The sequence below is a fragment of the Chiloscyllium punctatum genome, chromosome 3 (genome assembly GCF_047496795.1).
Source record: "Chiloscyllium punctatum isolate Juve2018m chromosome 3, sChiPun1.3, whole genome shotgun sequence".
Taxonomy (NCBI): Eukaryota; Metazoa; Chordata; class Chondrichthyes; order Orectolobiformes; family Hemiscylliidae; genus Chiloscyllium; species Chiloscyllium punctatum.
In genome coordinates, this window is record NC_092741.1 from 155,325,071 (window position 1) to 155,397,159 (window position 72,089).

General features: G+C 42.6%; 1 long non-coding RNA gene across 1 annotated transcript; it reads right to left on the reverse strand.

Moving 5' to 3' along the window:
• Positions 1-18,287: 18,287 nt before the first annotated feature.
• On the reverse strand, positions 18,288-30,717 carry LOC140455183 (uncharacterized). The gene is made up of 3 exons (XR_011952790.1): positions 30,533-30,717; positions 26,116-26,158; positions 18,288-20,870 (listed from the first exon to the last, which is right to left on the reverse strand). It is a non-coding gene; the product is annotated as an uncharacterized lncRNA (long non-coding RNA).
• Positions 30,718-72,089: the final 41,372 nt, after the last annotated feature.

The window sequence follows — 72,089 nt, forward strand, 5'->3', positions numbered from 1 at the left end:
AATATTAAATTTAAGAAAGCTATTAATGAAAAATGTTCCAGGTTGTATACCTCAAATTATTAACAAAATAGGTGGGTCAATTTAGTGCCATTGGACCTTTAGAAAATGTTCAGAAGACTGGAAGAGCTGTACTGAACCAGGCAGTAATTACATTACAGCAAATAGAGTTCAGGCTAATTGGTAACACCATCTCCATAGGGAAGCCTTTAATTTACTTCGAAGCTTTGTCCAGCTGGAGAAAGCTGGAAACAAAATGTAGCGGGAGTTAATTAGTATTTTGAGGACCATTATGTCCCCAAACCCTTACTAACCACAGAGAGGCTCAGATATCACAAGGAATCAACTGGAAGGGGAATTGGAGTCAAAGAGTATGTTGCTGGAAAAAAAAACAGCCGGTCAGGCAGCATCCGAGGAGCAGGAGAATTGACATTTTGAGCATGAGCTCTTCATGAGCCTCATTCCTGATGAAGGGCTTTTGTCCGAATCATCAATTTTCCTGCTCCTCGGATGCTGCCTGACCAGCTGTGCTTTTCCAGCACCATACTCTTCGACTCTGATCTCCAGCATTTGCAGTGTTCACTTTCCCCCTGGAAGGGGAATTAGTTCAACTCATTGTGACCCTGAGTGCTTCACAGAACACTGTGGGTTTTGGAATGTTTTAGGTGAGGCCTTAAGAGACAGGCTGGTAAGTGGCCTATGAAATTAGGCAATCCAATTAGGCTGGTGATTAAGAGAAATCTAAACCTAAAAGCGAGATTGGACATGACAGTGTTTATGGAGTTAGCAGCCAGAGCCGTGGACCAGTGTCCGAATATGCTAACTGCAGCAGCAGGAGTGCCATGGGTTTGGCAGATCTGAACCTTCTGAAACTGACTGCTGATGCAGGGAGGGCCCACTGCAAGAACTGTATAAATGAGCAGGTCACATTGGTAAAGCCTGCTGGAGGGAACAGAACAGTCCAGAAATATTCCTGCCAAAACAAAATCAGCTCAACCCAAAGTCAAAGGTCTGTTTTATCGGCCATGAGAAAGATGTGGATGCCACTAGCGAATCAAACAGCTCCACAAGAAATTTAAATTAAATGTCCTGGCAGTCGAGGGCAAAACGCATAGATCTTCACTTGTTCCTTACTGAATTGACAACACATCAAAATGGAGGTTACACTGAGGCAGCTGGTCTCACTTATTCATGATACAATTTACAGCCAAAAGCTGAGAGACCTGTCACTTGAGTTCCTTTCAGACTTTACATGGAGCAGGGGGTAAATGGATGGGAAATGGAAATGGTGCAACTGGGGAACCAGGCTGCTGAGCTCCCCCTCTCCGTAAGGAAGAAGGAAATTACCCAGACCTATCTGGGCATTTGTGACTACAGAAACTAAAATTAAACTAGTGGGCCGTGAACAAGTTGGTGGATTGTAAAACAAGCCAATGAGACATCTTAAATAAGTGCCATAGTGTCCCTTCGCCCATCCTTGGAGGAATAAAGGGAGTCCACGTTAAACTCAAATTGAAACCAGACCGTCAACCTGAAAGTCTGAGGACATGCACTGTTCCATGATCCATCTGTCAGGCAGATTTAATGAGGCTGATAGACACTGACGTATTCAAATGAGTAATGAACAGTGATTGGGCAACTCTGCTATTACCTAATTTAAAACATGATAGATCAAACTGAACCTGCAGTAACTTCAGAATTACTGTTAATCCAACGCGCTGTGCAGACACATACCCACTATCCTGGATCAAAGATCTGATCAGTGGCCTGGCAGGGGACCAAAGATTCACAAAGGTCTCAGGTCTATCAGCAGATGGGGGTGGCTGTTGAATTCCAACACCCACTGACTTTGGATTAGTGACAGAGTGAAGACAGTCAGCTGTGCTTGTCTATGGGGTCAGGCATGTGACAGCACTGCACCAGTTCCATACAGTGAGGCATCATATGCCCATTCGCAAGAGATATGGGCAACACGTGGTTAGCATTGCTGCCTCACAGCACCAGGGACCTGGGTTTGATTCCCATCTTGGGTGACAGTATGGAATCACAGAGATGTACCGAATGAAAACAGATCCTATGGTCTAACCTGTCCATGCCGACCAGATATCCCAACCCAATCTAGTCCCACCTGCCAGCACCCAGCCCATATCCCTCCAGACCCTTCCTATTCATATACCAATCCAGATGACTTTAAAATGTTGCAATTGTACCAGCCTCCACTACTTCCTCTGGCAGCTCATTCCATATGTGAAAAAGTTGCCCTGTAGGTCTCTTTTATATCTTTCCCCTCTCACCCTAAACCTATGCCCTCTAGTTCTGGATTCCCCCACCCCAGGGAAAATACTTTGTCTATTTACCCTATCCATGTCCCGCATGATTTTATAAACCTCTCTATAAGGTCACTCCTCAGCCTCTGACACTCCAGGGAAAACAGCCCCAGCCTGTTCAGCCTTTCCCTGTAGCTCATATTCTCCAACCCTGGTAACATCCTTGTAAATCTTTTCTGAACCCTTTCAAGCTTCACAACATCCTTCCAATAGGAAGGAGATCAGAATTGCATGCAATATTCCAAAAGAGGCCTAACCAATGTTGGTCAGTGAAGGAGAGAGAGAGAGAGAGAGAGAGAGAGAGAAGGAAAATCACACTGCTAACTAACACAGCAGTGAACCTGCGCAGTTACTGCCTTTGCTATTTGAATTTATGTATCGCTGGACATCGGAGTGCGTCTGGGAAAATTGACAAGCAGTAAAATTCAGAACTGATTTTGGAGGAGTTGTTTGGGACAGGTCACAGCACAGAAACAGATAAGTGGATAGTTTTAACCATGGCCTTGCTGTAAGTCTGCAGTAGTAAGTAGAATGGGTTATTTCTTGATTATATGTTTTATTGAGGTATGACTCTTGATTAAACTTACAAAATATAAGCCACAAGTATTAATTTAACCTGGAGCAGTGTTTTGTAAGACTGTGCTATTTTCTGGGTCTGCAGATTGGAAGAAGCAAAAATGGCCTTTAGTAGAGTGATATGCTCTTCTTGTTGGATGTGGGAGTTTATGGAGAATTTACCTGTTACGGAGGATTATATGTGCAATAAATGCCATTGATTGCAAAGCCTATCAGATCAACTGGAACGGCAATTAGAGACAATGAGGAATTTACAAGAGCAAGGGGGTGTGATGGATGCAGTTATAAGAAAGGAGAAAAGTTGCAGATAGAGTCACATAGATGGGTTAACTCTAGGAAAGGTAGGAGGCATAGACAGGTAGTGCAGGAGTCTTCTGTGGCTATCCTCATTTCAAACAAATATGCTGTTTTGCTGGATTCTCAGGGGAACACAGCATGAACAGCCAAGTTTTATGGTATTGAGACTATCTCAAATGCAATGAGGGGTACGTCAGGTCCAAGAGATCTATTGTGTTAGGGGACTCTCTAGTCCAAGGCACAGACAGACATTTCTGTAGCCAGCAGCTAGAAATCAGAATGGTGTGTTGCTTCCTTCATGCCAGGATCAAGGATGTCTCAGAGAGGGTGCAGGATGTTCTCAATAGGGAGAGGGCCCAGCAGGAGTCATTGTACATATTGTAACTAACAACATAGGAAGGGAAAAGGTTGAGATTCTGAAAGGAGAATATAGAGAGTTAGGCAGGCATTTAAAAAGGAGTGATAATATCTGGATTACTCCCGGTGCTACAAGCTAGTGAGGGCAGGAATAGGAGGATAGAGCAGATGAATGCATGGCTGAGGAGCTGGTGCATGGGAGAAGGATTCACATTTTTGGATTATTGGAATCACTTCTGTGGTAGAAGTGTGGACTTTGCACATTTTCCTCATGTCGGCATGGGTTTCCTCTAGGTGCTCTGGTTTCCTCCCAAAGAGCAGCAGGTCAGATGAGTTGGCCATGCTAAATTGCCCATAGTGCTTGGTGCATTGGACAGAGGGAAATGGGTCTGGCTGGGTTACTCTTCGGAGGCTCAGTGTGGACTGGTTGAGCCAAATGCTCTGTTTCCACACTGTAGGGAATCTAATCTCTTCTAAGGGCCAAGGTGAACTGGAATGTCTGAGCTCTGGAGTGCCTATGTGACAGTGAGATATGCTCACTTCGCAGTCCACATTCCATTTCCAAGACTGATTTTTGCATTGAGGATTGTTCAAAGGTTTCAAAGGGGTTGCCAAATTTAGAATTAATTTGCCTTAATACTTCACAAGACTCAGGGAAGTTTTTAAGTGGGACTCATGTGTAGGCCTAGGAGCCTCCATTTTCTTTGGTGTCTTGTGTCGCCCCTTACTGCTGCTGACGTGCCCTAAATATTCAAGTGAGTGCTGGAAGAAGTCATGCTTTTCTTCTTTTACTCCTGACCCATGTGCATGGTACCATTGTAGAGTGTTCTCCAGATTCCTCTGGTACTGTTCTCTGTGGAGTCAGAGATGAAGATACCATTAAGGTAGCATTGCACCTCTTTTCGTCCAGATAGGATATGGCCTGTCGATCTCTGGAATGATGTAATCCCAAACGGGAGCCTTTTACAGTGAAACACGCCCCGATGAGCCACTATAGTCAGTGGGTGTTGGAATTCAACAGCCACCCCCATCTGCTGATAGACCTGAGACCTTTGTGAATCTTTGGTCCCCTGCCAGGCCACTGATCAGATCTTTGATCCAGGATAGTGGGTATGTGTCTGCACAGCGCGTTGGATTAACAGTAATTCTGAAGTTACTGCAAGTTCAGTTTGATCTATCATGTTTTAAATTAGGTAATAGCAGAGTTGCCCAATCACTGTTCATTACTCATTTGAATACGTCAGTGTCTATCAGCCTCATTAAATCTGCCTGACAGATGGATCATGGAACAGTGCATGTCCTCAGACTTTCAGGTTGACGGTCTGGTTTCAATTTGAGTTTAACGTGGACTCCCTTTATTCCTCCAAGGATGGGCGAAGGGACACTATGGCACTTATTTAAGATGTCTCATTGGCTTGTTTTACAATCCACCAACTTGTTCACGGCCCACTAGTTTAATTTTAGTTTCTCTAGTCACAAATGCCCAGATAGGTCTGGGTAATTTCCTTCTTCCTTACGGAGAGGGGGAGCTCAGCAGCCTGGTTTCTCAGTTGCACCATTTCCATTTCCCATCCATTTACCCCCTGCTCCATGTAAAGTCTGAAAGGAACTCAAGTGATAGGTCTCTCAGCTTTTGGCTGTAAATTGTATCATGAATAAGTGAGACCAGCTGCCTCAGTGTAACCTCCATTTTGATGTGTTGTCAATTCAGTAAGGAACAAGTGAAGATCTATGCGTTTTGCCCTAGACCGAGCGGCTGGAGAAAGAAGCCGTCAGCATCATTTCATTATGAGGAAATGTTACCACCAATTCTCCAGCTGCCACTCGTGGATTATTATTCTCCCACATCCACCTACACTGAGACTCCCTCAACAGCAGTGAGGCAGCTTTGGGAATGGGGGCTCTATTCCCCTCAGTGCAAACATACGATGTAAACTACAGGCAGTTAGAGTGACACACAAGCACAAGGCATTGTCCAAGCTGGCCCTTGCTCTCGAGAGAATGGCAATGGATTGAGGATTCTCCCTGTTATAACATGTGCCAATGATGGTGGCACAAATGTAGGATGATGCCAGTTTTAAGCAAAATGGCCATCTGGAAACCATATATGTCCTGGAAGTGGGAATTATTGATTTTGAACTGCTGCCTACTGTGAGGAAGAAGATGATCAGCTTCTAAGGGTACAGTCCAAGGTGCTGGTGCAGTCACACCAGACCCATCCAGAGGTGGTGAGGATGAAGGAGCTCACCAGGAGCTATTTTTATGGTTGAATATAGATGCCCAGACTAAAGAAAAACAATCAGCCTGGGCCAGGCTTGGACCAAAATCAGAAACGCACCGTCATTGTCGCCGTGACACTCCTAGGAATGGTCCAAGATGCCATAGTAATATGTCCACATTGAGTTTACTGTCCTTTTTGAGATTCAGATGCTACTGGTGCTGGTTTCTAGAGTGGCCCAAGGTGGCCAGAATGAATTCCACTTCTACAGACCTGACCATTGAGAAACTGGATGAAATGTTGAGATATGGGCAACACGGTGGCTCAGTGGTTAGCATTGCTGCCTCACAGCACCAGAGCCAGTTGTCGGTGCCAATGGAGCTAGATTCCTTGTGCAGGAATTTACTGACTGCATGCAATATCATGGCATTTGGCACATTAAGTCTCATCATCCCTTGACCAACAGTCTTACAGAAAGATTTTTGCAGTCATTATAGCACTCTTTGAAAGTGTTAAAGGGAGAAAGGGTCACCACTTAATTGAATCAACAGCTCACTGGTCATGTACCGAGACAGCCTCATGCCACTACCATGAATTTGCTGATAAATGTGCTTTCTAAAAGGAAGCAGTAAACCACCTTTGATCTGTTACTGCCTGCAGAAATGTACAAGATTGTCGAGAAGAGTCAATGAGCCCAGATGTCACAAAGAGAAACGGACTCCTTTGTTCTCTTTTTGACTGGGTGGCTGAGAACTAGCCTGGCCCTACAGCAGGACGGAAACATGGGTACTAGCCACAGCTCCTAAAGCCTACGCAGTCCAGACCTGGGAGGTGATGGTGTGATGAGGGCAAGCTCACCAGCTGTTAGTGGCACACCACCAAGAACTCGAAACACCCATCAGCACACAGCCTCAAGAAGGAGCTTCTGCCTTACCTCCTGAAGGCTGAATACAATCACCAGAGCAACCCACTGTAGCCAGTGTGGACAGCAGCCTCTGCAGAAGGGACTGTCTGTGCATCACCTAGGGATAATCTGAGGGTTCCCATATTCCTGAGATGAATCCTGCACCAGAAGCAAAAAGTCAGTCAGTGCAAAACAGGCGCTAGCCAAATATAGTCTGTTATTAAACACAGCCTCGTGTTTATTGTAGCTAATGGAACTGTGTAGTGTGTCCTTGTAAACAGTGTTACCACTTATACATACATTGTTTTGGAACTATGTAAATACTGGAGTTATTTGTTAGACAATAGACAATAGACAATAGACAATAGATGCAGGAGTAGGCCATTCTGCCCTTCGAGCCTGCACCGCCATTCAATATGATCATGGCTGATCATTCCTAATTAGTATCCTGTTCCAGCCTTATCTCCGTACCCCTTGACTCCACTATCTTTAAGAGCTCTATCCAATTCTTTCTTAAAAGAATCCAGAGACTGGGCCTCCACTGCCCTCTGGGGCAGAGCATTCCACACAGCCACCACTCTCTGGGTGAAGTAGTTTCTCCTCATCTCTGTCCTAAATGGTCTACCCCGTATTTTTAAGTTGTGTCCTCTGGTTCGGCACTCCCCCATCAACGGAAATATGTTCCCTCCTGCCAGAGTGTCCAATCCTTTCATAAGCCTATACGTTTCAATCAGATCCCCTCTCAGTCTTCTAAACTCAAGGGTATACAAGCCCAGTCGCTTCAGTCTTTCCGTGTAAGGCAATCCTGCCATTCCAGGAATTGACCTCGTGAACCTACGCTGCACTCCCTCAATAGCCAGAATGTCTTTCCTCAAATTTGGAGACCAGAACTGTACACAGTACTCCAGGTGTGGTCTCACCAGGGCCCTGTACAGCTGCAGAAGCACCTGTTGAGGGGAAAGTTTGAAAGTAAAGCAGATATCTGTAATGCATTATAGTTGCTGTATGTTGTGTTGGAACAATGTCCCTTGAAGCAGCGAGTCACGTGAGCATATTATCAGTCAGGTTTGGACATTTGGTTGGACGTGTTTGGAATTCTCCCAGAGCGCACAGCTTTGGAGGCAAGTCACTCCCTGTTGGATTGCAGCCAATAATGAGTTTGTGTTTTCTTCAGGTCTGAATGGAGCCTAGTAATTCCCCAATACGAACACTACTGGAGTTTGCACATTCTCCCCGTCTCTGTGTTGGTTTTCTCCGGGTGCTTCGGTTTCCTCCCACAATCCAAAGATGTGCAGGTTAGGTTCATTGGCCGTGCTAAATTGTCCACAGTGTTCAGGGATGTGTAGGTTCGGTGCATTAGTCATGGGGTAAATGTAAAGTAAAGGGGTAGAGGAATGGGACTGGGTGGGCTACTCTTCATAGAGTCGGTATGGATCTTTTGGGCCACACTGTGGGGATTAATTGGATATCCCACCAGGACCAAACCAACAGGGAACACCATCAGGAACAGAAGAAGTCTATGAAGTTAGGCTTTAAAGTTTTTAAAACGTTTCTTATGCGATCAGAAAGAGGAGTGCTGTCCATCCAAGTCCCTCAAAAAGTTTGCCACTCTCAGCACTCCACCAACTGAGAACACCCAAACAGGATGGTTGTGCAGCCAATCCCCCAGGTTTACCTGCTCAGTAATGTAAGTCATGAAATCATGAAGCAGAGTGGTGTGCAATTTAGTTTCTGAGATGATCAGGTCACTTGACCCACTTGACACTGTTTTCTGTCTCCAGAGGTACTGCCAAACCTGCTGAGTTTCTCCAACGGTTTCTGTTTCTGTTTTTGTTTCACATTTCCAGCATATGCCTGATCAAGATTTATTGCTTGTATCAACACACAAACTGCACTTGGAACCGGGAAAGAAAGAACATGGGAAATATGTAAGGACATAAGGAAGCAATGTTAAGGTTTGAAGTTAAACAATCCTCAAGTAGAACTGGAAGCATAAAGCTATTAAGCAAGTTATGCACAATATGAATCTGTCAGTATTTTTGCAAACATTAATATTAGAACACAACATAGCTTTGTAGATGTATGTGTGTTAATGTAATCTATTAGCATTATTATTGATTTCGGAACAAAATTGCATTACACATGCCAGTGACATACAGACAAGCTTCTTCAGAATAAGACCAATTTTGCTGATTTTCCCCTATTCACAATGTTAACATATGTTGATTTGTCAGAAGAAGGATGATGTACAGTTTCATGAATATTATGCAATATAAGTACGCAGGCATAAAAAAAGGTCAATGGAAAGTTTTGTGTAACTTTTACCAGATTTGTGGGGCCAACAGCATGGACATATGAACAGATTGAGACAGAAGAGAAAGTTTTCCAAGTCACAAAGCAAGTGATACAAGAGGAATAACGAACTGATAGAAGTAGAATTTGCTCTCTCTACATTAAGTCGTAGGGCATAGTAACTACCTTTGTCACAAAGCAGCACAATACACCAAGTTATCAATTACAAACATTTCAATATTTAAAAATGTGGAAAGGTCAAAGAAAGCTCTGGATAGTCAAAAGGCTAGTGAGGAGGTGATGAAAACAATGAAGGGCAAGGAGAGATTGGAGAATAAAGGAAATTGGAAAGTGAACTGTATAAGACAGTTCGCCACTGAAAGAGGTAACTTGTGTCACAGATAAGTTCGTTCTTCAGGTTAGAAAGGATTTTTTCTGGCAACAGTTATCCAGCTTGTTACCAGTTTGTTGAATTCCAGTTATTCTAGGGTTTAGTTCTACGTAACTAACAGCAATGTGCTATTTACTCTTACACTTGAGTCCAGCCTGAGTTGCACAAGAGACTATCATATAACTCAAATGTTATGTAACTAGCTATTAAGTACCATGTAATAAATCTCTTCTGTTTAATAAGACTACGTAGCGATTCTGCCAAGCCTTTTATTGTGGGCATTTCATCACATAGTACCAATATTTGAGACTTGTATCAATAAGAAGAGTTTGAAGCAATGAATCTACCAAAGGCATCCCCAACGGCTCCGAAGGACATGACCACGATATATACCATACTGACAATGGTGGATTTTGTTACATATGCCAAGTGAAGGAGCAATATATTCAAAGCAAAGTATCATTCTGTCAGGGTGCTTTTGGTCAGAAAACTTACAATTTTATTAATAAGAATAGGATAATTAAACGCATAAATAGTGTAAAGAAGTCTTTTGACTCTTGAACTCATATAATGGGATGGATAGATATATAATATCTGATATAGATATGTATTTGTCCATGCCTTGCAGCCTTTGAACTAAAAGATGTTAACATTCATCGGGGACAATTTGGGTAGACCGAGATCTTTCCCCTGGGAGGTGATTATAGTCCATTTAGTTAAACACATTTGTCTAACAGAATGATTTCTAGAAAATGGAATTCGGGCTGAGATTGCTCCAAAATGCTGTATTGATAGCACAGGCTTGATCAACAAAGACATGTGCTGTAACTTGTGAGCTTAATTCAAACTAACAGCTCATACAGACGTATATGTGACGAGCACTGAGAAATAAATGTTTAAATGTTTTAGTAGGGTCAGAGATGGGGGTAAAAGAGGGGGAGGTGTGGCATTGCTTGTCAAGGATAGTATTACAGCAGTAGAAAGGGTGATGGAGGAAGACTCGCCATCTGAGGTACTTTGGGCAGAGGTTAGAAATAGGAAAGGTGAGGTCACCCTGTTAGGAGTTTTCTACAGGCCTCCTAATAGTCCGAGAGAAGTAGAGGAAAGTATTGCGAGGATGATTCAGGAGAAGAGTGAAAGTAGCAGGGTGGTTGTTATGGGGGACTTTAACTTCCCAGATATTGACTGGGAAAGCTATAGCTCGAGTTCGTTAGATGGGTCGGTGTTTGTCCAATGTGTGCAGGAGGGTTTCCTGACACAATATGTAGACAGGCCAACAAGAGGTGAGGCTATACTGGATTTGGTTCTAGGTAATGTACCAGGCCAGGTGTTAGACTTGGAGGTAGGTGAGCACTTCGGGGGCAGTGACCACAACTCGGTGACTTTTACTCTAGTGATGGAGAGGGATAAGTGTGCACTGCAGGGCAAGGGTTATAGCTGGGGGCAGGGAAATTATGATGCGGTGAGGAATGACTTAGGATGCGTGGATTGGAAAAATATGTGGAGATTGTTCAAGGAACAGCTAATGGGTGTCCTTGATAAGTATGTACCAGTCAGGCAGGGAGTAAAGGGTCTTGTGAGGGAGCCGTGGTTTAATAAGGAATTGGAATCCCTTGTTAAAGGGAAGAGGGCGGCCTATGTAAAGATGAGGCGTGAAGGTTCAGTTGGGGCGATTGAGAGTTATAAGGTAGCCAGGAAGGATCTAAAGAGAGAGCTAAGAGCAGCGAGAAGGGGACATGAAAAGTCCTTAGTTGGTAGGATTAGGGAAAACCCAAAGACCTTCTATAGGTATGTCAGGAATAAAAGGATGACTAGGGTAGGTATCGGTCCAGTCAAGGATAGTAATGGGAAGTTGTGTGTGGAGGCGGAGGAGATTGGTGAGACACTAAATCAATACTTTTCGTCAGTATTCCCTCAGGAACAGGACACTGTTGCTGATGTGAATATTGAGTCACAAGTGATTAGAATGGATGGCCTTGAGGTACGTAGGGAAGAGGTCTGGGGAATACTGGAAAGGATGGAAATAGATAAGTCCCCTGGGCCTGATGGCATTTATCCTAGGATTCTCTGGGAAGCTAGGGAGGAGATAGCGGAGCCATTGGCCTTGATTTTTAGGTCGTCGTTGTCTTCGGGGACAGTGCCAGAAGACTGGAGGATAGCGAATGTTGACCCCTTGTTCAAGAAGGGGAGCAGGGATAGCCTGAGTAACTATAGGCCAGTCAGTCTCACTTCTGTTGTGGGCAAAGTCTTAGAGAGGATAGGATTTATGAACATCTGGATAGGAATAATGTGATCAAGGATAGTCAGCATGGTTTTGTGAAGGGCAGGTCGTGCCTCACAAACCTTATTGAATTCTTTGAGAAGGTGACCAAGAAAGTGGACGAGGGTAAAGCAGTAGAGGTGGTGTATATGGATTTTAGCAAGGCGTTCGATAAGGTACCCCATGGCAGGCTAATGCAAAAACTACGGAGGTATGGCATTGAGGGTGCATTAGAGGTTTGGATTAGGAATTGGCTGGCTGGAAGGAGACAGAGGGTAGTAGCTGATGGTATAGGTTCATCTTGGAGTGCAGTTACTAGCGGTTTTCCACAAGGATCTGCTTTGGGACCATTGCTATTTGTCATTTTTATAAATGACCTGGAGGAGGGGCTTGAAGGCTGGGTGAGCAAGTTTGCGGATGACACGAAAGTCGGTGGAGTTGTGGACAGTGAAGAAGGATGGGGCAGGTTACAGCGCGATATAGATAAGTTGCAGAGCTGGGCAGTAAGGTGGCAAATGGAATTCAATGTAGCTAAGTGTGAAGTCATTCACTTTGGTAGGAGTAACAAGAAGATGGATTACTGGGCTAATGGTAGACTACTTGGTAGTGTGGATGAGCAGAGGGATCTTGGTGTCCATGTACACAGATCTTTGAAAGTTGCCACCCAGGTAAATAGTGCTGTGAAGAAGGCATATGGTGTACTGGGCTTTATTAGTAGAGGAATTGAGTTCCGGAGTCCTGAGGTCATGTTGCAGTTGTATAAGACTCTGGTGCGGCCTCATCTGGAGTATTGTGTGCAGTTTTGGTCGCCATACTGAAGGATGTGGAGGCATTGGAACGGGTGCAGAAGAGGTTTACCAGGATGTTGCCTGGCATGGTAGGAAGATCGTATGAGGAAAGGCTGAGACTCTTGGGACGCTTCTCATTGGAGAAAAGAAGGTTTAGGGAGATTTGATAGAGGTGTACAAGATGATTAGGGGTTTAGATAGGGTTGACAGTGAGAACCTTTTTCCGCGTATGGAGTCAGCTGTTACTAGGGGACACAGCTTTAAATTAAGGGGTGGTAGGTATAGGACAGATGTTAAGGGTAGATTTTTTACTCAGCGGGTTGTGAGTTCATGGAATGCCCTGCCAGTAGCAGTGGTGGACTCTCCCTCTTTAGGGTCATTTAAGCGGGCATTGGACAAGCATATGGAAATTATTGGGCTAGTGTAGGTTAGGTAGGCTTTGGTCGGCGCAACATCGACGGCTGAAGGGCCTGTACTGCGCTGTATTTTTCTATGTTCTATGTTCTATGTTCTATGTTCTATAAGTAATTGAAAGGACCCTTTTTATGCTGAAAGGTGGGTTTGGCAAAATTACAGTGGGATGATTGGAATGCCAGAATTCTGCCTCAGATGTGATTAACCATCTAGGAATGTGTATTCTAATGTTTAGTGGAACAATATTATGTAATTAATAATCATTCATTTATAATAACAGGGGATTTAAAGAACCTTTCTATAACCATATACACAAAATAAATTATATCATCATCTTGATAGACTCAGCTTCACTCATAAAGCAGAGACACATAATGTCAAAGTAAATAGGATAACAGGCAAATTTGGGAAAGATATTTTGTGGGGATACTTCAATGGTCCTGGATGTTCCCATCTCTCTATATGTCAGAATCCTCTCAAGTCTGACAAGTGAGAATATCTCCCTTTCTTAGTTAGGGGAGAAGGTTGAGCAAGCTTTTTTCTGATATGTCTAAAGGTATTACTAAGCAGGCAGCAGCAACTTATGCATTAATACTAAACTCAAGTGGTGGTGCAGTAAAAGAATACCATCTGTAACTTAACCAATGATTTTTGAAACATAAGAACAGAACAAGATTGTAATGAAATTGTCAGAACACAACTTACCCAACAATTGGTGTTACAAATGTTAGTATTTTGATTGTTGATAATTTTTGTAGATTGTTTCATTGAGTCACATTTTTAAATGATTTACAGACTGATTTTCTTTCTAGATGTCATAAAAGTATTGTATTAAAGACTGAACAATGTATTTCTAGTATTACACAAAGTGGTTGCTTGGTGTATCAAGAGCTTACAGGAAGAAGGTTAGGTTGTGGTCAGACAATGACCAGAACATTTGCTCAGACCATGCCCAGAAATCAAGCAAACTGCACCTACACACACAGAACCCTGAACAAAGGACCAGCACAAACTGCACCGACACACACAAAACCTTGAATAGAAGACCAGCATCAATGTGGTTCACCTCAGCAAACATAATGCAGGCTGTTGTGATTATCCCCAACCGGAATGGGGGGGGGGATCCTCTGGGGAGGTTTGGGGGGTCGGAGGTGGTGGGGAGTGGGCTTACAGAGTACGTTGAAGCTGAAAGCACGTGCCCATGGAAAAGTCAACTCACTGCAGGCCTGGGCTGACTGAAGACTGTAAGAATAGGATACACAGGAGGCTTTTGGCTGCAGTCAAAAAATACACTTGGTCAGGGATGAAATGGAGATACAGAACAGAATAGTTCAAACACCTGATCTTATCTGTCTCTCAAGAATCAAAGCATCTTGTGAGTGTATATTAACAGATATTTGTGGCAGCATCTTTACACTGATATCGATTGATAAACTATGGGATTAAGATAATAAAGGTGCTGATTGGAATGAACACAAATGTACATAGAGTGATTAAAATTCAGAGTGGAACTTCAAACGACAAGGGGTTAGGTGGTGCACCCGGGCAAGAGGACTTCCTCCAATGAATTTAGCGAATCCATAATTATTTCTCTCTCTATGATAATTATTTAACATGTTAGTATTTTAATAACAGAAAGATAATGCAGATTTAAGATCATTACATTCTGAATAAATTTACAGCCTAACTTTTCCAAGTACAAGTTGGTGGTGAGTAACTTTGCTCACGACACCAAGCAATGCCCACTGTTCTGATAAAGAGTCATTGAGACATGAAACAGTAGCTTGATTTCTCTCAATGGATGCTGCTGGAATTGTGATCTCCAACATTTTTTTGTCTTCAGCCATCAATGTGGAGCTGGAATATTGACCCGTTGTTGTGGCTGGGTAGGATCAGACAGTGTTTGTAATGTGTGTTTGGGTGGTTGGAACGTTTGTTAACTGTTTTGAGATACAGTATCTCATTTACATCCTTTCCTACATTCGATGTGTTTCATGTAGTTACTGAATATTTTCTTTGCTTGGGCTGGTCCTGTTTTTGCTGTTTTCAGACTTTCGTTGGTTTAACTGAAGTTTCAAGTAAGTGGCAACTTTGTAATTTAATTAGATATTTTTGTGGCAAGATCAGATGAACCAACAAAAGGAAATATGGCTTTCTTCAGCATTAGTGCTAATCCTTCAACCTTGACACTGGACATTTGTTAAGCTGCCTACCTTATTAAATTTACAAAAACAGCTGGATAAAATAAAATCTGTTATCTTTAAATCATAATTTGTACATGTTCTAAGGAGACAATACAAATTAGAATGAATCATTTAACCAACAGAGAGTATAGAATTTATGGTATTTCCCCTGTGTAAAAGGTAGCAATCTATTCATCTATTCACATAAAGCACAGGTGCAAATGTATTAAGTGCAAAGAATTGACATATCAGTCAAGTAATATTTAAAGAGAAATGAATTGTCGAGAACATCTAAGGTTTCTCCACAAAATATCTACTTTTCTGTAGTGCCTCTTTCTATATTATCTAATTTTGCTATATTTCTTAATTCTCTTTCTCCCCAGAGAAACATCACATACTCAATGTTTGGATCTTCAAGAAATCAAAGTAGATTGAGTACATTGATAAAGGCAAATGCTCTCATTGGCTATGTGAGTTTGCAAGTTTTGATTGGGAGCAAGCTTTAGGACTTGTTTTTAACAATTTCTGTCTGTAACTTTCTACTCACAGAACCATAGGATCCCTATGGTAAGGAAGCAGGCCATTTGGCCCATCAAGTGCACACTGACCCTCTGAAGAACATCCCATGCCTACCCACCTTACCTTACCCCTGTAACCCTATATTTCCCATGGCTAATCCACCTAACCTACACATCATTGGACTATGGGAGGAAACCCACACAAACACAGGGAGAACCTGCATACTCCACACAGACAGTCACCTGGATCCTTGGCGCTGTGAGGCAGCAATCCTAACCATTGAGTTACCATACCATCACCATCTCTTCTACTTCATCACTGACTGCTTTAATTTGATACGACTGACTGGGCGGCTTGCTAAGCTACAATGGTGTGTAGTTAAGTCTGGTGTCACAGATGAAAGGGGAATGGTAGTGAATTAGAATCATGATTACTTTTCCTTTTTTAATCATGAGATAGTGAAGCATTATTTGATTTATTCCTTTCCTCTCCTTTCCTGCCTTTTACTGAACTAGGCTGGAGGGGTTCCCCAAGTCGCAATTTTCTAAACAAATCAAAGAAAGAGCTAATTAATGAAATATTCCACGTGTGGGGAAATTACTTCACTGCTATGTCCACACATGCAATGCACTGAGGAAAATAAAGAAGACTGGACAAAAGAGGTGATGGGTTCCAGATGATAAGTTTTAGTAAATGCAAAGGTATTAAAAGATCAGCTCCCATGAGTTACAATGTCCTGGAGCTCAGTTTCCATTAATAATTTTTTTGGTGAGATGGGCCCAGGAATATTCTTTCTACTGGACCACGTGAAGACACATTTTCATCCAAAACCTTAGACACCGAAATTGGGGAACCAAGGCTGTTAACTCAACTTGAAGTTTTACTCTCCCTCTGGATGTTAAACCGGCATAGACTAGGATGAAATTTTCCCAGCCTTGGAATGACATGGGCAATGAAGAAAGAGGTGGGAAAATATGGGAAAAAAATGGAAAATGAGATCTTTTACTTTGTTGAAAGTCCTTGATACTGGACTAGAGTCACACATAAAACAGACTGGTTAATTACACCATGTTTTCTCCCCCATTGGAAACCCATTGGATTTTAGTGACAACCGGATGGATTCAGAGTCACCGTGACCGCAGCAAAGTTTTGTTTCCAATTTCTTTTTCTAAAATCAATTTCCGAAACTGCCTCATTATATATTTGGATTCACTTTTTTCTTTTTAATCCAACTCTGTGAATTATCAGTGTGGTAATATAACAACAGCACAGTTGACCCCACAAGTCTGTAGGCAATTGTGCACTGGCCACCATGTGATACCTTCTTTGGCTGCTGAAGTTGAGATAATGCTGCATGAAATTCTGCTGGAGAGGGTTACTTTCAACCCATTTCATCACACTGAAAGATGTTGAACACGGCTGTGAACCTGCAATACAATGCGTCCAGGTTTCAGGGCACATCACCGCCCCAGCACAATCATAAACTCTCTGCTGAACTGTGGTACAGGTCTCCCTGCAGTCAATGACACAATTTATCAGCTGTCAAAGGAGATACCAAGGGCAGAATTTTCCCAGTGTCTGAGCAATGTGGACAATAGTGAGAAAGTTGAGAAAATACAGCCAGAATGAAAACTTAGATTCTTGATGTCAACAAACAAAGAAGTTTATTTTTTGTCTAAACATTTTAACAGTCGATCAGAATCTCAGCAATAATCAGTGACGTCCGTGCTTGCTTGCATTACCATCTTATTATTAGTTAATCTGATTTAGATTTCAACATTTAGGTTACTATCCTCCCAGGGATTGGTGAAACACCAGCCAGTGTCAGTTCCTCACTGAAAAATCAGAGTAATTACCTGCCAACTACAGCTGACTGGTATCTTCTCCAGGACTGCAGGTTGGACAGCATTGTCCAATATCTCAGGGCAGAGACCACCCTCCATCCATAGAGATTGACTTTGACAAAGCATCACATCATCAAGGGACATCTTGGACTGAATTAAAATCCAGGTCAACACTTCAATGCTACACCAACTCCATTACCACATACTATAGCACTTCTGTCAGCTGTTTTTCATATACAGACAGACCCTCATTGTATTCATTAGAACAGCAGGCTCTTGGAGCTCTTAGCTTGCTTTTGTGGGCACTCACTCATTTTGTGCTCACTTGGACACTCTCAGTCCTGCTTGGCCTGTTTGGCCAGTTGATAGTTTCAGACTGCAGCAGCTCTGACTGTCCTGCCTTGTCATTTAGTGTAGAGAAAAAGCCAGGTAGCTTGGCATAGCTGTCAGCACTGAGGGTATTCAAGAGGATGGCTGGATATGATGTTGTATGGCACTATGGAATATCAGTGTCATACTTACACTAACTGCCAGCAGCTAACAAGGGATACACCCTGCAAGTGCTTCAGTCAAATACTGACCATATCTGAAAGTATGTGGGGAGTAGTTCTCAATTCAGTCAATAGGAATTAAAAACAGTCCTGGGGACAATCCAACCTCATTGGGAATTGGCCACAGCCAGTCAGACACACTGTGTGGCCAAGTACCTGGAATCCATCCCCTTTCAGCCAGATGAGTTAAATTTAGATTTTTAGATTTAAATATTAGCTTTTATTGTCACATGTACTCAAGTACAGGAATACTGTGAAAATATATTATATATATATATAACACAAGACACCATCTTAGGTGCCAAGGTACCTAGGTACAAAAAGCTTAGGTACAAAGTCGTAAGCGAAACAAAGTTAAAATGTTATGCACTATTTCATAGAATAAGTCAAAAAATAAAGAAATAATGTAATAGTTAATATTAAAGTCTTTCGTAGTTTATACTACGAAAATAAAGGAATAAGTTAAAAGTTCAACAGTCTTGATGAGACCTCTGCTTATCCTGTTCTCCTGATGACCTCAGCTGCCTGTTCTCAGCATCACTGTCACAGGTACGACCACGCTGCTGAAACCACTGCATCTCCGATCCCCCTCCCTGGTGTCTCAGGAACATACCTGGACACGGTCCAATCATACACTGAACTAAGACGCCATCACGAGCCACCGGGAGACCAGGCCAAGACACCATCATGAACTGCAGAGAGACCAGGTTGATCATTGGGTAATGGTCAAGCCTAAACATTCCAAAGATTTTTGGTAGGTCACTTGAGGAGCTGCAAAGAAATTAGTCAAGGGACTGGTCCATTCCACAGTCAGAGTTATATTTCCAAGTCAGTCTGAATGTGGTTGACAGTCTGTTCTGAAAGCCTGGGCAGTAAGTGTCAATGGGGTCATCAGGGGACAGTACTGTGTTGAGAAAGTGGGAAACTCAAGCATGGGTATTGGAGCCAACAGGCTGGAATGCAGAGGGGACAGTCTGCAAAAAAGGAGGAATCTCTAGATATGAGGCTGGGAGGTGACATACCATGAGATGTCAGGAGGGTACTGTAGCAAGTGTCTTTGAACTCACCATCCCTCTGGCTTCAATGAGCGGAAATTGGATAATGATGTTGGATACAGGTATGTGGTTAGGACTGGGACTCAAGGAGGAACTGAAATTATGATATGAAAACATTAGGTGGGGAGACTCAAACCTGACGATGAGTTTGATAGTGACTGCAATACTAAAAGGAACACACAAGTTGGAAGATGGGCCTAGAATAACAGGCAGAACCTGCAACTCACTCTACTGAGTGTGATCTGGAAAGCCTTCCATTTTCAACTAAATGTCAATGTCGGGGTAAACATGGAAAATAGCTGCCAGTACACCCAGAATGGCTGAAATAAGTTTACTTTCTTTTGTCTGTGCTGGCAGGGTCTACATATCAGTAATGTATGGCCCTTCAAGGGATAATTACCTTAATCAGGCACCTATAGCTTTGAAATCATTCACTTGTGCCAATACATTAATCTGCCACCATTTCAGAAGTGGAGCCTCCCCCAACAACATCTGCCAAAGTGAAGTTTGCTGCATCTCTCTACAGATGTGAGAGTATATCTTGCCAACTGATCATAGCTGACATTCTTCTATTGGCATCTGTTCACTCTAAATCTGTTAACTCAGACATGCACGAATGAAGATTTTGTCTGTTTTGGAATAGAAGTTCTGTACACCCCGAGCCTGAACAGAAGACAGAATGGGATGAAAATCAGCGGAAATTCCATCAGAAACTAATTTCCTCTGGATATCCCAGCCTTACTGTCCCATTACTGACCCAATGCGAGTCACTAACAAGATGAAAATTGGGCACAACAGCTCTACTCTTTTCCATTTATGGTTGCAACAATTATATCCAAGCAATTTCATAAATAGCCACATTGATCTGCTCATCATAAAAAGAAGTATTTGATAAATTTAAGGAAAAGCTGACCAATTTACTCATTAACTGCATTAGTCTGCCATTGGTAATTACTTCAACATAGCCTTGTAGGAATGTTAACAATCAGATGCCAAATTCTTCTATTAGGTAATGTTTAAGGTTATTTTGATCAAAAATTCAAATATACTTAATGGCTGACCCCAAAAGTGAAGTTAACTACCAATGCCTGGAATTTCTTCCTGAGTCTACTCCACTGCTGTAACTTTGAGTGAAACCCAGTTCATAGGAATCAGTCGGGGTTTCCAGTAAAAATACAAAAGCAGAGCAAGACCAGCTCCAACTATTTTTCCGTTTTGTTAAAGACAATAATCTAATTTCTTCAGCCAGTTTAGCAAAGAGTTAAAAAAAAATAATTTAGGAATATCAATTTTCCGTACTTGACGCGTTCAAGACCAAGAAAACGTTTGAAAACTTGTATAACAAAGCTAACATAGCAAAGTATGGACAACAATGCTATAATATTGTCAAGATCTTCTTTCTTTTCACTTTGTAGAACATTCTGGCAAGTTCATGCCCTTAATCTCCAGTCTTTGTTTCTTTGTTGCCTGTATGTGACAACTGTCTATTACCTGAAAATTCAGTTAATGAGAAAAATAAGTAGATAGATACATGTAGCCAATTTTTTCAAATGCATATTCCTGGCACTGTTTCCCCCCATTGGGAAATGTATGTGGATCTCATGGATGTGGTTCCCACTATTATCTGTCATTAAAATTAATGAATGGAAAATCATGGCAAGTGTACCGTGATTTGCTGATGTGTACAAACAGCAACTAAGACTCCATGGTTGAAGGGTGTGTGGAGAAGAAGTGACCCTGTAACAGTACATTTTATGAGGCAGTACATGACAATGGTCCTGTTGTATGGTCTTAACACTCCGCACTGCTCTGTGGCCCATGTTTTCATCACAGTGTCAGGGTACTTTCCTCAGGAAAGAGAAGATGATTTGTTGAAATAAGCCAGGTATATCAACACCTGATAGAGAAACAAAATATTAATTTCAGAGTGGGATATAATTCTCATGAAGGGACGTATCCAAAATATCAATTTGAATACTTCCAGGTGCTGATCACCTGAAATAGACCTTGAACATTATCAGTTTTAATTTCATTTATTAATTATCTGATAATTTCTAGATTTATTTTCTGTTAATTTTATGTAACTATGATTACTCCCAATGTAAAGAACTAAAAACTTAATAAGAAGTGAACAAAATCCTCAATTATTTTATTTTATTTTCATTCTATGGACTCCTATCTATATATACGCTGCAATGAAAAATTGAGTAAAATTTTAACTCAGCACAGCTTGCTGATGAACATTTAAGTTAGCATTATATACGATGTACAAGGTGATCTTGTGGCCAGGTCGGTAGGGTTCCTGCCTCTGAGTTAGAAGCTTTGAGTGCAAGTCCCACTCCAGGACTTTGTGACCAACAAAGGTGCAGTATCAGCCTGTGAATGATTCCAGTGTTTGACATATGCTAAGAGTGGGAGAGATTTCTGGACAGCTAAGTGATATAAAGAAAATTGAAACTTAGAGTTTATCACTTGAAATAGAGTTCATCACTCTATAGAACTCCAAACTACAACACACATGTAAATATACATGCTGCCCAAATACGCAGTACACCTGAGGAGCCAAGATAACTGATGGATCAGCTTAGTGTCAACAGCATGGGATTTAATGCCCACTTTCGCTTGGGCTGGATTCAGGATCTGATTCCCTCATGGTGGAGATCATGCTTTGTAGAGCAGAAAACTGAAGAAACTGTCCAATTTAATATAATCTGTGCTCACCCTCTAATTAATTTGGGAAAGTTTCTTTGGGAAGTTTATGCTAAAAGAAAAGGCTGAATGTCAAAATAAACATCAAGACACAATCATCAGAGAATTCTCAAACAGGGCACTGTCACTCCTCATTTTGGAAAGAACACAAATGGAGATTTCTGGTGATGATTCTGGATCTAAAAGTTGGTGTATTCCTTGAAGGATTAGTAACTGTTTCTCTACATTTTACTTTTTGGTCTTGAATCCCCCTTTGTTTGCAGAAGCACCTGGTTTTGTGCACAAGATGGGTTGCAGCAGTGGGAATTTTACAGAACAAAAGGAATTTAGTATGGTTCAAGTCATAAAACATTTCCAAATAGACTATTGTTTGAGTTAGAAATTACTTCATAAGAAATGAAGTGCATATATAAACATTAATATCTGCACAGATAGAATGTCTTGGCAAACTGGTAATGAAATGCATATGAAAGGCAAAATAAGCTGCCAGGCTTATGTCTAACTATTTAACATGATTCAGTTGCATAAAATGCTAATTAAAAGTGTTCCTTGTTAGATTATATAAGAAGTCTCCACTTTGCCTATTATAGGCACCATTTATAAGACAAACAATTAAGTGACAGATGATCCATGTTAGCACAAAGAGATAGAGAGCACTGACATTCTGGAATGTCTATTACCTCCCAAGCGCCATGTGTTCTGTATTATAAACTGAAGGGGGTGCTGACTGCATAGGTGACGTACCTTCAAGCTTTGAAATCATCTCTCACTAATCAAATTATGCTGATCCAATGTAACTTTAAATTGTGCTAAGAATTTTGATATATAACATGGTTTTGGAAGAAAGTTGAATAATCTTAAGTGAGTTTTTTGAGGCTGAGAAAGCGTGTCTTATGTATACAGAATACAGGCTCTTTAATGATTTCTGCATGTAAAACAAGTAGCTGTGAGAGAAAAACATTTGAAACCAGGAGAATGTTAGTCTGATGACTACTGAAATAAAGTATGTATTGAAATGCCAGTGGTTTGTGATGTTACCTCAGAGAAAAGTGTTAATTGTGATAGTTTCCTTAGCAATAATAAATTATACTTTACACCACTCGATTATCACTTTTTACAATCAGCTGAGGTGAAATATTTTTCTTCACTTGTGCCCATTGATTAAATTAGATATCAGTAAAAAAACTAATCATGGACAATGTGCATGCATGAGATTAATGGGACATGTAATTCTGCTCCCACCTTTGGCAACTCACTGTGGGTGTGGCTGTTATCAGATGCAGCTGCAACAGCAACTCAAATCCCTAAAGTACAGGAACGCCTACACTATTCACAAAGCAATTTTTTCCCCAGAATAAACTGCAGATGCTGAAGCTATTTCAGATCATAATTCACATCCACAACATAGCACAGAGTGGATCTTAACATTTCTTATCCATGTGTTGTGTTTCCACTATTGACAGTGATAGTCCCCTGAGGTGAGCCAGAAAATATGCTGTAAGTCAAATTGCGCTAATGTTTATTAAGAATGGCACAAAAGTTGAAAAAACAGCAATGAAATCGGAAGACAGTCTCTATCATTCAAGTGACGCTAACTTGAGTTGAAAGAAAATAGTTTACAATAAGTTCTGAAAGGACCTTTGAGATTTTCTTATCTTTGACTCTCAGCTTAGTAAATATTGTTCTCAGTGATGTAAAAGTGGGGTACAAAGGACAATGAAGACTACAAAGGCTGGGGACAATGAAAAAGTAAATGGGCTGCGGTGTAAAACGGGTGGCTAACCGTTCCTGCCCACAGGGTAGGCAGAGTTAGTCACAACATCTGTGGACTTTTGAAGATAACTATAAATTTGGATTTTCAAGAAAAATAGGGCACAAGATCCTTTCACTGAAATTCTTCCCAAACTTAGTCCAGAATAAGAAGTTGCCGATCTTCCGTCACCACTTTTCATTACAGGATTTCATTGCTTTGACACTTTGAAAAAAAAGATGAAGAAATGGAGGAAGATGTGAAGACCACAAAGCATGAGTCCAAGTAACACTCACCTCATTACTAACCAAGCATATATACAGATCACAATGATCTTATGACACAAAGATTGGTGGAGGGATAGAAAGCATAAGGGACTGTCAGAGAATACAGGACGATAAAGATAGACGGGGGAGTTGGGTGGAAAAGTGGCAGTGGCTTTCAGTCCAGACAAATGTGAGATGATGCATTTAGGCAAGTCTAATTCTAGGGTGAATTATACAATGAACGGAAGAGCCTTGGGAAAGGTTGATGGGCAGAGAGATCTGGGAGTGCAGGTCCATTGTACCCTGAAGGTTGCTGCACAGGTGGATAGTGTGGTCAAGAAGGCATATAGTATGCTTGCCTTCATCGGACGGGGTATTGAGTATAAGAGCTGGCAGATCATGTTAAAATTGTACAAGACATTGGTTCAGCCACATTTAGAATACTGTATATAGTTCTAGGCGCCACATTATCAAAAGGATGTGGACACTTTAGAGAGAGTGCAGAGAAGGTTTATGAGGATGTTGCCTGGTATGGAAGGTGCTAGCTATGAAGAGAGCTTGAGTAGATTAGGTGTATTTTCATTAGAAAAAAGGAGATTGAGGGAGGACCTGATTGAGGTTTACAAAATCATGAAGGGTATAGACAGGGTGGATAGAGACAAGCTTTTTCCCAGGGTGAAGGATTCAATAACGAGAGATCATGCTTTCAAGACGAGAGGTGAAAAGTTTAAGGGGGAATACACCCGGTAAGTACTTCACACAGAGGGTGGTGGGCGTTTGGAATGTATTGCCAGCAGAGGTGGTAGAGGCAGGCACAGTAGATTCATTTAAGATGCATCTGGACAGATGCATGAGTAGATGGGGAGTAGAGGGATACAGATGCTTAGGAATTGACCGACAGGTTTAGACAGTACATTTGGATCGGCTCAAGCTTGGAGGGCCGAAGGGCCTGTTCCTGGGCCTTTGTTCTTTAACCTCTGGGTTGGTTAGCTCAGTTGGTTGGATTGCTGATCTCTGATCCAGAGTGACAGCATGGGTTCAACTCCTGAACTAGCTGAGGTTCCAGTGAAGGACTCTCCTTCTCAGTCGCTCCCTTGCCTGAGGCAGGGTAGCCCTCAGGTTAAACCAACCAGTCCTCTCTCTCTAACGAGAGAGAGCCCTATGGTTTGCCAAGGTTTTAACAACTTTACCCTTACAACAACATTGTAAAACATCCAAAGGCATCTCACTGGAACATTAGTTTATCATGTTTAGAAGTGTTTCCACCTGAAGTGATATTAGAATAAAAAGTGTGGTGATGGAAAAGCACAGCCAGTCAGGCAGCATCCAAGGAGAGTCGATGCTTTGAGCATAAGCGTTTCATCCGGAGTTTGGGGAGCCACATTCCTGATGAAGAGCCTATGCTTGAAACATTGACTCTCCTGCTCCTCGGATGCTGCTTGACTGGCTGTGCTTCTCCATCACCCCACTTTTTGACTCTGATATCCAGCATTTGCAGTCCTCACTTTCTCCCTGATATGAGAACAGTTGACCCAAATTTTGAACAAAGAGTTTGTTTTTAAACCATGCCTTAAAGGGGAAGAATGAGATGGAATTAGGGAAAGCATTACAAAGCTTCAGCCCAAAGCAGCTGAATACACAGCTGTCAACACTGCAGTGATGGAAATCAACATGGAAAGGGACAAAAGGTCATAGTTGGAGAGTTTGACAAGACAGAAAGAGGCCCTTGGGCACGTTGTATCCATGCCAGTCATCAAAGACCTACTTACTTTTTCCATTTCCAAGTGCTTGGCCTTGACCATCGTATGAAAAAGTGAATATGTATCAAAATTGTGATGCCTCCTGCCTCTGCCACCCTTTCAGACAGTGAGTTCCAGATATCCATCATTCTCTGAGTGGGTTTTTGTTTCTTCAATCACCTCTAAACTTTCTGCTCCTTACCGTATATCTACACCTTCTGCTTAGTGGCCCCTCCACTAAGGGGAAAAGTTCCTTCTTATTAGCCCTATTTATGTCCCTCAATATTTTCTAGACTCAATCAGGTACCCCCTCAGCCTTCTCTGCTCCGAGGAAATCAATCCCAGTCTATGCAGACTCTCTTCATACCTGAAACACTGCGCCCTAGGCAACATCCTGATGCGTCCCCTCTGCACACTCCCCTGTGCAATCACAACCTTCCCATAACCTAGCAACCAGAACAGGACACAGTGTTGCAGCTGGATTTGGATCCAAGCTGGATTTTTCCTTCAGAAAATGCCTGAGAAGGGTGTATTGCCGTTAACTCTCACCAGATCGTGTGTGCTGACTATACCATCATTTGTACTCTTGGCTGCAACCCATTTTCATCAGGGACACCACCTTGTCAGTGGCATCAGACATTCAACGACATATTACTACGTTCAATCAGTCGTGCTTACCCCATTCAGGCGCATCCTTAAATTAGTAACTCCCATTTCAAGTCTGTAAGAGAGAAAACAAGGATTCTCAGATGTGCAGGATACAATTAACATATGACATGGCTTTACATAATTGGTCTGGAAGATTCATTAACTTCAACAGCAGAAGATTTCATTCCCAGAGTGTGCATGTAGTGAGTGTTGTAGGACACCTCTGTACTGTATCAGTGCTTGCTGTGAAGTAAAGTGGCACTCTTCTCCTGAGTTAGTTCAGGATGCTTTCACTCCTGAGCCACAGCAATAAATTAAGATGGCTGTTTAGAAACCAGGGGTAAAGTACAGAAACGTCGATTCATTCATCAACACATCATTTGGTCAAACAGTCGGGGTAATGGCAATTTGTGAATCAGACTTGCCCAACCTGTTTTCATGTCCCTTCATTAGTTTTTCATTTATCACCCACTGCCAATCTATTCCTAAATCTTAGCAGTGAATTTGCTTGCTTCCAGTATTCTGCATGTGCTTCTGAAGGAACAGAGCTATGTGAGAAGTCACCACTTCCCAGAGGAAGGGATTAATACCTTTCTGTAAACTCCATTCAATAGGATAAGGTTAGCCCTTCCAATTACCTGTCTTTGACAGGCATTTTCTCTGTATGTGTGTTGTGAAGCAAAGAGGAAATTTCGATGTGGCTGGCACTTAATATATGTTCAGCAAATGAAATGGCTGAGTTGGATGTGTGAGAGAATGATCATGTAGGCAGTATGGGATTGTGCAGGCAGTTATTTAGTATTTAGCAAGTGAAGTGTAAAATAGAAAGGCAGAAGGAATGTGCTGAGAGTGTCTCTCCACAGGTTGATAAGGAAGTAGTAGGGGTTAATTGAGTCATCTGTGAGAATAGGTTGTGGAAGTTGGTGTCAGTGTCAGTGCTATCTCTCCAAATGACCAAGAATGATCAACATGGTAACATGCAAACACAGGAATCTATTTATCATGATCTCAGGTTTTTTCCAGAGTGGCTTGTGAGGCTGAATGAGCTCAGATGTATGGCATTTGTCCAGACACGATTCTGTCTAAAAGCATTAAAAATGTAATAGCCAGCATTATAACCTGCCAATTAGTGATAACTGTCCTTGTTCAGTTCTCTGGCCAAAGACAGTTCTGACCCACAAAGCTGTGTTTTACAAACAGGTACAACAAGGAGGCAGGTCCTGAAACCAATCCAGCCAAACCAGGCATCAAATTCCATGCTATTGTGCAGCAGCTGGCTGGCCTTGGATAATAATTATTTTAACTTCACATTACATTGCTGACCAGGAATCTACCCTGCTCTTACTGGTTGGTATTAGAGTATATTATTACACAAGTTGTTTGGTCATTTAGGAACAATGTTCTTTGGCCATTAGGTCCTGGAATAGAACTTGAAACTCTCACATTGGGGAAGTCCTCACTGCTGTCATTGCTTTGTAATGTTGAAATGGTCTTGGATATTCTGCGTAGATTTGACAACAACAATCCTTCTTGCTGTCATTAATGTAAGCTATTGAAACCCATGTGAGCAAGGATGCCCACTTGACATCTTAGACAGAGGATAGACTCAATCATGATGAACATTAAGTAGATTTACAATGTATTATCTAATGACTCGTTACATAAGATACATGACTGTCTTTTACGAGACATTAGGCTCAACTTAAAGGGAAATATACACTATTGTAGCTATGTGCTGTTTACACTAGTAACAATCACTGCAGTACACTGATTACTTCCTCCCAGGACCAGTACTTTATATCTGATGGGTAGAGCTTATGTTGTGAAAAATAAAGAACTGCAGATGCTGGAGAGCTGAAACAAAAACAGAAATTGCTGGAAAATCTCAGCAAGGCTGGCAGCATCTGTGAGAAGAAAGCAGAGTTAACATTTCAGGCCCAATAACTCTTCATCAGCTTATCTTGTGATGTTAGTTAACCCTTTCAAATTTGAACAATCTTATACAACATAATTAAAAGCTGCTGGATCTCTATGCACCACTAGATCTCCTTAATGACAATGAGCCAATTGTGTTCAAGTATATTTCAAACTTGCCATTAACAGCATCACCTGTGCTCTGTTTACACAGGGCAGAAACAACTGGATTTATTCACATGAAAAAACAAACTGTTTCTGACATTAAAATGTCACTGCAAATAATTTTGCACAAGTGCCACCTGAATAACATAATGAACACTAATTAAAATTACTGATTTCCACAGTTCCTGGTCAATAACTTTGAGGTACACTGGCTGTGAATTCTTATCAACTGTCCCTCCTTCTTATGATTGCCCAGGGATTTTTCTGTCTGAGTACATTCAGGGATTCAAATCAGTGGAGGCCCACAATTGTTCCCCTTCCACTACCTGATGCCATTTCTGCAGAAATTCAAAATCTTATTAGGAATGGGAAATACTGATTTACATACGCTACTGCCAGCATTACTCAGGAATGCTTCAGTTGCTCTTGCACAATTATCAAGGATATAGGGAGAATTAGGAAACAAAATGCTGATATTAAACAGGGAACACAGGAATTACATAAACCATCCAGCACAGAAAGAGGCTATTGGCTCATCTTGTTAATGCTGGCATCTATGTTCCATTTAACCCTATAGCAATCTTTCCTGATTTAACCCTCTACTCAATTCTCACTCACTCTTTTGTCTAATAGCTTGTTAAATGTTTCTAAAGTGCAACCTGATGCTGTTACAACACAGGATTACACACATGTGATAGACAGAGCCAAGCAATCCCAAAACAAATGAGTAAGACCTCCTTGGATAAAAATACAATCATGTACAAATGTTCTAGACTGCCACAGTGATGTGACCTCTATTATGAGGCACACACCCTGTAAGCATGATGTGGAGGAGCCAGCATTGGACTGCAGTGGACAAAGTTCAAAATCACTCACTAGGTTATAGTCCAACAGGTTTATTTGGAAGCACGAGCCAATGTGCTGTGTGAATTTTAATTTTGTCCACACTATAAGCAGACATTCTACGTTTCACTTCAATAAAATTCTCATGTTGAACGCATTGCTGTGTTGCGCTCTTGAAACATGGTGTCAGAAGAGACACTGAGGTGAATGTCTGGAGCTGACATATAAAGCACAACTACAGAGCTGCGCCTGATTTAAAAAAACCCACAAAGATAGGTCTGAAAACACTGCTCAAGAGAAAGTGGTTGTGACCTTTCCCCTTTCAGTTCCTGTTCAAATGACTGGGCTATGAAGCAATATTGGGAATCTTTCCATCTAATGACAGAATTATGCAATAACTACAGATTTATTGAGCATATCAGAATAAGTCAAGTGATTTCACTTTTAGCAATGTTGAGAAGAGACTGTTTCAAAATATATTCTATCCTAAATCTCTCTGAAAGGCTGAAAAAATGCAAGGCAGAAATTGTAAATGCAGTGGAAGTATGATTTGACCCTCAAGTGACTGTTGTGTATAATCGCTAGGTAGTCAACGCTGGAGAACAAAGTGAAAAAATGAGTCCAGTCATCAATAAGTAACATCATTTACTCCACTTGCAGAAACTTGTGAATTTGAGTAATTAAAGGATAAGCTAGTTATAGACAGGATTATGTTATGAATAAGGAATTCAAAAATGAATGGGTGCCTACTGAGAGAAGTTAAATTTGCATTCAGGAGAACAATTGAGCTGTGCATCATTCAGAAGTTTTAAAACAACAGCTGGAGCATATTGATGGCCAGGTCTTGCATTATGCGACCAGATACTTCATGCACTCAGGACAGAATAATTCCAGGCAAAGGGACAGATGCAAATCCTGCAGAAGATACCATACAAAAGGGTCCATGTTGTGTTCAGCACAGGGAAAGCAGTGTTCTCACTGCAAGAAGTTAAATTATTTTTAGTATCTGGCTAAAAGAAAGCACAAGTAGGTACAGATGGTCACTGGAGAGGTATCGGTTGAGATCCTGATGATTCATTCTGTGCCGTACTACAGGTGGTTCAGTGAAGGAGATAGGAGAGACATAATTTGTAACCTTTGGCATGAGAACTAAAGAAGGAGAATCTCAAGTCAAAATAAAGTGTCAGATTGATACTGATGAAGGCCTTATGCCCAAAATGTCGATTCCCCTGCTCCTCGAATGTTGCCTGACCTGCTGTGCTTTTCCAGCAACACACTCTCGACTCTGATCTCCAGCAGCTGCAGTCCTCACTTTGTCCTAGATAGGTACTGGCGTATCATCCCACATAATGACCCTCAAAAGCCTGTGTAAAGTGATTCAACATGGTGATCCCAAAAGGAAGTCCTTAAATTTAAGGTTAAGACAATGTGATGGCACCATATACACATGGGAGAACAGATTACTCTGCAAGACCATTACAATAATTGGAGTGAGGTTCCAGCAAGCAAATGCAATAAATCTCACCTGGAATAAATTTAAAGTGTGGGCTGGTAATTCTCAAAGAGATTTGCGATGTGTCACAGCACACTGAACCATTGACTGTGGGACATATCCCAGGTGAGTGTAAAGATGTGTTCACAGAGTCAGGAAAAATAAATTCAGCGTCTGCCAAGCAAAGTTCCAGCCTCTCTCAAGGACGTCCTGCAAGACGGGATAGATGAGCTGCAAAAGAAGGGAGAAATCAAGAAAGTGACAAATCCTACAGAGTGCATTAGCAGCATGGTAACAATCAAAGAGCCCGGAGAGCAGAGAGTATCCATTGACCCAAAAACTCTAAATATGAATCTAAAGAACGAACACATGTCAACTATTGAAGGAATTCACCACAAAGGCAAGAATCTTTATCACCTTAGATACAAAGGATGGTTACCTCTAAGTTGACCAGATGCAAGGATGAGCTTTAAATATGCCACTGATGCCAAAACTCTTGAAACACCTGGCAGCAGTGCATACTTCTTCCATCTATGGTTAATAAGAGAATACACTGAGCTTAGGGCATCACAGGGCACAATGAGGTGAGTTTTGAAAGGCAGCAGGAGGAAACAGGCTAGAGCTCAGAGAGAGAGAAACGGTTTCTAAAACTCACCCAAGTTTACACTTTGCCACTTTCTCATAAGAATCAGTTCCATGTTGTTATCCCACAATTGGCTCTAAACACACACTGTGATTCAGGCAGAACACTGTCTATGAGGCTGCCAAGGAGACAGTTTTATAGGACACTCTGTCACCCAGTGTTCTGGAAAATAATGTAAGCTGTGGCCAGGGTTTTGTTTTCAGTAATGGAGAAACAGCCACTAGCCTCAATGATTAATGACCATCTTGGTTTGTGACCTTGTCAGCAGAGATTAATACAAATCCAACACGTGTTCCAGCATGTACCATCTGCCAGGGATCTATGAAGTCTGTGAGCAGGTTCAGTAACAATGGAACTCTTAGGCATTCACGTTGATCAAATCTCATTGAAATATGGATAGGATATGTAAAGCAGGAAATATAAGTTAAATCTAATTGATTTACAGAGACTGGAATAAAGGTAAAGGAAAAAAATACATGAGAATAAAAGAGGGGGGATTGACAAACCATAAGAACATGGATGTAGGACCAGAATTAGACCATTCAGCCCATCAAGTCTGCTCCACCATTCGATTATGGCTGATATGTTTCTCAACCCCATTCTCCTGCTTTCTCCCATACCCTTTGATCCTCTTACTAATCAAGAACCTATCTATCTCTGTCTTAAGGACACTCAATGACTTGGTCTCCACAGCCTTCTGTAGCATTGAGTTCCACAGAGTCACCACCCTCTGGCTGAACAAGGTCTTCCTCATCTCAGTTCTAAAAGTTTGACCCTTCACTCTGAGGCTGTGCCCTCAGGGTCTAGTCTCTCCTACTAGTGGAAACATCCTCACATCCACTTTATCCAAGCTTTGCAGTATTCTGTAATGAGACAGAAAGACTAAGAAAAATGTTTTTGATTCACTGTATAATTACTAAATCAATTTTCTTGTGACAAAACAAAACTCCACAGCTGCAAAATTGCTTTCTTCTAGCCAGAGAGACTGTTCTTAAGTATTTCTCCCTGATACAATCTTAAAAAGGTTCAAAAGCCCACCCCTTTATGAGGAAGAGTTCAACAAGGGAATGGTCTCAGTGAAAATGTGAGTTTCAATGAGAGTCCAGCAGGTCTTTTAAATGGTAGAATCCCCATGTCCACATGGGTTTCCACCTGGAGCTCCAGTTTCCTTCCACAATCCAAAAATGTGCAGGTTAGGTGGATTAGCTGTGGGAATTGTGGGGTTACGAGGATAAGGTAGGGATGTGGATTAGGTGCTCTTCAGAGGGTTGATGCAGTTTCAATGGCTCGAATGTCCTCTTCCTGCACTGTAGAAGTTCCATGAATATTTGGGGAGGTTGTGGCTCCTTCCAGAATGACAGTAACTGGCTCAGGATCAAGGAGTAGGCCAAGCCACAGGTAGGTAATGGCAGGTATGCTTATAACACACAGCATCCTGGGGCAGTATGGTGGATCAGTGGTTCAGCACTGCAGCCTCACAGCACCAGGGATCCAGGTTCAATTCCAGCCTCGGGCAACTGTCTGTGTGGAGTTTGCACGTTCTCCCCGTGTCTGCGTGGGTTTCCTCTGTGCGTTCTGGTTTCCTCCCACAATCCAAAGATGTGCAGATTAGATGGATTGGCCATGCTAAATTGCCCGCAGTGTTAGGTGCATTAGTCAGGGGTAAATGTAGAGGAATAAGGGAATGAGTCTGGGTGGGTTACCCTTTGGAGTGTCGGTGTGGACTTGCTAGGCTGAAGGGCCTGTTTCCACACTGTAGGCAATCTAAGAGTATTGTGGATTCAGCAGTAAAAGCAGGGGATTGACTGTCAGTGGGCTTCACCTTCTGATGTGTGCCCCTTGGCCAGGCATTCAGGGCCTTGAAATGATAGATCAATCCCCCACACCCACAAATTGACACTGGGAAACTGTGAGTCAGCTGCAGAGATTTAACCTGTGAGAAGGTTTAAGACTCGAGTTTTACATGTAGTCAGAACTGACTATTAGTTGACTGTTAAAGTAGATTAATGGGTGGGACAGCAGAGAAGCTTCGAGTGATAAGTTGCAGATAACATCGAGTCACATAAATATCAAACAATTACCAACTCCAACAAAGAGAATCTAACCATTGCCCCTCACAATCAATGGCATTACCATTGCTGAATCTTACACTATCAAAATTCTAGGGATTACCATTGACCAGAATCTAAGCTAGACTAGCTGTGTGAGAATTGCGGTTGCAAAAGTAATTCAGAAGAATTCTGTGATGAGGAATTCACCTCCTGACTCCCCAAAGCCTGTTCCCAATCTTCAAGGCATAAGTCAGGAATTTGTTGGAATCCTCCCTACTTGCCTGGATGGGTGCAGCTGCAAAGGAACTCAGGAAACTCAAACTATTTAAAACAAACCACTCCCTTGATTGGCACCACATGCACAAAATTTAGTTCCTCCGCCACTGACTGATGCTGTGTGTGCCAACCAGATAGCACCTTCCAAACCCACAAATAAAGGCAAAATACTGCAGATGCTGGAAATCTGAAACAAACACAGATAATGCTGTGAACCTCAATAGGTCTGGCAGTATCTGTGGAGAGAGAAACAGAGCTAACACTTTCTGTTTGGCATAACCCTTCTTCAGCACTGAAGAAGATCTGCATTCTAGTAAAGCTTCCAATCCCAAAACCAATACCACCTGGAAGGACCAGGGCAGCAGATATACGGAAACACCATCACCTGTCAGTTTCTCTCCAAGCCACTCACCGTCCTGACTTGGAAATATATCACCATTCCCTCAACGTCGCTGGGTCAAAATCCTAGAACTCCCTCCGTACCATCGTGTGGGTCTACCTACAGCATGGACTGCAGTGATTCAAAAAGGCAGCTCTCAAGGGAAACAAGGCTGGGCAATAAATATTGTCTCTGTTCAATGAATGAATAAACAAAAAATGTCATGTTAATATTTCAATCAGCAAATAAAAACATTGGCATCATTTAAAAAGTGATCACAAATCTTGGGATTGACATAACAGCCTAACAGGTTCACTCATAATGCTTGAAACCTTATTTAGTCTGGCCTTTAATTGACATGAGCCCATAACAATGTGGTTGATTGGTTATAGCAAACAATCGACATTAAAACAATTAGAGATGGGCAAAGAATGTCAGAATTGCTAATAATGTAGCAAAACATCGAAGTGATCAGCACAGCTAGCAAATTGGTATAAGCCTGTGGCAAATGTAACTTTTTTAAAGATGACATAGAAATCTAAATCAGAAGGAGGAAGTTCAGAGCTGTTCCAGTTTAATTGCTTTAACTTTGCCAGAAATATACTGAAAACTCACTTTACATGTGAGCAGGCTTTGCTCTGCACTTCCAGTACAGTTCGAGCAGACAAGCAGGATCTGATGAAAATCAGGAGAATGATTTCTATCTCGGTCACTGACACAGAAAGTGAATTTTGCAACGTGATTTTTCTCTCTTTCTTTGCCATCTGTGAACCCTTTACTAATCCTATATCTGTGGTCCCTCACTCTCAATGCTCAACAATTTAAAATATTCCACTTTGATCTACTCTGTTCCATTGCAACTGCAGCTATGGGTCTGCCTTCAACAGCGATCTCGATGCTTTCTTCTGCTAATTGTCACGTTTAGTGTCCTTTTTAATCTGCACCAAGTTAATATAATCTCAGATGGCAATCTGCAACAGGCAAATGTGATCTTTAAACCTTGGAAGAACGTTATTAGAGGCCACAGTGCCTCCAAACCACCAGATACTCAACAATTGAAATTTCCAGTGCTTCAACATTTGAATTGTATGTTGCACCATGTCCCTGGTGGCTGTATGGGCTTCATTATATCACATTTCTGCTTATGGATGTTTATGGATGCTTTCTAACAATGAGTAAAGTATATCAGACATAGGAAGATGTTAAAAGTCAACATTGAATCGAAATAGTGAGTCAGTCCTTCCACTTTCGTAATCATTTGATGACACTGCACTGAGAATATTCTGTCGATGCAGCACTCAACAGATATTGAAGATATTGAAAGAGAGCAAGAATGGTTAAAGGAATGCAGAAAGTTCATTAGAACAGAGGAACAAGAGCAATCATTTGACTCTTGAACCTCTGACTGATTTGTATTTTATTGTCATTGACCTATTTTGTTTCCATAATGTAGCATTCCCTTGTCTGACAAGAGTATATCATTAGATTATGAGATGCTATCATGTAAATCGCACGTGTTTTTACTGGGAAAGAGAATGCTGGGAAATGGTAAGGCTTCCATTGCCCAAATACTAAAATGTCTCAATGCCATCCTGTGCCTCTCACCTACACTCAAAGACCTCCTTACCAACCATGCCAACATCTGTCCCTCTACCTATACCCAGGGCCCCTCATATGTTCCAGACCAACTTATGCACATGATGTTAGCCCTTTATAGCACCCTTGCCAATTTAATGCTGACCAGTTATTCCCACTCACCAACCTTTATCCTGTATCCAACAATATCAACTCACCCAGTATCTGGGCAGACAATAGGACTCAATCTGAGATTAAATAGAATTCTTAACTGTCTTGATGAAATCACTGTTTCAAAACAAAATAATTAAAAACTCATTCACTATATTAAACTTTATTCGTTCCCTTACAGAAAACAAGCACTGAAATTCATAATCCCACTTTGAAGAGGTTATAACCACTTGGAAGAGTAAATCTATCTCTGAGCTGGCAAGCACATTAATGAACAGCTGTATTGCAGCTCCAATCCTACAGAGATGGTACTCACACTCCTGTTCTCTGATAGAGTGAAAATTGAAGAGTTTTTCTCAATTATCTAAAGAAATTGAGATCTAAATGCTTTGTCAGCTTAATAGTGCCTTTTGGAATTTATTTTTCATAGATCTGTGAGGGTTCATTTTGAAAACTCGTTCTGATGATGTTTTTGACAGTTCCAATCAGTTTATGCACTTTTTAAACACATATTTACATTTACTTTTAACAATTTTGAAGTGCACTTTACCTCTGTCACAGGACATCTCAATGTTAGCTAAGACACGTATTCGACATTTTAGAAGTGAATATCAGATCAGCTTAAAGCAATTGCACTCTCACATGTACACTCGCCTTTGATAACCATCAGTGTGTACATTACAGCCCAGAGTATACTTCACTGACAGAGTATATAACAGACTCCCAGAAGGCTAATGGAAGGAGTTGGTATTGTCTTGTTTGAATGCAACTAACTATTTTCTTTCAGAGAAAGAAAAAGCATTTTAAGATAAAATATGCAAGTATTTTACCAAAACATAAGTTATATCCAACATGCCAGGGATGAGCAGTTTATTCCCATTGAGGTTTTCCTTCATTCATGTGTGGTTTGTTGCAGATTCAATTGAAATTGATTGCCACAGTTAGTATATAATGTTATTACTGTGAGCAAAATGGCAAAAGCAGAGTAGGCAGCGTTCAGGATCCTGTGTCTGGGATTGTCCTCCTCATCTGCATTTTCCTTTTCCCTTTCAACCCATTTTCTTCCTCAAACATACCTGATACAGAGATCTCTACAACAAGAGGCAGCTTCAATGGGCTCTGGAGCGGTGCTGGTGTTCTCAGGGGCAGCGCGGCTGCAGAGACAGTCGGTCAGCATGGGAAATCTGGAGCAGGACTCTCACTTCCACATGGAGTGGGCCCCTGGCCACGGCATGGTGTGGGCTGGTGTAGTCCGGAGTGGGACACTCTCTCTGGGGGATGGTGTGGGCTGGTGTAGCCCAGAGTGGGACACTCTCTCTGGGGGATGGTGTGGGCTGGTGTAGCCCAGAGTGGGACACTCTCTCTGGGGTGTGGTGTGGGCTGGTGTAGCCCGGAGTGGGACATTCTCTCTGGGGGATGGTGTGGGCTGGTGTAGCCCAGAGTGGGACACTCTCTCTGGGACATGGTGAAAGCTGGTGTAGCCCAGAGTGGGACACTCTCTCTGGGGCATGGTGTGGGCTGGTGTAGTCCGGAGTGGGACATTCTCTCTGGGGGATGGTGTGGGCTGGTGTAGCCCAGAGTGGGACACTCTCTCTGGGGTGTGGTGTGGGCTGGTGTAGCCCGGAGTGGGACACTCTCTCTGGGGGACGGTGTGGGCTGGTGTAGCCCAGAGTGGGACACTCTCTCTGGGACATGGTGTGGGTTGGTGTAGTCCGGAGTGGGACATTCTCTCTGGGGGATGGTGTGGGCTGGTGTAGCCCAGAGTGGGACACTCTCTCTGGGGTGTGGTGTGGGCTGGTGTAGCCCGGAGTGGGACACTCTCTCTGGGGGACGGTGTGGGCTGGTGTAGCCCAGAGTGGGACACTCTCTCTGGGGCATGGTGTGGGCTGGTGTAGCCCGGAGTGGGACATTCTCTCTGGGGGATGGTGTGGGCTGGTGTAGCCCAGAGTGGGACACTCTCTCTGGGGTGTGGTGTGGGCTGGTGTAGCCCGGAGTGGGACATTCTCTCTGGGGGATGGTGTGGGCTGGTGTAGCCCGGAGTGGGACACTCTCTCTGGGACATGGTGAAAGCTGGTGTAGCCCGGAGTGGGACACTCTCTCTGGGGGATGGTGTGGGCTGGTGTAGCCCGGAGTGGGACACTCTCTCTGGGACATGGTGTGGGCTGGTGTAGCCAGGAGTGGGACACTCTCTCTGGGACATGGTGTGGGCTGGTGTAACGCGGAGTGGGACAGTCTCTCTGGGGGATGGTGTGGGCTGGAGTTAGCCCAGAGTGGGACACTCTCCCTGGGGTGTGGTGTGGGCTGGTGTAGCCCGGAGTGGGACACTCTCCCTGGGGTGTGGTGTGGGCTGGTGTAGCCCGGAGTGGGACACTCTCCCTGGGGTGTGGTGTGGGCTGGTGTAGCCCGGAGTGGGACACTGACAGCGATATGGTGTAGCAGCGGAGAAGGAAAAGTTGGACTCTCTTTAAGTTACTTTCTTTATGTTATTTTATGAATGGTGCTTATGTACGAGTGATGGTGCACACTTTTCACTGTATTTTATATTAAATGCACGTGACAATAAAGGATAATCATTCAAGTGGCTGCCAAGATGATAGAAGAGAAACTAAATGGCTATGGCCTTTTTTTAATCAAATAATAGTTATGTTTTTATAGTCAAGGAAGACATGAACTGGAGCCAAGAACAATATCCTTGATTTCTGGGATACTATCATCATATGCCTTCAAAAAATATTGATTACCACAAAATAAAGATATAAAAGTATAATTCCATGATTACTTGCTGGTGTACCATGATTTATGTCACAAAACAAAACCTTAGTAATTTTATCCTACAGGATGTGTAACTGTGCCTGATACAATGATAACAAAGACTTTGAGTGCTGTGAAGTCTGACTTCGCTCTGGGCTGCTGAGTACTGGCAATGTATGTTTCTTAATAAATAGAGACAGAAAAGAAAGAAATGATATTTTGCTGCTGCAAACAATAGTTGTAATGAACTTACATTTGACCTTAGAATTTGTATTTTTCAGGGGCACATTTTGGTCATTTGAGCATCTTGATTAGTTGGCCCTTTAACATTTCAATTGGTTTAAGGTCCTGTATTCCCCTTAACATTGTTACCCTAATTCTTAATATGTTCTCCTGTGATGCAAAATTCCATATCGAGAGCATGACTTAGAAACATAGAAACCTGGAAAATAGGAGCAGAATTAATCCATTCGGCCCTTTGGGCCTGGCCCACCATTCAATACAATCATGGTTTATCATGCAATCCCAGTGACCCACTCCCACTTCTCTCCATTCCCCCTTGATCCCTTTTGCTGCAAGGGCCATCTCCAGCTCCCTCTTGAATATATTTAATGAACTGGCCCCAACAGCTTCCTGTGGGAGAGAATTCCATTTATCAATTAATATTTATTAATATCAACTTTCAAGATGGCCCTTCAAAGAGAGCTTTCTTGGCACAAACTGAGACTAATTGTGATCTGACTGAACCGGAGTGAAACTGCTGCTTCTGAAGTATCTGACTGACCACATGCTATTTCAAGATAAAGTAAAGGCAGATGATTTAAACCTTTTTCATTGGCGATGTTTGCAATTAATGTGTGACACATAGAAAGCCTCACTATTTAAGGATGGAAGGTGGCTGGCTAAATATTTATTTCATCACCATGGAACACAACATGCATCTTCTCAACAATGTTCAGGGTAGCTAAAGAAAGCCACTTCCGAACAAAACTTAATGTTGGTTCTTTAGGAGTTCACATGCCAACCTCACCTGGAACTTGCTGGCCACGTCTCATCCAGTAATGGCAGTGTATCAGAAAGTATGCAAATCTAACCATCCAAATCTAGCTCAGTCATAGTCTAGTTTCTGAAAATACACAGAGAATGGGAATGATTGAATTCGATATACTCATCTTCAGTGTTGATGTCCTTGGAAAGATTATTCTGGCAATCTCAATTGTTATGAAGATGTGGGTGTATAGTACCTTTAAGAGAATTAAAAGCTAACAGCGATAGCAGCAAGCGTTCTCAATAAGGTACAATGTAACGTGCTACAGCTACTCGGGTAGCAAGTGTAGCTAGTTGCCTGGAGACAAAAACAGATTTGAATTAGGCCAATCAGTTTAAATTATACCCCCAAACATACCAAACTCCAATCTAATTTGAATTTAGTATATTGACAATCTTAAAACTCAATGACACAATCCGATATTTTGGGAGGTATAAGGCCAGGGAAAATTGAACAGTTGGGAGGAGAACTGCCAAGCCACCAGCATGTGAAAAGACTGCCTGAAAAATAGCTCTCTCAAAGATACCTTTATCAATCAGTGACTTGTGAAGCAGAAATCTCGAAGAAGAAGAAAAGAAGATTTGACTTCTGGCTGACTTTTGAAAAAAAATTAATTTTGGTAAATGTTAATTGGCAGAGGGGGAGGTGGAGGTTTATCGGACTGGTATTGTAGAAGGGAAAGGTAAAAGATAGGTTAGAATAAGGACTTATAAATAGGTGTTAGTTAATTGTTCGCTGTTAAAGTTTAATTTTTACTTTTGGCCTATCAAATTTTCAAAAATTACTGCATGGGATAAATATTTTCTGTGTTGCAGGTTTTAAATTAAACAGGAGGGTTTACTCCATGCCATAACAATTTGGGGGTTTGGGTCCGTGATTTGAACTGGTTTAGACTGATTTGAATAGGCTTGGGGGTATGAAAAGTCCAGCAGATTTAAACACTTGCAAGTTAGTGTGCTGGATCTCTAAATAAAATGCCGGTGAGACAATTTGTTTAATTTTGGTGACTTGTGGCTGATTATGTTAAAAGTGAGAGAAATGGCTCTTAAAATTACTAAAGAGATTCTGGGATTGAAGATGGTTCGCAAATTTATCAAGAAAGTTTAGAAGGAAAGAAAAAGTCCATACTTTTAAAATTAGCAAATAAGTTAGATTTGGGTTTGACCAAGGACAAAAGTAAAGTTGAAATTGGAAGGGAGTTACTCAAACACTTCAGTGTGTCAGGGAAACAGACAAGTGCAGTAGAGGGAGAAAATCTTACATTACAATTGAGGAAATTGGAGTTAGGAGATAAACAAAGAGAGAGAGGGAAAGAGGGAGACAAGAAAGAGAAAGAGAGAGAATAGAGAGAGGAAAAAGAGAGAGACAGTTCTTGGCTGAGCAGAGAGAAAGAGAGAAGAAAGAGAGAGAGGAAAAAGATAGAGAGAAAGTTCTTAGGTGAGCAAAAAGAGAGAGAATTTGAACTTGAGAAGTTGCAACTTAGACAATAAAGTCAAGTTAACAGATTGGAGATGAAAAGAGAAGATAGTGATATATATATAAATGTTACAAAACTCTGCCACATTTTGATGAGAATGATGTTGAAGCCTTCTTTATTTCAACTGAAAAACTGGCTAGGTAGATGGAGTGGTCTGAGGATTTATGGGTAATGCTAGGTCAGCTAGGTCACCAGAGCACTGGTGAGAATTTACCACAGGATAAAGAAGCCTAAGAGGCTGGAAAGGAGGTGAAAGGGCTCAGGTGTTTCCATTGTGGTAAAGTGGACGTGTAAAGTCACAGTGCTGGTCATTAAAGAAAGGGACTGTGGGAAAAGATGTGGTAAAAGAAGCAAAGCCAGTGGCATTAGTGAAGGGAGTAAAGGAGACCTCAGGAAGAGCTGAGGAGCTGGAGGAGAGTGCACAGCCTGGGCAGGGGCTGGGTGTGGAGTTAGTATTTGATCTCTATGAAAAATTTGCCTCTGTAGATAAAGTTTACGCAGAAAGAACAGGGGAGAAGGACAAGAAGTTATCATTTTGAGAGATACAGGATCTAACCAGTCACTGATGGTAAGGGATGAACAAATATGAACAACTCTTTCTGATCTGTGACCTGAGTATATGGTAATTTGTGGGATAGATGGACAGAAATTTGGCATTCCCCTATGTAAGATCAGGTTGAAGTGCTGGGGAAGTTACAGTGGGAGTGAATGACAGAATGTCAGTTCCAGGAATTCAGTTTGTCCTTGGCAAGATCCAAGGTGGGAGTGACACCCCTTGTTGTGGAGAAGCCCAAGGAAGACCAAGAAACTGAGGAGTTAACACAGAGATATCCTAGTATTTTCCCAGACTGTGTGGTAACTAGATCCCACTGATATAAGTCACAACACTGAGTGAAAAGTAAAGAGAAAGATGAAGGAGTTGAGGTTCAGTTAGTGGACACCCTGTTTGATGTAATGGTGCAGGAAAAACCTGAACAGGCAGAGGGTCAGACAGAAGTGTTTACTCCTGAAAGGCTCAGGGACTTGTAACAACAAGACAAGGCAATAAAAGATATATATGTGGATGAGTACTCTGAAAAGGAGGCAGTGAATATTCCTGATGGTTATTATCTGGAAGATAGAATCATAAGGTGGAAATGGAGACCACGGTAGGTTAGAGCGGAGGAGAAATGGGCCGAAGTGCACCAGATTGTGTTACCGGTAGCTTACAGACAGGAGGTGTTACCAGTAGCAGATGAAGGAGGTCACCTAAGGTTACAACAGACTCAGGCTAAGGTACAACTTTTATTGGCCTGAAATGCGCAAGGCTGTGGTTAACCTTTGCCAAAAGTGTCATACATATCAAATGGTAGGTAAGCCACGCGGTAATAAAACCAGCACCTTTGTGGCCAATACCTGCATTTGAAGAACCTTTCACGTGGATTATAACTAATTGTGTAGGTCCCCAAGAAGTGGGAACCAATACATGTTAACCATTATGGATGTGTCCACCAGATTTCCAGAGGCCATTCCATTATGGAGCTTCAAGGCACAAAAGGTGGTAGAGGAGTTAGTAGCTTTCTTCACATAGTATGGGCTACCCAGAGAGATTCAGTCAGACCAAGGGTCAAATCTTACTGCTAGGCTGTTTAAGGAGGTTATGGATAGCTTAGGTATACAGCACTTTAAATCCAGTGCGTATCATCCTGAATCCCAGAGAGCTTTAGAAAGTTGGTATCAGACCTTGAAGACCATGTTGAAAGTGTACTGTCAGGGTTACCCGAATGATTGGGATAAAGGTATCCCATTTGTCTTGTTTGCCATTAGAGATGCCCCAAATGAATCTACTCAATTCATTCCCTTCGAGTTAATATTCAGTCATGAAGTGAGAGGCCCTTTGAAATTAATTAAAGAAAAATTAACAGGAACGGAGTCAGAGATCTCACAATTAGATTATGTATCGGAATTGAGGCAGAGACTAAATAGAGTAGGTGAGTTAGCTAAACAACACCTATTAAGGGCACAGGATAGAATGAAACAGGTGGCAGATGAAAGCTCTGAGACTTGGACGTTTTCCCGAGGGGATGACATGTTAGTACTGTTACCAGTGATAGGAGATCCCTTCTCTGATTCTCACATTCTTCTTGCCTTGCCTTACCTTTTTGCTCATTTCTCCCTCAACCAGAATCTAATGGCTCACAGTTTTTCAGTCTTGCCTGGCACTTCAGCGCAGACACACCAGGCAGATTGTCATAGGGCGTAATAGCAAAATGTTGCTGAAAATCTGAAACAAACACAGAGAAAGACAGAAAATACTCAGCAGGCTGAGCAGCATCTGGGGAGAGAGGAACCGAATAAATATTTTGAGTCCATTATGACTTCATCAGAATTGAAAGGAGTTGAAAAGTGATGTTTTTTGTACTTTTGACATAAATGGAAGTCAGGCAAAGGCAGCAGATGGTAGAGAGATCCAACATAAAACAGATAGGGTTTGCTAAGTCGGCATGGAAGAGAAATGGAAATGGCAAATGTGTGTAAATTAATATGTGGAAAGGAAAACATGGGCTCCTTTGGCTGAAAACATAGTACACAAAACAATTCTGAAGACTGTTCTTAATAAGTTATGTTACACTCAAAACGTTAACTCTGCTTCTCTCACATAGATACTGCCAGACCTGCTGACTTTCTCCAGCAGTTTCTGCATTTGTTGCAGCCAAGATGATTTCTTTAGGGGAGGAGGGGGGAGACGAGAGTAAGAAAATGAAGGGCAGATGTCGTGAGGTCAGCTCTGAAGTGGTGGAATTCAATGTTGAGAGGCTGGTACAATTGCAACATTTGGATTTTGATGGGTATATGAATAGGAAGGTTTTGGAGGGATATGGGCTGGTTGCTGGTAGGTGGGACAAGATTGGTTTGGGATATCTAGTCGGCATTGACGGGTTTCCGTGCTGTACATCTCTATGACTCTACTATGTGGTGCCTGAGCAGAAAGTGTGGTGTGATTCCTCAGAGTTTGCATTGTACATCTATAGGACATATTGGCGGCCCAGGGCAGCAGTGTTATTATCAGATCAAGGTGATGAATTGAAATGACAGGCAGCTCGATGGTAAGGGCCATTCCTACGGCAGAATGGAGTAGTTTCGCAAAGTGGTCATCCCGTCTGTGTTTGATTTCATGAATGTAAAGGAGATTGCATTGTGGGCAGTGAATGCGATAGACTAGATCGAACAAAATACAAACAAAATGTTGCTTCACTTGGAAGGCTTGTTTGGGGTCTTACATAATGAGGAGAGAAGAGGTGAATGGACAAGTGTTTCTACACCTGTGATTGCACAGGTCTGTGCCGTGGGAGGGTGAGAAAATATTGGGAATAACAGTCGAGTGGAGCAGGGGATAACAAATGGAATGGTGCCTTGAGAATGCTGATAGTGGAGGGGGGGGAAAGGTATATCCTGTTGGTGGTGGTAGGAATGCTGGAAGCTGGGGGAATAAACATTGTGGACAAGGGGAACCCTATCATTGTACTGGGATGGAGGGAAAGGGTGAGGGCAAAAGGGGAGGAAATGAGTTAGATACGGCTGAGGGCCCTGTCAACCACAGTTGGGGGATTTCTTGGTTGAGGAAAAGGAAGGTTATGTCAGAGGCAGTCTCCCATTGGTAGGTGGCATCATTGAACCAGATGAGACAGAGATGGAGAAACTGAGAGAATGAAATGGAATCCTTACAGAAAGCAGGGAGTGAGGAAGTGTGATCGAGGTAACTGTGGAATAAGCTGGCTTTGTAGTTTCGATTTGATTTGATCTGATTTGATTTATTGCTGTCAGTACAGTGAAAAGTTCTGTTTTGCTTACAGTACAGAATGATCATAACATACAAAGACATACAGACAAAAGGGTGAACAAAGCATGCAAAGTTACATTTGTACAGGATGTCTACAAAAGCAAGATAAGTATTAGATTTGAAATTTGAGAGCTCCATTCAGAAATCTAATAACAATGGGGAAGAAGCTTCCTTGAACCTGTTGGTATGTGCGTTTGAGCTTTTGCATCTCCTGCAACATGAGCACACTGGAGCTGGAAATGGAATGGAAAGGGTATGTATTTCATTCTGTGCAGTGGGGAATGCAATTCAAAACATAACCATGTGACCCAGACAGCCATGTACTGAGCCCCCCCACTCCTGTGGGCACTACATGCTATAGAAGAACCTTAGGCATGAACCTCACACATGCAGTCCACATCCAGGCTGAGGATGGCACAGAAGATGGAAATAGAAGAACTTGCCACATCTGGAGTATCCTGAGTAGATATTTCTGTGGGACCAGCCTATGGTTCCTCCTCCTATTGGCTCTCTCTCTCTGCTAATCTCTAAGATGGCAGCATGGGCCCAGAAAAAGGGGGCAACCAAGGATGAAGGAGGAGGCCTCCGGCAATAACGTCAAGTTGACTCGGTCACAGCCCCACCCTAGGTCGGGGTCTTCTGCCGAGCAAAGAACAGATTACAAGCTGTCCTCGCCAACCCGGAATCACAAGCTGGGCTGAGGCTCCAGGTCCACAACTAGGCCGGGCACCTGAAGGAGCAGAACCATCAGCGAAAGGAATGGGTAGTGGAGGATGACCGATGCAGACTGCAACGTCCGAAAGAGTGTTGGATGGGGAGCAGGAGGGATGGAAACCACATATCCCCAGGCCCATGGCTCCAGCTCAGACACAGATGTGTCAGGAGTGATAGCAGTGAAGATCCATAACCGAAACCCTTGAACCCATTACAGTGACCCCAGGGCCTGTTACAGTGATCCTGGAGCCTGTTACAGAGACCCTGGGGCCTGTAATACAGACCCCGGGGCCTGTTACAGTGATCCTGGAGCCTGTTACAGAGACTTCAGGGCATGTTACAGAGACCTCAGCTGCAGCTGTACAAGACTCTAGTGCGGTCACATTTGGAGTATTGTGTACAATTCTGGTCACCGCATTATAAAAAGGATTAGATTAGATTACTTACAGTGTGGAAACAGGCCCTTCGGCCCAACAAGTCCACACTGCCCCGCCGAAGCGCAACCCACCCATACCCCTACATCTACCCCTTACCTAACACTACGGGCAATTTAGCGTGGCCAATTCACCTGACCTGCACATCTTTGGACTGTGGGAGGAAACCGGAGCACCCGGAGGAAACCCACGCAGACACGGGGAGAATGTGCAAACTCCACACAGTCAGTCGCCTGAGGCGGGAATTGAACCCGGGTCTCTGGCGCTGTGAGGCAGCAGTGCTAACCACTGTGCCACCGTGCCGCCCTGTGGAATCTTTGGAAAGGGTTCAGAGGAGATTCACTAGGATGTTGCTTGGTATGGAGGGAAGGTCTTACAAGGAAAGGCTGAGGGACTTGAGGTTGTTTCATTCGAGAGAAGAAGGTTGAGAGATGACTTAATTGAGATATATAAGATAATCAGAGGGTTAGATAGGGTGAACACTGAGAACCTTTTTCTGAGGATGGTGATGACTAACACAATGGGACACAGCTTTAAATTGAGGGGTGATAGATATAGGACAGATGTCAGAGGTAGTTTCTTCACTCAGAGAGTAGTAGGGGTGTGGAACGCACTGCCTGCAACAGTAGTAGACTTGCCAACTTTAAGGGCATTTAAATGGTCATTGGATAGACATATGGATGAGAATGGAATTGTGTTGGTTAGATGGGCTTCAGATTGGTTCCACAGGTCGGCGCAGCATCGAGGGCCGAAAGGCCTGTACTGTGCTGTAATGTTCTATGTTTTATCTGAGCCAGTGAGGGAGGGTATGGGAGTCAGTGCATCCTGTAAGGTACCCACAGCCCTGCTCCCTCCCTCAGAGGCAAAGCAGGAGATGTCTCCCGGTACCACCAACCTGATTGTGGAAATGGGGATAACACCAAACAAAGGACATAAAAAGGGAATGTGTCAGAGACAAGGAGAACAATGTTATGGCACTTTAAGAACATTCTCACAATGGGGATAATGTGATAGTAGTAGAAAGTGAGGACTGCAGATGTTGGAGATCAAAGTTGAGAGTGTGTTGCTGAAAAAGCACAGCAGGACAGGCAGCATCAGAGGAGCAGGAGAATCGATGTTTCAGACATAAACCCCTCATCAGGAATCTGATGCTGCCTGACCTGCTGTGCATTTCCAGCATCACACTCTCGATAATGTGAGAGTAGCACAGCAATGGACAGTGCTCCTTATTTAATCTTTGTGACATAAACATTTCTGAGTCTTCACCAGAACTGACCCCCATCCTGGTATGTGAGACCCATGACCCTCTCCTCATCAGGAAGGTGAAGAGCCAAATGTGGGACACCCACCAACCATAGGCTTCCTGCCATTTTACTGGAGTGAGAGGAAGGCTGCGATGGAGTGAAAGGACAGCTGCTGGTGTGGCTGCGGATGGGAGAAAGGTTCTGAGGCATCTCGAGAGAGTGGTGAGGCAACACAGAGGCCAGGCTGGGTTAGTGACATGAGGGGATGAGAGTAAGTGAGGGAAGTTGCTGCTAGCAGTAACGAGGGTTATAGAACCTGAGGCTTGGTGGGAGGTGTATGCAGACACTGGGATAGTGTGAGCATGAGGTAGCAGAGAGAAAATGGTCATTGAGCTCCATGGAGCATTACTGCATATTCCCCTGGTAGGGAGATCGCACTGACCTGGGTTGCAACCTCAGACCAAACCTTCAGGGTCTGATCCTGAGGAAAGACAATGACCCAACTCTGCACAACTCTATCCGCCAGGAACTCCAGCTCGCTGTCCCCCAAAGCAGGTACTAGTTTCCCCTTGGACTGCAGGTGTTGGAGATCAGAGTCAAGAGTGTGGTGCTGGAAAAGCACAGCAGGTCAGGCAGCATCCGAGGAGCAGGAAAATCGACGTTTCAGGCAAAAGCCCTTCATCAGGAAGCATAAGCCCTTCTTGATAAAGGGCTTCTGCCCATAATGTCGATTCTCCTGCTCCCCAGATGCTGCCTGAACTGCTGTGCTTTTCCAGCACCACACTCTTGGACTAGTTTCCCCTTGTCTGCCATGAGCAGAACAAACATCTCAACTTGTGCAGGATAGCTCCCAAATGCCAGTGTTTGAAATGGTATACAATGGCCTCTTAAATACCGAGCCAGGGATAGCAAGATATCCCAGCAGTCACAGGTACCTCCACCTCCGGTGAATGGACAAGCATCAGATGAGCAGTGTGCCATAGTGAGGTGTTATCTGGTCAGTGCTCCAGGTTTGGGAATTACAGTATATTGGGTCCAGATCGATGTGTTTATTGATTGAATCTGTGGATGAGATTCAATCAATAAGCACATCGATCTGGACCCAATATACCGACCACTGCAACAGACAGCTGGAACTGACAACTGGAAGCAGCAGATTCAATGCCGGAGGAAAGATCACAGAAGCGTTTCACAGGAGGCTCCCAAGCTCTGAGGATGTCACCTAGACAGGGGACGAAACGTCTGCAACACAAATTCCCAGCTCGGCGAACAGAACCACAACAACAAGCACCCAAGCTACAAATCTTCTCACAAACTTTGAACGACAGTATGGAAAACCTCATGAAAACTCATGAAACCTTGTGGAGAGAAACTTTCCATGAAACATGATGAAAATTACACTTAGCCAATTCTGGTCAGATTCTGCCCTATGTTTTTATTCAGTAAAGTAAATTGAGAAAGAAATTTAAAACCCCACCTGCAGGTTTATTTGTTCCTGTGCTCTGGTGGTTAACATTGTTGTGAGTGGTTAATAACTTATATAAATGAGCATTAGGCTGCCTCATCCATGTGTAACTGCTTGCCAATGGCTATGTTTTTGTAAGCTCAATTTTTTCCTAAGTACCAGTGATTTTTGAGCAATAGACAAGTATACTACAGATGGCATTGTTTAAAGAGTTTAATATGCTTGCTAGCTTTTTAGATCTTGGAAGAAATCTATGCATCTGCAAATCAAACTCATATGGTGATTCCTCTGTATAACTTCAACTTCAATAAGCCTTTCCCCTTCACAAAACAGAATAAAAATGAGAAATGGGATTACTCACAAAAATCTGCATTAAAGCACCCCACAGTGAGACATTATATGGTTCTAAAACTATCATATGTATGGAAATGTTTTTGGCATAACAATTGCAATTCAGGATAACAATGGTGGTTCCCATTATAGGGCTGTGACTCTGTGGTGTAATCAATGGTGCACAATCTACAAAACTAAATAAACAGCAGCTTGCTGGAGAGCAGCAAGGGAATTGGCTTTATATCTTAAATTTTGCCTTTGCAGGGAAACTTGACAATGTCAGCACCACCAAGGCAATGGGCATCAACCCATCTCAATGCAGTCTCTGACAACAATCATGGGATCCCTACGGTGTGGAAGCAGGCCATTCAGCCCATCAAGTTGACTCCAAACAGCATCCCATCCAGACCCATTTCCCTCCATTTCCCATGGCTAACTCACCAGCCTGCATATCCCTGGGAAATTTAGCAAGGCCCAAGCACATCTTTGGAAGAGGGGAGGAAACTGAAGCAACTGGGAGAAACCCATAGAGACATGGGGAGAACATGCAAACTCCACACAGACAGTCACCCAAGGCTGAAACCAATACCACATTCTTAATGCTGTGAGGCAGCAGTGCTAACCACTGTGCCACTGTACCATGCCAAATAAAGCTTGGAGAATGTGGACATCAATCCTGCTACCTCTTGCATGCTAAGTGAGCACTCCATCATTTGAGCTAATCCTCCAAAATTAGCACTTGGCATCATGGTTGGCCAGAAATGCAACCAATCATGAAATATGAATAGGGTCACATATTCTTAAAATTCAAAATGCTGTAGATGGCAAAAAATCTGAAATAAAACCAGAAAATGCACAGCCAGCCAGTAAGCTCGTACAGAAAGAGAGAAGGAAGCAGAGTTAGTGGTCTGGGTATAATGGACACAAAGAGGATCTTGTTGGAGACCCAGAGAGAGATCCATCTTCCTGGATACATCATGAATCATGAAATAAAACAAAGAACTGCAGATGCTGGAGATCTGAAACAAAAACAGAGATATTGCTGGAGAAACTCAGCAGGTCTGGCAGCATCTGTGTAGAGAAATCACAGTTGGTTTAAGGTCCCCTAGCTACATGGCTAACTGACCTTAATTACATCGAGACAAAAATTCCTGGAGAAACTCAGAACCAAAGAAATGTCACTGGACCCGAAATGTTGACTCTGTTTTTCCCCATGGATGCTGCCAGAACTCTGAATTTCTCCAGCAGTTTCTGCTGCTATATGAATAATCAGGCAGGCATTTAACAGGCCAGCACCAGGTCTTCTCCAGGATCAAGAGATCTCCATGGATGGACGTCTTGCCCCATTGTGAGATTCAGGCCAGTCAGACACTGCAGCTCAAATGAATTGTAGCATCATCAGGGAAGCAGTGACTGCTGTAGGTACTATACCCACCAGAAGCCCAGATTCACCACAGAGTCAGGCCACATGTCACAGATGTCTGGGTGGAATTAACTTGTTGTCCATCTCATATTGTGATACCTATGGCTGCAAGATTAACCCCTTACGCCTCATTGGTAATGAACCAAAAAGGCTGTAGATGAGCCTTCCCACAGTGAACCTAATCAGAGTTGAGGGGAGAAAATAGCAGGATTCCTACCCTGTAATGTCTCCAAGCCACTAAACTAGGAGAAAGTGAGGACTGCAGATACTGGAGATCAGAGCTGAAAAATGTGTTGCTGGAAAAGTGCAGCAGGTTAGGCAGCATCCAAGGAGCAGGAGAATTGACGTTTTGGGCATAAGCCCTTCTTCAGAAACCACTAAACTAACCCTTGTTGAAGGAACAAGATTCCGCCCTGTGCTTCAGCTTAAGGAAGTTTCATCAGAATTTGATTTCAGTGAAATAAAATATGAATTAAGAGCATGTGTAAGTACTTACAAATGAATAGCAAAGAGGAAGTGTGAAATAACTCCACAGAGACCAGTATCCCATCACCAAGCCTCTCTTTATATATACGTGGAGAGTCCCTGACACTGAGCCAGCTCCCTCAGAACCAGCTCTCAGAACGAACAGAACTTCTGACACTCTGGGTTTTATGTGTCAGCCAGGGCTCCCTGGTTGGATCAGGTCAACAGCCTCACTCAAAGAACCCATATTCTATGAGATTCATCTGGCTGACCATGTTACAATCGGTTACAAAAAGAAAACCTGGTAAAGATGTAAAATCTCTCATAGTCCTGAATGAAAGGCATTTAGACTCTTGAAGGTGGACCACCCCACTGGGTGTATGTCAATGGATATTCCCACCTCAAGCACTGTCTTGCAAATCCTCCACTTGTAGTGGTTCTTGTGTATTCATTCTCCAATATCAGTTTAAAAGAATTAGGATTAGTCAATGTGGTGTAAAGCTGCTGGTCTCAGCGTTGAGATGGGTGTTAGGTGGCTCATGGAAAGGCAAGGCGCCTTTCCCCATTGATTGGAATAGAATAGAAAGCCAAAGTCAGGGTCAGTGAGGATTGGAATTAAATTTGCGACCAGAAGCTCAGGGTCATGCTTGTGGACTGAATGGAGGTTTTCAGCAGGACAGGTATCTAATCTACATGAGGTAGGCGAAGCACTGTGAGTCATAAGTACTGTATATGCAGACGAACAATGGACATTGAATTGCTGTTTCACTTAAAAGGTGTTTTTGAGATCAGGATGTGAGAAGTGAGGAGATGAGAGCATAGGTGTTGGATTTCTTGTGCTCAGCTACTGATATGCCATGGTCAGTGAAGGGCAGATAGCCAGTCCTGATGTTCCACTCTCAAAGTTATGTAACCTTCCTTGGTCGTTGTGGAATTTTACTCCAAAAACTGTGTGCAATATGAGAGCATATTTTATTGATATCCGATCAAATAGTACTGGGCACTGAGATTGTTGGGCTTTGGACGATGTTCTTCTTTTATAAACCGAAGGCTAGTGACAGTGTTTTAGTGAAGAATGAGGATTAAAGTGATCTGACCCGAGAAATGGGGAAGGTGCGTAAAGAGATCACCGATAACCAGAAGCTACGAGCAACAGATGCAAGGTCCATTTAGGCAGCAAACTGTGGAGATAGAAAGCCCATCTAGAAGCTCAGATAGAACTGGAGAAAATCTACAAAAGGAAACACCTTAACCATCCAACCAAATCAATCAGTCATTCTGTGTAAAATAGTATTGGAGATCAAATGACTTATAGAGGAAATCTGAGCACATAGAATATTCACTAAACACAAAGAATCAATCCAAGCAATGCCATTATGTAATCCTACCCAGCCGGGTTTAATGGAAGATTGTGAGGGTCAAGTGTAAGTCCATGTTAATGCTGCATCAGCAGCAACTTGAATATAGACCATAGCAGCAGGTGGGTGGCCCAGCGGGACAGGGAAGGAAGGATGGAGTGAATTCTTCCTGGTTGATGTGGCATGCCCACAGCAAGATTTAGGCTTACCTGAGGGCACAGTCCCAAAGATTAATTATGGTATGTAGAAATTCATAGTTGGTGGCAAGAAAGCTAATTTCATATTGGATAAAGAGGCATTTATTTTTTCAGATGTTCCATCATAGTTAAGCTCAAAAACTTTCAGATCATCCTTGATTCAACTTTGAGGCATCAGCGATTTGAAAGTCAGAGTGGAAGTGTAGAAGTATTCTGCATTTCACTACAGTAGAAGAGAACTTAGAGAAACCCTGTGTGTTATTCCTATTCATGACGCATCTTTATTAAACAGAGTTGCATAATTAGCTTTAAATACTCCTCATTAAGTGAACTCAGTGCTCCATGGACTACTCGACACTCAACCTCAGAACACGAAAAAACAACTCTGAGCCTTTCATTCCTCCTGAAAGAGAAGCTAAAATGATGGGCAAAAATGAAACCAAGGACAAAGCTGATTATCCAAAAGAAGGAGTTCTTGACCCTAGTTGGTCTTTTTCAGGGCATAGAGACAGAGAAGGAAGCCACCATTCATGTTGTTCATGTTGTTCATGTTATTCATCTAGTGGAGACTGAGATCTTAGACCTGGCTATAGTCTTGATTGTGAATTATCTGCTACAGTACTTGACTGTGACTACCAATCCAATCAAAATGAAAACAAGTGAAATTACAAGAAGTTCCACAACTAGCAAGGACATCACAAACAACATCTGAAAGGTCTTGGATTGAAGAGTTAAAAATAGATCTCCAATCAAGTATAGGGCAGATCTCACTCCTCTCAGACATATTCATGGACATTAAAGCTCCAGCCAAGGTGACAATGTTCCACCTGTATTACAAAACAAATCTGGACAGAGAATCTCAACATGAACATTGAGAAATAAACTCCAATTTTCATCAATCTTCCATCCAGATGTAGTTCAACAACAGAAGCAGCTAATAAAAAGCTGTTCAAGGGGAAAAAAGATATGTTTACATTTAAATTAGATGATGCCAACAATAAAGGTTCATACATGGTTAATTTACACAAATGGCCACTGAAGTGTCCAAATCAATCTCATAAACATGCCATGAGTACACTCAAGACATTTCACATTCAACAGCTCAAAGGTCAAGCTATAGGACATTGGAGGTATGGTGAGTGCCTTAACAAAGCTAAAATTCAAGCAGCAAAGGAGCTTTAAGACATCAAAGTTCAACAAGAATTGGAGCAATCCAACCACCTTAAAAAGCCTGTTTGCCTTGAAAACCCAACTATCAGCATACTACCTTCGAAACTGAAACAGAAAATGTTACAGCAGTTTTCTGAAAATCCTGTACAAAGACAGCCAATGTTCACATGCAAGTGACATACATGACAGAGAGACATGCAGCTGGAGAGAAAAAGCCTCTCTTCTGCTGACATATCTCAATCTCCCAGATCACTCTGAAGGATCAGCTGAGGAAAACTTACATTCCTGTAGTTCCACTTCAGAAACCTATTTCCTCACAGATGATGTTGGAAGTCACATGACATCCAGGTTATAGTCCAACAGGTTTATTTGAAATCTCCAGCTTTTGGAACGCTGTTCCTTCATCACCTGAGAAAGAGTAGTTCTCAGAAAGCTTGTAATTTCAAATAAACCTGTTGGACTAAAACCTGGTGTCATGTGACTTCTGACCTTGTCTACCCCCAGTCCAACACTGATACCTCCACATCACGGACGATGGCTGACATCCAATAATGTTCTTTTCTGCAGTGAAGCAGCCATCCGATTCCACTGCTTTCTTCATTCTCACAGACAATGATAAGGGAGAACACGTATCCTATACACTCTCCAAGAGAGCTAAGACCATGATTGGAGATAAATACCTCAAGCCAAAAAGACTTGGGGGTGGACAAAGCCAAGTGAACAGGATCCCCATTTAAATTTTATATGTGCCTTTGTGAGTATGCTTGACATTGCAGCTCTATTAATTTCCTCAGGGTTGGGAGCAATAAAATTCCCCTTTCTTTTACTCAACCCTGTAATTAGCACCATTTTTGTTTCAGGCAAACTAGTTCTCAACATCTTAAGTAAGTGAGGTATAGTTCAGGACTCTTGTCAAAGAGTGGCAGTGTTCCTAACTTGGAGCCAGAAAGCCTGGATTTAAATCCCACTTGTTTCAGAGGTATGTCATAACACATCTGAACAAGGTAATTAAAAGTGCAATAAAGTTAAATGCTGTAAAGATCATTAACTTTTTGTTGTATCTAACCAGAGGTGTTGGAAAGAGAGGAGTAATTCAGCCCTCCTCACCTGTACACAACAAACTCTGAATTATTATACTGAAGTATTTTACTGTTTACTCTGTTAGATCGCAGCAAACAATCCTGAGCAGCCATTCATGTGCAGGAAAATATCACTACTGTTCGTAATTTATTATCGTGGACCATAAATCATTGTAACTGGATAAACACAAACAAAGAGTGTTTATCAGGAAAAGCACATAAAAATATCCAGTGAAATCTTTCTGGACCGTGAACGGTATGGTCCATGGTAAAAAGTTGGGAAAATTGGGTGTGATGTTCAGCAAGTTCCTTTTTGATGTTGAGACCAAAACGTCCCATTTTCCTAGACGTCAAGAAGCGATGCTCATTCATGGATGATGAGAGGTCTGTTTGCATGGATCACATCTCTTTATCACTAACATGCAGTTTCCCATCTCCTACCCAACAATCGAAATAAGATGCTGAGAATTCTCAATATAAAAGACTAAGCAGTTTCCTGGTGACTCCAGCTCATGACTTGTTCCTCCGGACTTCCATCTAGAATGCTTAGCACCAGCATCTCAAGGCACTATTCCATGGACAATGGCCTCATGTAAAGATATGTCCATTGACATGTACCAGTTTCACCACATCATCATGGCACCAACTTACAGTGTACTTTTACATTTCAATGCTGCAGTTTGAGTGCACTCGTACGTCTCTTTGAAATGCTGCTGTAAGGATGTTTTGTGTGCAGGGACAGACACCTAGCTCATTGTTTGGACAATGATGCACCTCAGCGTTGCTTACCCACTTTCTTAGTGTGCATTCACATTGTGCCTACTTCAACCTCATGACAGTCCCACTGTGCCTTGCCTTGTGTCCCCTCAGCCATACCTTAATATCTCACAGCACCTTCTATCTTGCCATTTAATGTGGACACAAAGCCAGGCAGCTTGTTATAGTTGTCTGAAGCCAGCATTTAATCAGTAGAGACTTTACCGTACACGCTGTGCTATATTAATCTCATATCTACAACCTACACTGCAAACACACTGCAAGTGCTTCAACCAGATGGCCAAGCACCAAAGACAATTGGGACTCGTCCTCAGTTGAGTCATGGGGGTGCTGCTGTCTGTCAGGAGATCCCAATACAGTTAGTAAGGGCCATGTCCGTAATCAGTCCAAGGACTTGAACAAGGTTTGGCTTGGGATGTCATGGTCAGAGTCTTGGGGAATGCCAGAGAAATCAAAGTCAAGGGGTTGTTAGCAGGGGAGACTGCTGTGATTGGGAAATGGGGGAATTTAATGCTGGGGAATAGAGACAGAGAGGACAGGATGGAGAGGACAGGATGTTGATGGAAGGATATACATATAGGGTGAAGAGGCAGTTGTGCATGGGAGGGTTGGGCGTGGGGGGAGGAAGCAATCATTGGTAATTACCACAACAGTGGCCTTTACCTTGATTGTGCATCATGACGTTGGACAAAACTGTAGAGATGGACTCAGGGATAAGGATGATGACTGCATTCATAATTCCAGGAGGTGTGTAGGAGATCAGCAGCAAGGGCATCCAGAGAATGCCAGCTAGAAAGGAACACACAGGCCTAGGTATATCCCTTAATGACATTGTGGAGCCTGTGATTCACTGAACCAAGCTTCATGTGCATTACCTTATACGTTCTGGTTACTTCTAAGTGTGATCTGTGAATGGAACATGTCTGTGACTGCACCTCAATTTGGGGGAGTAAGTATTTTGTTTTCTGTCCCAGTACATTGGCTCCACTTCTGGCAGACAGGAGTCCCTTCAAAGCGCAACAATTTCAGTCACATTCTTGCAGAGCCATTCTCATTTGTATCATTGTATACATGGAGTGCTCAGTATATCCAACTGTGTAAATATCAAGTGCTGGTCATGAATAACCTCAACAATGTCATTTGGCAGAACATAGTCATCTCTGTGAAGCACAAGGACTCGGGGAAGGGGCATTTTTAAAGTAACACTTACAGATGACAAAACCCAAAGCAAAGCAAGACCTTACAGGTTGCAGAGGGACCTTGAGCTGGAAGTATTCATTAAGACACTCTTGTATGCAATGGTACCTTAAGTGGGAATGGGAGCACAAAGTCTGAGTTCTCACTTTCAATCTCCTGCTGTCTCTTTGTGATATGAGTGCAGTGTGTTACAGACTCCACACATTGCACTGAAAGGCCCATACCATAACACAGGGAAAAAGTGAGGACTGCAGATGTTGGAGATCAGAGTCAAGAGTGGGGTATTGGAAAATAGCACCACACTCCGAATAGGAAGGGTTTGGAGAGATATGGGCCAGGTGCTGGCAGGTGGAACTAGATTGGGTTGAGATATCTGGTTGGCATGGGCAAGATGGACCGAAGGGTCCGTTTCTGTGCTGTACATCTCTGTGACTCCATGACTCTTGACCCATATCATAACACAGGGGCGAAAGTGGGTACTGCAGATGCTGGAGATTAGAGTCTAGATTAGAGTGGTGCTGGAAAAGCACAGCAGGTCAGGCAGCATCCAAGGAACGGGAAAATCAATGTTTCGGGCCAGAGCACTACTCTAATCTTGACCCATATCATATGATAGCTGAGTTTAGGAGTGGAGACTGTGGTACAAGTTATCTGTGATCATTGGGACCACATCCTGGGAGTCTGTGCCAGGTACACCGGGAGGTGCCAAGATTCCATATTCTTGAGGATGCTCATACTCCTGCTGCTTTGAGGGGCTAGATGCATTGCAAGAATAGTTACTGGGAGACAAGCGCTAACATCTCCGACCATGGCTGATGACTCCGTTACACAGCATCCTGACTGAGGCTGAGTATTGATAAAATACAACTCATTCTTCGAACAGGGCCATGATGGAACAGACAATAGAGCTTCCAAAGATGGAGCCCTGATGCTTGATTTACCCTGCAGGAGGCCTTGTAGTGTTCTCAGAATGGAGTGAGCTACGTACAGACTGTGCTCTACACAGTGGAGCAGGCAAAGAGGAAATATGATGGACACTAACAAGCCGGAAGGATAGGAGCAGTCTTCTAAAGATGAAGAAGAGGGATGAGGACATTGAGCAGGAGAAACATCAACTGCTGAGTAACAGAGCACCACAGTTTCAGGAACTACAATTCACACAGGACTAAACTGACATCCACTTCCAATAGATGAGAACTGGATGTACTGATCATTCATTGACTGTAAAACTGTTGTTACATGACAGGCAAGTGGTCCGTTCCACTTCCAAAGATAAACGCAGCTTCTGTTTGTGCCTTCTCTGTTCACTTTTGCTGTTGTTGGAAGAGACTGGTTTGAAATGTTTGAAGGTCTTCCTGTAGGTGATCATCCCAACTTGAACAATGGTAAGATGCTGAACTGCTTGGGCATTGTGGAACAATGAGCATTGGCTTAAGAGAACAATGTAAGATTGGATATAGCTAAGGACAGGTAAGCTTGGTGGTTTGGTGATTAAACAGCGATAGGTATGGAAATGTAGTAGTTGTATGCGCAAGGAAGTGTCAACCATGCTAAAAATGTTCTCTGAGAAGGTGAAGGGTAACTCTGCACCATCAGTGCTTGACCAGATGCTTCAAACATGGCACAGCACCAGGGATCCCAGCTATCCTGACAGGCTCGATGACTTCCCAAGCAGCAGAATGGGTGAGTACCAGACAAACACTGAGGGGTGTGGCTCTTGATAATAAGATGAATTTGAGACAGTAGCATGAGAAAACTCACTTGGCCTCGCAGAGAGAAATCCTCCATGAAATTTGAAAATGAACTTTAGCTGATTCCTGGCTAGATTCAGCCAACATATTTCTAAGTCAGGTGCAATGATCTCACTGGGATAAAATCCTCAATACCTATGGGCAGCTGTACAATATGCAAAATCGTTCATAGCAGTGAGGATATGATTACATAAAGAGAGTTTGAAATGAAGGATTGTTTGCCAAATAAAATGAGCCAGCATGCAGTGACATTGTTTTACTGTCTTTATTATTTGTGTGTTTATTTGTTTTAAATTGTCACTTGGGTTCTTTCCAAAGTGTATAAAATTCTGTATATCCCAAGATAAAACAGATTTGTTTGAGATTTTATGTATTAATGGTCAATTGACATATTGTTCCCTCTGTTTTTACACAACAAGAATTGATGTAAGGATAATTCTGTAAAAAAATAAACTCAGGAGTAAGGCTTGTGAGTTGAACCTGTGCTGTCTAATCATGAGCATGGAGGGGAAATTCCTCACCATTTTCAATGCATTCACATTGTATAAAAAACACAGGAAATGCTTTAGTAAGGAAAATAAGGTTAGACTTGTTTCTGCTTCTTGTGCACATTTAAAATGCTTTTCTAATTCTCCTCACACCTTTCAAGACTTCCTATGAGCTGTGCACACATCAAAACCTTTTGACCCTATTTCCATATGTCAGAGCAAGAACCAATCGTAGAGCAACTGCAGTTTGCGAAGATTGAAACTATTGGGAGATCCTGGAAAATTGATGTTGCACAGCAGCTGCCAGGAGCCTCTGATTGAGGTGGAATGAAGAAGATTGTGGCTGTTAAAAGTTAGACATTAAGTAAGGTGATTTTTTTGCAGCCTGAACTCCCTGTATTAATAAAGAAAACTTCCAGTAAGTTCAAATGCTACACATTGTAAGGCTCATCGACAAACCTAAATTAATTGTCAGCATAATCCTTCACACATACAGGATTACGCAGAAAATGCTGTTCAATCACGGTCTTATCTAATACAACCAAGAAACATATTCTGCACATTACACAAATGAATAATGCAGGAGATGGATTTCAGTGCTAATATGTTGATATGATTTGGAGATGCCGATGTTGGACTGGGGTGTACAAAATTAAAAATCACACAACACCAGGTTATAGTCCAACAGGTTTAATTGGAAGCACGCTAGCTTTCGGAAGCATACCAGCTTTCGGTGGTACCTGATGAAGGAGTGTCGCTCCGAAAGCTTGTGTGCTTCCAATTAAACCTGTTGGACTATAACCTGGTGTTGTGTGATTTTTAACTAAGTATGATGATAGGTACCTAACCTGTACATCCCAAAGACTGGAAGGTCATATCAAACAGTATGCCATTTTGGCTTTTTGCAGCAAGCAAGGTACTGACTGCCAAGCAGCTCCTACTTGTAAAACTCAAAGCACACTGCTCAACATTAGATGTAATTACCTGAGGGATAATTATGAGACTTCATTAAAACTGTTTTATTTGAAATTCTTGATAAAGATATTCAATGAAGTGAAGATTGAGTCAATCATCACTCCAAACTTAAAAAAAATCACCTCCAGAGAGAAAAGGACAACTCAGCGTCCTGCTACAGAACCACCTTGCAGCATAGCCACATGAGGAACGGTGTTAACAGATATTCCCTGTGACTGAGGAACTGTGTAATGTTTCTCCAGACAGAGTCATGATCGAAGTTTTGAATTCTCTTTCACAGATAGCAATCGATGCTGGATCAACTTTGAGCTGGTCTTCTTTCAACCAGGCATGACAGGCTATGAGACAGAGGTAAGGATATTGAGTTTGGTTGCTAATCAGTCATGTACTTCTTGAATAGCAAAAACAGGTTCCAGGAAATAAGTGGGGCCCTCATGTTTCTGTGTTCCTGATCAACCTTTGCCAAACACAGCCACTCAGGCAACCATAAAATACAAGAGTAGTATTAGGCCAGTCAGCCCATCAAGTCTGTTCCCCCATTCAATCATGACTGATATATTTCTCAACCCCATTTTCCTTCCTTTGCCTCGTAACCTTTTATCCCTTTACTGATTGGGCCTAGGACACTATCCGGAGGATCTCCTGCAGAGATGTCCTGGACCTGAGATGTGTGACCCCCAACAAACATGACCATCTTCCTATGTGTAAGGTATGGCTTCAATCAGGAGAGAATTTGCCCGAAAACACATTGATTGCAATTTTGCTAGAACTCCATGATGACACATTAGGTCGAATGTGGGCCTGATATCGAAGGCTGTCATTCTCACCTCACCTCACCTGTGGAATTCAGCTCTTTTGTCCATAGAAAGGTACAGTACTGAAACAGACCCTTCAGTCCAACTCGTTCATGCCAACAGATATCCTAACCTAATCTAGTCCCACTTGCAAGCATTTGGCCCTTTCCCTCTAAACTCTTCCAGATGCCTGTTAAATATTGCAATCGTACCAGCCTCCACCACTTCCTCATTCTATACATGCACCACCCTCTGCGTGAAAAAGTTGCCCCTAGGTCCCTTTTATATCTTTTCCCTCTCACCCTAAACCTCTAGTTCTGGACTCCCCAACACCAGGGAAAAGACTTTGTCTATTTATCCTATTCATGCCCCTCATAATTTGGTTAACCTCTATAAGGTCACCCCTCAGCCTCCAACGCTCCAGGGAAAGCCTATTCAACCTCTCGCTAAAGCTCAAATCCTCCAACCCTGGCAACATCTTTGTAAACCTTTTATAATCTTGCTAGCCTATCTCCCATGGGGAGCCTTGTCGAATTCCTTACCGAAGACCATATAGATCATATCTACCACTCTGGCCTCATCAATTGTCTTTGTTACTTCTTCAAAAAACTTAATCAAGTTTGTGAGACATGATTTCCCACGCACAAAGCCATGTTGACTATCCCAAATCAGTCTTTGCCTTTCCAAATACATGTACATCCTATCTCTCAGGATTCCCTCCAACAAATTGCCCATCACCGATGTCAGGCTCACCAGTCTATAGTTCCCTGGCTTGTCCTTACCACCTTTCTTAAATGTTGGCACCACTTTAGCCAGTTTTCAGTCTTCCGGTATCTCACCTGTGACTATCGATGATCCATGTTTGAACCAAGGATGTAATTAAGTCAGGCGCTGAGTAGCACTGGTAGAATCCAAACTGGGTGTCACTGAGCAGGTATTTTTTTCCTCCATTGTTGATTACACTTTCTATCACTTTACAGATCACTGAGAGTAGACTGATAATTGGCTGGGAGAAAGTGAGGACTGCAGATGCTGGAGATCAGAGTCAAGAGTGTGGTACTGGAAAAGCACAGCAGGTCAGGCAGCATCCGAGGAGCAGGAGAATCGACATTTCGGGCAAAAGCCCTTCATCAGGAATGAGGCTTATGGTTCAAGGTGTGAGATAAATGGGAGGAGTTGGTGCAGACCTACAAACAGACCCCACCACCAAACATTTCCCTCGCCACCTTATCTGCATTCCGTAATGACCATTCCCTCTGCGACTCTCTTGCCAAGTCCACACTCCCACCAACCCACCCTCTTCTTCCGGCACCTTCCCCTACCACCACAGGAAGTGCAAACCCTGCAGCCACACCTCCCCCTCACCTCCATCCAAAGCCCCAAAAGAGTCTTCCACATCCATCAGAGTTTTACCTGCACTTCCACACATGTCATTTACTGTATCCGATCCTCCTGTACATTGGAAGACAGGATGCCTACTTGTAGAATGCTTCAGAGAGCATCTCCAGGACACCCACACCAATCAACCCCACTGCCACGTGGCCGAACATTTCAACTCCCCCTCCCAGTCCACCATGGACATACAGGGCCTGGGCCTCCTCCATTGCCAAACCCTAACCACCTGATACCTGGAGGAAGAACACCTCATCTTCCGCCTTGGGACCCTCCAACCATATGGGATCAATGTGGATTTCACCAGCTTCCTCATTTACTCTCCCCCCACCTTATCCCAGATCCAACCTTCCAACTTGGCACCACCTTCATGATCTGTCCATCTTCCTTCTCATCCACACTTAACGGCAAGGTCCTAGGGAGTGTTGCTGAACAAAGAGACCTTGGAGTGCAGGTTCATAGCTCCTTGAAAGTAGAGTCGCTGGTAGATAGGATAGTGAAGAAAGCGTTTGGCATACTTTCCTTTATTGGTCAGAGTATTGAGTACAGGAGTTGGGAGGTCATGTATAGGACATTGGTTAGGCCACTGTTGGAATATTGTATGCACTTCTAGTCTCCTTCCTATCAGAAGGATGTTGTGAAACTTGAAAGGGTTCAGAAAAGATGTTGCCAGGGTTGGAGGATTTGAACTATAGTGAGAGACTGAACAGGCTGGGACTGTTTTCCCTGGAGTATTGGAGGCTGAGGGGGTGACCGCATAGAGGTTTATAAAATTATGAGGGGCATGGATAGGATAAATAGACTAAGTCTTTTCCCTGGATTGGGGGAGTCCAGAACTAGAGGGCATAGGTTTAGGGTGAGAGGGGAAAGACATAAAATAGGCCTAAGGGGCAACATTTTCACACAGAGGGGGGTACGTGTATGGAATGAGCTGCCAGAGGAAGTGGTGGAGGCTGGTATAATTGCAACATTTAAAAGGCATCTGGATGGGTACATGAATAGGAAGGGTTTGGAGGGATATGGACCGGGTGCTGGTGGTGGGACTTAGATTGGGTTGGGATATCTGGTCAGCATGGACAAGTTGGACTGAAGGGTCTGGTTCTGTGCTGTACATCTCTATGTCTCTATCCATTCACCCTTCTCTCCAACCTATCACCATTACCCCCACCTTCATCCACCTATTGTACTCCCAGCTACCTTCCCCCCAGGCCCAGCCCCCACCTCACCCCCTTTCCCATTTATGTCTCCATCCCCTCGGCTCACAGCCTCATTCCTGATAAAGGGCTTTTGCCTGAAACGTCGATTCTCCTGCTCCTCGGATAATTGGCTGAGTTGGATTTCTCCTGCTTTCTGTGTACAGGTAATACCTGGACAATTCTGTGTATTGTTGAGTAGATGCCAGTTTTGTCATTGTACTGGAACACCTTGCAACACTGTTTTCAGCTACTGCTTCCATGGTCCGCACATTTTAAACTGCGGCTGTGCGATGCGATGATGTCCTCTCATTAAGGGGCAATGCACATTGTGAGCTGTAAGTACCTTTTCTTAAAAAAAAATTCCTAATCATTCCATTCCAATTAACACTTAAACCTTTCTCCTTGGGATGTTTAATTTTACTCATTCAGACCCAATGCCTGCTCATTTCCCAGTTAAACCTTTAGTTAGGGCTTTCCGATAGATCCTCACTCTCCAATGAAATTTTTGGAATCGATGAAAGAGTGCAGAAACAAACCACTTGGCACATGGAGTCTGTACCAAGCCTCCAAAGAACATCCCATGAAGACCCATCCCCGTATTCCTGCATTCAGTATGGCCAATCTATCTAATCTGCACATCATTGGACTGTGAAAAGAAACCAGGGCACCCACAGAAAACCCACACAGACAGAGGGAGAACGTGCAAACTTCACCCAGGCAGTCACCCAGGGCTGGAACTGGACCTAGCTCCTTGGTGCTGTGAGGCAGCAGTGCTAACCACTGAGACACCACGCTTCCTCATTTTAACTGTCAGTTGTAACTAGCTTCTAGCTCAAGCATGTTTTTTGCAGATCTGAAATAAATGGCTTTACCATAAAGAGTTGTTCCTATCTTATTGATATTTCTGGTGTGTCTGTTTGGCTGGTTGATTGTTCAACTGCTGCAGCTAGTAACAATCCCCATGAGAAGTTATTAAAATGGTAATGTATTCACAAGTGTAAATGTTCAACACCAATCGGGCATCCCCTCGAACTCTGTATTCCCAGGTGTATCAGAATTCGCACTGTTGTTTCCTAGTATTTGTGAGGCCCATCAGTTGTCGCTATATTTTATCTGATGGAATGCCAATGACTATCAGGGTGTGATTAACTATTTGCTGTCACTATCATCTCTCCTTGACCAGGTCTAACAGCCTAGGAGAAAGCGAGGATTGCAAATGCTGGAGATCAGAGTTGAGGATGTGGCGCTAGAAAAGCACAGCGGGTTAGGCAGCATTGGATACTGCCTGACCTGCTGTGCTTTACCAGCACCACATTCAGGTCTAACAGCCTAGTTGGTTAACAGCCATCGAAGAAAATGCATAATAAGTCTGAATAAGAAGATCTTGTCTTAAACAGATCATAGTTTATTATACAATAGTAAGTTATGCAAGAGTGGGAGGAAAATAACCCACTCTGCCTACCCACTACTTGGCCACAGAAACCATGTTTGTTCTTAGCTAAACAGAGCATACCCATAACACCTCAACTTGACCACAACCAGCTCAGGAACTAAACAGCAAAATGAGACATTACCTGAACAGCTTCTAGACTGAAGGAATCCACTCCTTAGATGATCTGATTACTGACTTCCTACCTCACAATAGCACCACCGCTCCCGCAGCCCCGAGGGCATCGCCAGTCTCCTCAGATACAGATAGGAGGGCTGTGTCTATTCATGTCGAGAGTGTGGTGCTGGAAAAGCACAACCAGTCAGGTAGCATCCAAAGAGCAGGAGAATTGAGAGCAGGAATGATGAAGGGCTTATGCCTGAAACGTCAATTCTCCTGTTTCTCAGATGCTGCCTGACCTGCTGTGCTTTTTCAGCACCACACTCTCGACTCTGACCCCCAGCATCTGCAGTCATCACTTTCTCATGCATGGTAATGGTTAATAAAAGGTACGTTGTAGTTGTTTTTTTCAAGACTGCTCAATTATGATTAAAGTTTTAGACAAAATTAAGGTCTTAAGGAGCAACTTTTTCACGCAGAGGGTCATGCGTGTATGGGATGAACTGCCAGAGAAAGTGGTGGAAGCTAGTACAGTGACAACATTTAAAAGCTATCTAGATGGATACGTGAATAGGAAGGGTTTATAGGGACATGGGCCAAATGCTGGCAAATGGGACGAGATTAATTTAGGTTATCTGATTGGCATGGACAAGTTGAACTGAAGAGTCTCTATAACTCTGTGCCTCTATACTACTTATTTAGATATAAAGGTGAATGGTTTATAAAATTTTTGTATTAACACAGTCATTCAGTCAGGTTAAATCAAAATAATTTCCAGTCAAAAGAGTGAACAAAAATAGTGTGTTCTAAGTTGATGTTAATCCTCAGCCTGTTGAAAAAATAAAAAGTTACAAAAGGTGGATCTGGTGCTCATGAACAATAAGTAATCGACATGTCATTGTGTGAAGGATTAAACAGTTTACACGTGCTACCAACCTGGTAAAACTTTGGGAGAAACTATTATTCTTGGATGAAATTTTATACAATTAAGTATTACACCAACATTTGGAATTCTATATAATGGGAGTGAACTGGAAGTGATTTAGCACAATGGAATTATATGCTTAGATCAGACTAACGCTTGGATCAGGAATGTATTTCACTGGGGCCAACTGCAGTTGTTTTTGAAGCAAAGTAAAAAGAAAATCTGGAAGTACTACTGCACCAGTCACAATTGTTTGCCCAAAGCACAATGGTTGGTGCTGCTAAGTGCAGCTATCTCCCATTTAATTCAAATGCATTCCAGCTTACCACCAACATCTGCTGAAATCTTAGCAAAAAGAAATACAGTCCCTATTCAAACATTTTAAGTATAGTTGAAGATGACTTCAATAGATAATGCCAAGCATACTTTGGTGTGTTGAACCAAGAACAAACAGCAAACCAATTTTAAATGCAGGGATGACACAGCGTGTAATACAATTTAGAATAGATGCACCATGCAGTAACCTTCTGCTGCTTTATTCGCTTTCATTGCAGAACCAAGGGTAGAAGCAGTGTCAAGAATTTTCAGTTGGGAGTGTAAGAAATACAAATGGGTCTCTTCACAGCATGACATCGGGTCACTGTCTGAGTGCTCAGTGACAGGGAGAGCTGATGAGTTGTGATCAGTTCCCGATTTCCAAGATTTATTCCAGTCCTGTAATTGTAGGACTCCAGTTGAGTAAGTCAGAGGTAATTAACCTGTTTCCACCCTGTTACCCCAACATGGACACAAAGTGTGTTTGAAAGGAGTCTGAGTAGGAATCACATTAAAGTTTATTTCTTTGGGGTGGAGCTCGCTGGCTTTTGCCCTGCCTGACAAGCGTGTGTTATAAATTTTCCTGCAGCCTTAAAGGAACAGCAGAGACAGGAAGGAGTTCAAAGTTTGAAGTGTGATTAATGGAGAAGCTGCTGTTATTCCTTTAAATACAAAAGGATAAAGTTTCACCAAAGCTAAAGACTGGCACCTTCCACCAGGCTGATAAACAGCAGGAGCAAAGGCAAAGAACAGATCATTCAATCAAACCTTTTACCATTTCATTCAATGTCACTGAAGTGTTTTTTAAGTTGGCATTTAATACAAGTTGCTGAAATGCTCAAGATACCCTTTGATTTTGTTGCATGTTGTACTGCACAGATAAGAAAACTAGCTGCAGAAACAGGCAAATATTTACAAATTGTGGATGCAGGGCCATTAGTGCTTTATCTTTATATTTTCCACCCGGACCGTCCTGGTTTCCTTGATGAGTCGAGCTGTCAATTAATACATTGTGGCCGAGAATGCTGGACAACTACTATTAAAAAACTTTGTTAAAACTCCTATAACCTGCTTTTCATCGTACTTTTGATATCTGCCAGAGATAAGAAATGGCCATTCTTTGTGCATTCAAATCAGATTCCAGAAGTGGAAAGCTTGTGTACTGTGACATCCAATCTTGGATATTTTAAGATAAGTAGCAAATCTTCCAGGAATAATAATGTCTAAATACCACCGAAGACCACCTGGATGTTTTAATGAAACAATGAAAATAAAAGCAGGTTTACCAAATCAGATACATGTATAACCAGATGCTCTCAACAAAGCAAAGAACAGCATGGTACTGTGGTTTACCATGCCATACTTTTATACACATGGTTCCCGATGTTCTGAAATGCTGATAGAAATCTAAGCAATAATCTTGATTTCGGGATGAAATGTAGGAAAGTGATTACCTTAAAAATAAGCAGTCAAAGAACAGTATAATTTCATAGAATCTCGACAGGATTCAGTCAGGCCATTTGGCCTATCAGGTCCACACTGATCCTCTTAGGAGCATCCCATCCAGACCCAACCCCATCCCTGTAACGCTGCATTTCCCATGGCTAATCCATCTAGCCTGCACATCCCTAATCACTGTGGGCAATTTAGTGTGGCCAATCCACCCCAACCTACACATCTTTGGACAGTGGGATGAAACCAGAGCAAGCCCATATAAACATGGGGAGAACATGCAAACTCCACACAGACAGTTACCTGATTGTGGAATTGAACCCAGGTCCCTGGCGCTGTGAGGCAGCAATGCTAATCACTGTGCCACGTCAGCACTTTGGCAAAGCCAAACTGAAAAAAAAATACAAAATGTTTTACATTAAAAAGCTTAAATATTAATTGGCAATGCCTCATTGCCCAGAAAAGGCAAAAGTGGTGGATCACACGTGGGCACCTCAATCCATCTCAATGAACATAAAGCTGAACATGTAAGAGGCAAGTGTAAATCATGTATTTACATTTTATAAAATAATCACAGTTTAGAGTAAATTATTCATGGAATTGCTGTGCAATTATTGAGCACCACCAACCAAATGTCTAAGTGGATATTTTTAGCAAGTTGGAGTGAAAAAGTTAGGATTGAGATGATCTCGAAGAAGTTTCATGAATTACTTCTCAACAGGGTATAATCTGGTATTAGTTCCAATCGGATAGATTTGGAAAATATTATCATAAAAGTACACTTGCTGCAAATGGAAACTGCTACAAATAAAACAGCCAAAAACAAAACAAACTAGCAGAGTCTAGGTCTGGAATATAGCAAAGCTGCTGTAAAATCTAGTGCAACATATTGGTATATTCAGTGAATTTCTTCAAATGCATGTCCTTGCCATGCTTTTTTTGTGTTTTCTTTTTGATCAAGCAGGAATCGATTCTGCTGCACTGCAGTGGCAGAACTGGAATGGTCAAATCTTGCAATTTAGCTTCATTCATGGACTTCCACCAACAAGCATCGACTCAATTTCAAAAGTTCTAATCAGGTCCTATTCGTAGATACAACAGTGGTGCTGCTATATGGATTACACTGAAAAGTGATTTGAAAAGCAATTTTCCTGTATTTAATTGGATAGATTTGTCAAACCATTGTCATCTGCTTGATGCAGTAATCAATGTAAGGTTTTCAATTGCAGACTTCAGATTTAATTATACAGGCTGGTGCCCTATTCAAATGAGCATACAAGCTAAAACAAAAATATTTCCCTTACGTGTAGACAAATTCCAGCACAGTGAAAAATGTTACTAAATCATGGTGTTTCCATCTGCCGAACTGGTACAATGTCTAAAGTTACAGTTGATAACGTTCATGATTTGTTTTGAGGTGGTGATTCTGTTGAAACAAGTGGTGACAAAAATGACCAGCCTTGGTCATCTTACATTTATTGGCCTCAGAATTGGAAATGTCCAGAAAAATGGATAGTGAAACAGCTGATCAGTATGGACAGTTAGCTGTGCCTGGAGTTAAAGGAAACAGCATCAACAGCCTCTGCTGGAAATCCAGTTCCTCATCTGAAATACGTATGGGAAAAAAAATCATTTTCATGTTTCTTCTTTGTTGAAATTATTTAATTTAAATCAGAGTTGTCTAATTCTACATTGACATTCCAGGTTGACTAGAAGAGACTCTTTGGACCAAATGACCTGTTTCCCTTCCATAAATATAAGGTAAAGTTCAATTAACTCACTTAAATCCATACTTACTCTGGTTCTTCATATTTCAAAGACTTGAATTGTGTCTCTTAACCTTCTTTTCAACAATAAAAGAAAATTCAGCATCTGCTCATAAATTAGAGAAATGTGTTCCAAAATCATTTTTGTCACAGATTAGAGTGCTTTGCAATGCATGAGTGCCTTCGTCAAATGAGGTTGCACAAACATATGCATAATGTTTCAAGTGTTATCTTAACAATAGCCTGCAGAAAGATGCAATAGCATGTTTTAAGTTAATGTTAATCCCTTTCAGATATATCACTAGTATTTGATTTCATTTGTTGGTAACAGATTCACAAAAAAATGAAATGGCTAAAAACAAGAGCCAAATCTTCTCCTCGTGCTCACAAAGTTTCTTAACCTTTAAGCCTCCGATTATGGGTACAAACAATTATGTTAGAAAATATCAAATGACCCACAACAATGACTGAATTTAAAGTGCACTTGAATTATTACAATTGCAAGATTCACTCTATTGAAGCTAAACTAAATTGCAGCTGTAATTAGATCTTTTTGTAACAATGAAGAAAAAGTATGAAAAACAACTCCCACCACGTCTCTGCACTTCTAACATTAAATGTGCCTCCACTCTGCTTCCAACTAGTACCTGAAGAATGAGAGCAATGAAGTGCAGGCAAGGACTGATCATTTTTTGTTACCTTCTATGAAAAAGCTGAATTTCCAGGATAGGATTTCTAACATGACACACACTTAAAGAGTGTAACAAAATATATCATGTCACTTCACAGGAGTGTGATTATACAAAATTTGACACCAGCCACATAAAGATAAATTAAAGCAGATGCCGAAAAGCTTTGTCAAAGGGGTAGTTTTAAGAAGCATTGTTAGAAAGAGTAAACAGCAGTTGAGAGATTTGTCGTTAGCAGAGCCTTGGTAGCTGCAAACATCATGGAATCACAGAGAATCAGACTACATTGTGGAAAGATACCACTCAGCCCATCAATGCTACAACAGCCTCCCATTCTGACCCAGCCCCCTACCCTATCCCCATGACCCTGAATTTCCCATGGTCTATCCACCCCAACCTGCATATCTTTGGACTGTGGGAAGAAACCCATGCAGACACAGAGGGAACATGCAAAATCCACACAGTCACCCAAGGCTGGATTTGAACCTGGGTTCCTGGTGCATTGAGGTAGCAGTGCTAACCACCAAGCCACTGTAACACCCATCGACATGGACACTGATGATGGAGAGATTAAAATAGGAATGAATGTGTTGAATTGGGCTGCAACTTCTTTCAACAACAAAGTGACAGCTGCATACATTAACATGAAAAAAGTTAAAAATCACACAACAACAGGTTTAATTGGAAGCACTCTAGCTTTCGGAGCGACGCTCCTTCATCAGGTGATAGTCAGGAAGGAGCATCGCTCCAAAAGCTAGTGTGCTTCAAATTAAACCAGTTGGACTATAACCTGGTGTTGTGTGATTTTAACTTTGTACACCCCAGTCCAACACCAGCATCTCCAAATCTTAATATGAACAGAGTGACTTGATGGAGACTAGCCATCAACTTCAAGTTACTCAAACTTAGGTCCATACAGTGTCTAACCAACTGTAAGTCCTTGTATCCAGTACACCGATCATTTACCAAGTGTTTCCTCAAAGTGGGATTCTTGGATGAAGATTACAAACTAATCAGTTACATCAGCAGCCTGTTAGCACATAGGCAGTATATGGGAATGCCATCCCATATTCCCAATTTCTCCGCCTCTGCCGTATCTGCTCCCAGGAGGACCAGTTCCACCATAGGACACACCAGATGGCCTCCTTCTTTAGAGACCGCAATTTCCCTTCCCACGTGGTTAAAGATGCCCTCCAACGCATCTCGTCCACATCCCGCACCTCCACCCTCAGACCCCACCCCTCCAACCGTAACAAGGATAGAACGCCCCTGGTGCTCACCTTCCACCCTACAAACCTTCACATCAACCAATTCATCCACCGACATTTCCACCACCTCCAAAAAGACCCCACCACCATAGATATATTTCCCTCCTCACCCCTTTCCGCCTTCCGCAAAGACCATTCCCTCCGTGACTACCTGGTCAGGTCCACACCCCCCTACGACCCACCCTCCCATTCTGGCATTTTCCCCTGCCACTGCAGGAACTGTAAAACCTGTGCCCACACCTCCTCCCTCACCTCTATCCAAGGCCCTAAAGGAGCCTTCCACATCCATCAAAGTTTCACCTGCACATCCACCAATATCATTTATTGTATCCGTTGCTCCCGATGTGGTCTCCTCTACATTGGGGAGACTGGGCGCCTCCTAGCAGAGCGCTTTAGGGAACATCTCCGAGACACCCGCACCAATCAACCACACCGCCCCGTGGCCCAACATTTCAACTCCCCCTCCCACTCTGCCGAGGACATGGAGGTCCTGGGCCTCCTTCACCACCGCTCCCTCACCACCAGACACCTGGAGGAAGAACGCCTCATCTTCCGCCTCGGAACACTTCAACCCCAGGGCATCAATGTGGACTTCAACAGCTTCCTCATTTCCCCTTCCCCCACCTCATCCTAGTTTCAAACTTCCAGCTCAGTTACTGTCTCCTTGACTTGTCCGACCTGCCTATCTTCTTTTCCACCTATCCACTCCACCCTCTCCTCCTTGACCTATCACCTTCATCTCCTCCCCCACTCACCCATTGTACTCTATGCTACTCTCTCCCCACCCCCACCCTCCCCTAGCTTATCTCTCCATGCTTCAGGCTCACTACCTTTATTCCTGATGAAGGGCTTTTGCCCGAAACGTTGATTTCGCTGCTCGTTGGATGCTGCCTGAACTGCTGTGCTCTTCCAGCACCACTAATCCAGTATTTGGTTTTCAGCATCTGCAGTCATTGTTTTTACCAGTATATGGGAATAGTTTG